Source organism: Archocentrus centrarchus, chromosome 5, assembly GCF_007364275.1.
Source record: "Archocentrus centrarchus isolate MPI-CPG fArcCen1 chromosome 5, fArcCen1, whole genome shotgun sequence".
Lineage (NCBI taxonomy): Eukaryota > Metazoa > Chordata > Actinopteri > Cichliformes > Cichlidae > Archocentrus > Archocentrus centrarchus.
In genome coordinates this window covers 34,425,139-34,496,208 of record NC_044350.1, presented here as the reverse complement: position 1 = coordinate 34,496,208, position 71,070 = coordinate 34,425,139, and the positions used below count along the sequence as shown (strand labels likewise).

Here is a 71,070-nt window from a genome sequence, read left to right as displayed (position 1 = left end):
TGAGAAGGAAAACCTTGTTCTAAGTTCCAGAAAGCATATTTAGTGAAACCTCGAGAGTTCGTTAGACCAGCGCTGGTTTTCAGTTCTGAGAAGCGAGTCGGTTACTTTCTCTGTGAACCTAATCTGCTCACTGGCAGGTTTCCTTCAACAGACCCTGAGTTTCTTGTTGTAATCTCCCCCCCGCAGAGCCCGGGGCAGCTTCTGAGCATGGTGGGTCCTTTAATCAAAGACTCAAATTCACTTTGTCATGCATCCAGAGGACGATCAGACCCCAGATGAGCTCTCACTCGGTGACTGGTTTATGGAGCACTGCAGATTTTCAGCTCATTGTGCTTCCACCTGGAATGACACGTGCTTTATAAATAAAGTGTGGTTTGCTTGCTTCTACTCATTTAATCATTTATGAACAACATTCTTCATGCATTTATTCATGACTTTGAGGCTGGAGCAGATTCTTTGGTTTGTTCGGTTTCTTTGCCACGTCCCTCATGTTCAAACACCATCTGCAAGCTTATAATGTGTTCCTGGGCACAGACCTGTAATGAGCATCAAAAAGAAGTCCTACACAATCATCAGAACTAAAATGATTTGGCACATATGCTCCGAGCTCATCACCCCACCACAGAGACCTAACACCTACAGGTGGATGCTGAGGTGGTGGAGGATGTGAGGAAAGTGAGTTTCCTGCCTGAACCAGCTCTCAGGTATCTCAGCGTTTGTTAAATAAGAGTCTGCAGTTATTGCTCTAAAACCTTAGACGGGCTTTTGATTCATCTTTATTTTGCAGCCTGTCGCGCTGAGAATTTGCATCAGTAGCAGACTTGACTTTCACTTCGCCTTCAGTAACTGAAGGACACTGCATTACATACACTGTAACCAGCAGCATCTCCTGACAGTATGTAAAAAACATTTGTTACAGTTACATTACAGTCAGGATCACTTTGAAGCAAACATACAATATTTTGTGTTAGTAACACATTTGTTTGTGAGACTGACAGGAAGGTGTCACCTGATCAACCGAGACAATAAAGCTTTGAGAAAAGTGTCAGCCGCCATGTTTAACCCGGCTTTTATTCTAAGCCTAACTGAGCAGTTTGGGAGCCTGCAGCCTGCAGCCTGCAGCTGTATTGTTATTGGCTTGTTCAGTACTGTTTATTCCTCGTATGCATTTCTGCATGGCTCCATCAGAGTGAGAATAACAATCATACAAAGACTTACATATGTCAGCAAATTCTGTTAAAACTATTAGAAAGGAGATGAGATGTACAGTACCAGTGAAAAGATAGGACACACTCATCCAGGGAAATGGAAAAACTTGGGGAACAAATAAAACCACAGCAAAGGGAGAAAACAGTCCCAACATCACACCACGCATAAAACACCAGCATACAACAACAAGGTAGTTAACACATAATGCACAATCATGAATGCTGGAAACGCAGGCACCTGCATAAGTTACATCACAGACTCAAGTCTATATCAACAGTTACATAGCACCCAAAAAGTGCTGCATGTCCCTGTTATGCTTCAGCAGAAAGGAAATCAGTTGTGTGTGTATGTGTGTGTGTGTCTGTGTGTGCGTGAATTGTCTGCTGTGTCAGGGCAGATAAATGAATCCCGACTGACAATCAATGGATAACAGAAACACACTGGTCCACCCAGAGTGCTATCAGCCACAGCAACACTGCTGTCTTAACACACACACACACACACACACACACACACACACACACACCACATAAATGTATACACACATGCGCATGCTCACTGATAAGAACCACTTCTTTTTATTATGCAACTCACAGCATCTGCTCACTCACAGACACACTATCACTTGGTTTCAGACAGGCATCTCACTTCCTCCGGCCTCACACACACACATACACACACACACACACACACACACACACACACACACACACACACACAGTTACTGCTGAAACTTCTGACTTCTCTTTAAGCAGAAAAACGTTATAAAAGGTGGGTTTTCCTCAGAAACACTCCACCCAGCATGAATGAAGACACATTTACCACCACACTAATGAAAGGGAACAATGTTGCAATCACACCACAAGTTCTTGGCTTTCTATCTAAATGTATTGCAATCTTTTTTTTTAATTAATACACCCCCCTCCCCCCATGCATATTCAAATATTGGAGTTCATTCATCTCTGTATACAGCTGCTGGTTGTAATTCTCCAGCAACACTGAAAGCGTGCCAGAAAAAAATGAAACCATTGTTAACTAAAACATGATGAAAGTGCAGCATTTATTTTGGAGGAGCACCTTCACCTCATGCCACACAAAGTTTTGCCATTGCTGCTGTTTTTCACTTTCTCTCCAGTGGTGTTAAAATTTTATTTATTTATTTTTGCACGTTGCTCCGTGTTGCAATAATAAAAGTAAACTAGAAAAAACATTTCCTGAAGAAAATGCACTGTGAATGCTGCAAGCTGAAAGATTGCAGCTGAAATGCTAAGAAATGCTTCCATCCATCCATTCACTTCCGCACATCCTGTTAAGGGTCGCGGGGGGGCTGGAGCCTATCCCAGCTGTCATAGGGCGAGAGGCAGGGTACACCCTGAACAGGTCGCCAGCCTGTTGCAGGGCCAACACAGAGGGACAGACAACCTTTCACACTCACATTCATGCTCTCATTCACACCTATGGGCAATTTAGATTAGCCAATTAACCTAACCCCAGTAAGTGCATGTCTTTGGAAAGTGGGAGGAAACCGGAGTACCCGGAGGAAACCCACGCAAGCACGGGGAGAACATGCAAACTCCACACAGAGAGGGAGAGCCCTGGGCCAAGGTGGAATCGAACCCAGGCCTTCCAGATGGTATTCTAACTGTGAGGCAGCAGTGCTAACCACTACGCCACCGTGCTGCCCCTAAGAAATGCTTCAAAGAGCTGAAACTTTATTTGCTGAATGAGCTTCAACAGCTGAACTGCTGAACTGCTGAATTGCTGAACAGCTGAATAGCTGAACAGCTGAATAGTTGGACTGCTGGACAGCTGGAAAGCTGAACAGCTTAAAAGCTTGGCTTTATTTTAAAGCCTAAATGGTGTCTCTAGCTGAAATGCCAGGAAATGCTCCAAAGAGCTTAAATCTGGCTGAAAGAGTTTAAGCTGGTGAATGAATGCTCAATGGAAAATTTTTAAAGTTTGGAGTAAAGTGGGACTTGAACCTGCTCTGTCTGCTTCTTGTGCATTGATGGTCCCCTTTTCTACCACTGAGCCAACAGTAGTGTCACACATACAGTGAGGTTTGCAAGCATACATATTGGAGAGCTCTGCCAAGCTGAATGCTTGTAAATGCGCCAATTGAAAACACCTCCCAGGTGCACTTCTTACCTGCTGAGATGCATGCACTCTGTCAAATTTGCCTCTGCACACCTGTCAAATAACTGCTTCTAAGTCAAAAACCATAGCTCCTATCAAAATCATTTTTGAACTGTGAGCGTCACAAGGACCTGCTCTAAACAGTGGTGTAATTTTTATTTTCCTGGGCTCAAAAGCGTGGCTGTGGGAGCAGTTTAAAAAAGGTGCTCATTTCTGCTTTGGAGAAAATCACCTCTCTGAAATTACTATGGAGGTTAATTAAGGAGTTGGAAGGTACTGTTTGAACGCTTACAGTTTAAAAAGTGTACATTTGACAGGGTTTAGAGACACATTGTTTGAAAGTAGAGAAGCAGCTCTACATTTTGAGCATAAAATGATGGCTGTAGCGCAAAGAGTGTGGACACAGCGGCAGTTTAAAAATAAATTTTCCACCTGAAAGTTTTGAAGTCTCCCACTCTACTAATCAGGCTCCCACTCTAGCAAACGCAATACACAACCATTCTAAACTCTGAAACAGCTGAAAAAACACCTGAAACTTAAACGCTCACTGTGCTTAAACCATAAAAGATTTTGAAACACCAAGTAATAGCTGAATAGCTGAAAGGCTTGGCTTCATTTTAAAGCTTAAATGGTTTTTCTAGCTGAAAGTATGCTGAAGTTATTAGCTTTTAAAGCCTGAAAGGTTTTGAAAAGGATTTGAAACTTCCCCATTCATTTTGAATGGCAAAAATGAAGATTATAAAAATTTCAATATCTTAAAAAGTATAAAGGTTACAAAAAAGAAAAGTAATAGCATAAATCTCCAGAACAGGCTGAACGTTTTGATACCAGAACGGTGTCTGTAGCCCAAACGCTGCTTGAGTTTTTAGCGACCGAAGGTTTTTGGAGTACAAGAGCAATACTGTGAATGCTGCAAAGCATTCACAGTAATGAAAGTGAGCACAAAAACATGTCGCTTACACGAGCACGACTGTCCACTCAGCTATGCCTGCAGCCATAGTAACCACAACTGCTACTCTGCGCCCTCATGGATGCCGCTCTCGGTCAGGATGCCTAAAGCTGCACGAAGCCTCCATGCAGCTCTGATTCCCATCATCCTGATGCATTTTTGGCAGTCTCGGTGTTGCTACGCACCACATAATCAACTGTGAGTCCTGGAAAGTCTTGAAAGCATTTGGAAAATTACCCAGTTTTTGTAATTTTGCCTCATCAAACACGGTGTGACTGAAATGCAGAGTTTCAGCTTTAATTCAAGGGGTTGAACAAAAGTACGGCACTAACTGTTGGACAACTGACTGACAAGCAGTTTCACAGCAGGATGAGATTTTCCCCCTTGATAAATTAAGCACATACAAAGATCACAGATCTGGGCTCGAAACCAAGATTAGCTTAGTACAGAATGAAGATAAGATAAGACTTTCTTAATCCCACAGTGGGGAAATTCACCTATTACAGCAGCAGGAAGATAAAGTGCAAAAAAAAGAGCAACAAGCAAAAACACAACAAAAACAGAAGAAAATGATTGCACCTCTGTGGATGTTATTGTGTTAGGTAATCTAATGGCAGTAGAGCGCCTTCCTGCTCAGGGGATGTAAGAGTCTCGTGCTGAAGGAGCTGTTCAGGGATGTCACAGTGTGCTGCAGGGGGTGGGAGGGCTTGGCTAGCATCCTTCTGTCCCCCACCTCCTCGATGGAGTCCAGCAGACAGCCCAGGGCAGAGCTGGCTCTCTCAACCACTTTGTTCAGTCTCATCTGTCTGTGCTGCCCCCTCCCCACTGCAGAAGCCACCACAGTGTCATAAAATGTCTGAAGTAGAGCCTTGCACACACCAAAACACCTCAGTCACGGAGGTTGCTGTGGTCTATCCTCTCCATGGTCTTCATGAGGTGGGAGGTCAGGGTGATGGGCCTGTAATGGCTTGGCTCCCTGGGATGTGCTGTTTTAGGCACTGGCACCACGCAGGAGCTCTCCCACAGGGCTGGTTGCTGAGTCAAAATCTGTTGAAACCCAGGATTAACTCGTTTGCGCAGGCCTGACCTCCAGCGGTGACTTATCCATCCCCACTTTTGCTGTTACGTTCCTCCCCAGGTGCTGCTCCACATTCTCCCTGTAGCTTTTTTCCTGATGTCGAGCTTCAGCTCCTGCTGTATCTCTGCAGCTCCTCCTTGTCCCCTCAGATGAAAGCCCTCTTCTTCTCGTTAGCAGAGCCTTCAGTTCAGGGGTCACCCAGAGCTTGTTGTTGGTAAAACACCTCATTGTCTTGGATGGCAGAGTTTACCACACAGAGGCTGATATCATCCGTGATGCAGTGGTAATGAAACAGTCCAGTCCAGAGCTTCACAGCCGTCCTCTGTGGAGTCTTTGTAGCACTGGTGTGTGTGTTCTGGCTGAAGATGGACGAGGCTGTGATTAGAGCGGCTGAGGGTGGGAGCTGGGGGTGTGAAGGTGTATGTATCGTTGACATTAGCATACAAAAGGTCTGCTGATTATTGATGATGTGACTGCTGATAGAAGCAGCAGGATGCACTGTGAAGTGCAACATGCTGTACTCTCTGCTCAGACCCAGCCAGCGCTACACAATGCAAAAGAATAATGACCCCAAACATACAGCAAAGGCAAAGAAATGGGATATTCTTCAGTGGCCAAGTCAGCCTCAGTACAGTAGAGCATAATTTGCAGTTACTACAGACCAAACTGAAGGCAGAAAGACCCACAAACAAGCAGCAACTGAAGGCAGCTGCAGCAGGTCTGGCAGAGCATCTCAAGGGAGGAAACAGTGGTGATGTCCATGAGCACTGCCTGCAAAGGATTTTCATCCATGCATTAAAAACAGTCCTTATACTTTTAATGATGATGAACCCTTGAAAATGGGGGCCCATGTAACAAAATGTGTGTAATTCCTGAAAAATGTTAATGCGATCCTTTTGTTAAACCCCTTGAATCAAAGCTAGAAATCTGCACTTTAACTGCATCATTGTTTTAGTTCAAATTCACCGTGATGATGTCCACACGACTACAGCAGTAACGTCTGGTAATTAAACAAAAACCTCTCTCTAGCTTGTTGTCAGATTGACTATGTCGTAACCTCACACACTTTTTCTGCCGGTAACGCACAATGGCCCATCAATCTACCTGTCACCTGCCTCTTTACTGACAACACCTGTAATTCTCTGCTTTCCTTAGCACGTGTGTGCATTTCAGCCTACGTCCCCACAGTGAACTGAGCCTGACAAACAGACGAGCATGAAGGGAGACGACAAGATAGATATGTAACCCCCGACAACAACTGACAACAGTGACGAGTTAGCTGCTGCTGCTAAAAGTGGTAAAGATGAGGCTGTAAACGGGTTTACAGTGCGGAGTCACAGCCTGGTGCTGCGAAGAATAACACGTCAGTTCATTTTGGATGAGGACACAAAAAAAGGGCATAGACATGAAATGCGACTGTCATGCTATTTATGATGCAAGCTCGTGATACGTGGCTGTGAGCCAAGATAACTCTGCAGTTATGGCCCAAATAAAAATGACTGAAACATCAGTGTTGGTGAAAAGATTCGCAGCGCTGCTGCTGCTGTTTTTATCCTTGCCTGCTTCTTCTTTTCTTCATGAATTTCTCACCTTGGTAGCTGAAAGAACCCACTGTGACAGTCACGTTAACACATAGTTTGCAAAGAAGTAACTTTTTTACTTTTTGCTGAAAGAGGAAGTCTGGAGGCCACTGACACCACGAGGAGGTAAAAAGCAACTCATAAATTTAATATCGGCTTCACTCTTATTTTTTCTTTTGTGCAACAAGAAAAAAGAAATTAATAAAAACCCAAATACAACATATTTTTTAATTGTATGACATATACACAAGCTGAAAAGTGTATTATTATTATTATTATTATTATTATTATTATAATAATTATTAGTAGTATATGACTGAGCAGCTATGATGCTTTCAGATCTCTGTACTGGAGGACGGTTTGCATTTTACGTGTGGTGAAGCAGCAGAAAAGCAAACTGCTACATGACATTTGTACACGCATTTATTGCATGAATAAAAACTATGAATGGAAGCATATCTCCCTCCAATCTACACAGCTCGTACTTCTCCATTCATGACTCTGCAGCAGGATGCGCAGGAGGAAGAGGAAGAGGCCTCATCATCCAAACTGCCCTGTTCTCTCTTCCTCTTTCTGCTTAAAAATAGAAAGTGCAGGATGTACCGGACAGTTCGTGTTGCAAGTGTGAAGAACTTGTTGCATGCAGACCCTGTGAAAAATTTCTATTCAGCAGATGTGTGAAGCACGGCTTACAGGAATCTTCTGCAACACTTTCCTTTAAATCACCATTTTTTCCACGCTCTCTCTTTTTGACGGATGCACGCACGTCGTTATCTCGTTTTTCCAACTGCAGATACGACCGAGAGATCGTTAGAACATTTCACTCATCTTTCCTCTGCTGCAGAAATCCACAAAACGCACATGACTGAAGTTTGGATGTATCATTCAACAAGAGCAAGACACAGCAACTCTTTTTAATGACCATGGTGCTGCTGGCTTTTGTTCTATTTTAGCAGTCATCACTCAGCAGCCAAAAATAGCTTTTGCTCACCACTTATTGGTCATACACATATTATATAGTGCTTTATCACCCAAATTATGCGAGGATACACCATTAAGTTTAGTTCTATCTGTTCTTGGATATCCCCTCCCTTCCACCTCAGAAGCGTTAAGTTTGATGACACCATGAAATGAAGAGCTGGGATGGGGGTGGGTTGCAAAGTGGCTTGCAGTGTGCAGCAGCTTAAATAGCATGTCCTGTTTGCCAGTTGGATGTGTAGATGGATATCAGCAAATCTGCTGGCATTGCTAGCTGAGGCTGACTCTGTGATATTATTACTTTGCTTTTCAAAGACGGTGGTTAAATCCAACACAGTAGTTGGTAGTTTGTGAAATAGTTGCTAAATTTAATCTATTTGTTTCTACCACCAGATCAACTAGTGGTGACCCAACAAATTGCCCCAGATATTTTATCCTGACCATGTTGCATGAACACAATGAAAAGGTAACAAGTATCAGCTGCCCGTGCACAATTTGTGGATAGACACACAACATTCAGCCCAGGAACACAGACTGGTGTTATCCATCCATCCATCCATCCATCTTCTTCTTGTCCACTTCAGGGTCACAGGAGTGGCAGTGGGAGTCTTTTAACTCAGTATCTCAGCGCTGCTCAGACATCTGGTGTAGATGATTTTTCAGCAAGTTTTGCTGCGCCGGAAGGAAGTGATTCATTTATTCATTTATTTATTTATGCAGCCTAATTGCAATCTGGTCAAAGCACCCCTAAAAGAATTAACTGCCCCTGCAGTCACTTATTCTGGCAATTAAGAGAAGTTAGCAGGACCAATGATTAAATTACAAGAAGTGATTAGATGATTATGTGACTTCCACACAGTGAAGCATGACTTCAGAGCTCCATGGTGGGGGCAAATTACAAACATAAGATTCCATCAGACTCAAGCGGTTTGGCTGCATTTATCTTTTACTCAACTTTGACCTGTAATATCGAACATCTGGTCAATAGAAACTGGAATGTTTTGATGCTTCTTACGTTCACAGGAGGAGTAACTCGCTTCTAGACATGCCGTCATCCAGTTTTGTCTAATAAACATCAAAGATCTCTGTCCAAATATTTATTTTGGACCTAAAACATGTTTTTGTCCTTGCTGTCTAATCTATGGAGGAGAGTGTGAGTAAAGATCCATGAGTGTAAAGGTCTCTCAGACCCCAGAACAATGCAAGTTATCACAGAAAAAATAGTTTTATCCTCTGTGCTAAAGCAAGAAGGCTTTATTTGCATTATCAGGAATGCGCACTAACGGCTTTACGTTGCAACGTGGTAAAGTTAAATGGTAAACCATTTGCCACAGTGGACTCATTAAAATGAACAAAGAGCTGTGGTAAGGCTGATATTTACAAGGCCTCGGAGTTGCTCGCAGCACGGCGTTCCTGCGCTCCTCCTTTCTCTGTTTTCCGTGTCTGGCTGTGTGCCTGGTGTCTCCTGGCGCTCCAGTTTTCTCCCACACTCTAAATGGCTCATAAGTACATAGGTGGTGAGCATGAACTGCTAACCTTTGAATGTGCCAGCGCTGCGATAAGGACAGGGTCTGCTCCAGCCTGGACCTGATCACTGCAGGAAGTAAAATGCTAAGTTGTGTAGAAGTCTGTTTGGTGCACCAGTGCATGACATATAAATTTGCTGCTGGTATGATTTTGTATCATGTGCTGTGCAGTGCAACCCCTTGTTTTCTTTCCAAAGGTTAATTTCATAACATTTTACGCTAAGTTTTGAATAAATACAGCAGCTGATGCTGAACAGAAGCCGGTCATCTGCCTGCTGAGCCTCCGGCTTATGATGCACTCAGTGGTTACACTGATTCACTCAGCCAATATTGTACTGAGACATGAGCAAAAATCACTGTCCTACTGAGCTAAAGTTAATGTCCTACAGGCCTCTGAACACACACTCACAGATTCTCTCTTGTATGACTGAATAGCCTCATGAAGACACTTTTACTGTCATCTGAGTCCATCATCAGTTTGTTTTTCACAACTGATTATTGTGAAGTTATCTAGAACAAAGGGATGTGCAATGTTTTAGTAATAAAGTATCATATTCAGGACATTTTAACAGAGATTACAGGGACAGCATAAGCACACATTTCTGTACTTCTGCATTTTCTGTACAGCTTTTTTTTGGAATATTGCATAACCAAGTCCTCGTTTGTTCCTATGGTCTGAAACAACTTATGGGATTAATTCTGATATAAAAAGACCAAAAACAAAAAAGCTGGAGTGAGGCGGTAGGTGGAGTGGGAGTGGTGATTGCCCAATCACACCACGATTGGCTCGTTACAGCGCAGGTAAAGAGCAGAGTTTGGGTCTGTGGTTGTTTTGTGGGAGAGGAGTCTCCTCCGATGATGACAGTATTATTCCAATATGTGACCCAACGTTATGCTGGTGTGACTAACATCTGTATGTAGTCACATCTGTACATCTCGCAGACCCGCCACCTCGCATGCAAAGAGCAGTGAGGAAAGCACAGCTGCTTCCCACAGCGCAGAGAGAAAAAGCCACAATAAAATGGACAGTTAGTTCAAGGCCTTAACAGAGGCTTCTTAAAATACATTTCTCTTTGTAATTATTAAAAAAACGAACTAAGAAATCTTATCTTGCAGTTAAAATGTTGAATGTCAGGCAGCAGGTGAGGAGTAGCCTGGAAATCTGAAAATGCAAATATGGCAAAAGTATTCTTAATTGACAAACAAGCAAAAGTTGTCTTTACTGAACCCAAATTAATCTGTGCTAGAAAGTTCGATCACACGCCACCCTGCACCGAGGAGCTCTACCAAAAGCCTCGAACAAACAGACACTAAATACGTACACCTGCCTTCTTCCTCTTCCTCCTTTGGGTTTGCTGTCAAATCAGCTGAAAGCTGAATTCCAGGTAGCTAGACCTGCAGCAGCACCTCCAAGAAGGCCTTCCAAGGTCAAATTAATCTTCAGATCCTTCAGAGCTCCTACTCATTATTATTTCCTTTCCTGATTGTAGGCCTGAGGTCCAGGACGGATTCAGGGGGACTGCAGTGAGTCCATCAGAGTACTGATGAACTGCTGTAAGTAAGGACCTATTCTGAGATGGCTGATTGTTGGTTCTGGTTCCTGCCCACCTCTCACGTCTGTATTCCTAAAAGTAATCATTTACTTTTCTGGACCTGCGGCGATTTCTCGCAGCATGTAACAAAAAACGTTCATTCGTGCTTGATTTTGCTCAGCAAGCACAAATCGGTGACCATGACTGATCTGAGGGACACAGCCACGAGGGAAAGAAACGAGAAAAAACTGGTAAGTGCTCTACGAAGAATCTACACGTTTCTTTTTTCAGATTACCTCAAGATATTAAAAGCAACACGTCTCTGAAGCTTTCGGAACAAAATATGTTAACATTTTCTCCCTGTCAGAGCTCAGTGGTTTGGTCTGATTTGGCCAGTTTTACTTTTACTTTTCTGAACAAATTGTTCCACTTTCTTCAGTAGTTAAATGTTGGGCAGGGAGCTCACAAGGACTTTTTCATCTCTTTTGTAAGGCTGATATTTACGAGCCAAACTTTCTGTACAAACATACAGAAAGTTTGGCTGCAAACAATCTCACATGTGAACTACATGTGAAGAGGCAGAACCGTGTCTGAGGCCAGCCACGGTTTCTGGAGCTGGCAGCTCGTTGACGTTCCCAGCATTCCCTGAAATTGGAACTGCAGAAGATTCTCTGAACTTCTGGGACAGGACGGGAGGAGGAGGGATGGAAAAAGGGCGGGAGATCAGGGTTAGTGTGGTGGAGTGTTCTTACCACTGGGCTTTATTTTTAGGACTACGAACAGAAAGACAGAGAGAGCAAGAAATGCAGATTCTTTTATTCATATTTTTAGGAGATAATTAAGTTATCATTACCCCATTGCACACTGCTGTAGTTTTATTTGTGCTGCATCACTTCTGCATTCAGCACACATGTGACCATTTCCAGACACTCGTCTGAGTCTGCCCGGCAGATTGAAGCAGCAGCTTCTCCTTTAGAAGAAAACCAAAAGCAACCACAGAACACTGGGCTGGCACAACTGGCACTGGGTCAAAGCCACGTTCGACTGCAGAGCCTGCAGTGTGATTGATAACCAGCAGACATTATGAAACTTCTGTTACTGTGACCGGTATCAAAATGTGGAAAGGGTTTTTTAGTGCCACCCTCAGCAGCTGACTGTTGCACCCAAAATTCAATTCAATTTTATTTATATAGCGCCAAATCACAACAAACTGTCGCCTCAAGGTGCTTTGTATTGTAGGTAAAGACCCTACAATAATACAGAGAAAACCCAACAGTCAGAACGACCCCCTATGAGCAGCACTTGGTGACAGTGGGAAGGAAAAACTCCCTTTAACAGGAAGAAACCTCCAGCAGAACCAGGCTCAGGGAGGGGGGGTCATCTGCTGTGAAGGGGGGGGGGGGGGGGGGAGAGACAGCGATCAATAACAATTAATGATTAAATGCAGAGTGGAGTATAAACAAAGTAAATAAGGTGAATGAAAAGAAACAGTGCATTATGGGAACCCCCTCAGCAGCCTAGGCCTATAGCAGCATAACTAAGGGAGGGTTCAGGGTCACCTGATCCAAAATGTCACTCCAATCTCATTGTACATCCTGTGTAATGACAATAAAGGCATTCTATTCTATTCTATTCTAAATGCCACTTTGACAGTTTCATGTGAAAAGCTGCAGTAATCTTTAAAATTGCCTCAAAGTTCGACCACTTCTTACTTTTGAGGTGACTGTGGTGCAGGAGGCGAAGATGTGTCATTTACCTCAAATATGCTGGTTGTGTCTATAATGTTACAAAAACCCGAATCCCATTTTTAGAGGTTTAGGCACAAAAACGGTCACTCGCATATTCGAACGTTCCAGTATGGACGCTGCCAGAGTGACAAGTTCGCTGAACTCGTGCTCAAAGAGTGGTGAGGTGAAATCTGTGGGAGAACAAAGATGGTCTATACATGCACTTTTTATTGTGACCATTTTAAATAAAGTTCACTGCCTGCAAGCATTTCAAGATCACAACACACAGTTATTATTATGTAGGTAGTATAATTACAGAAGGCCAAACAGTCCCGCTAAACCTGTACAGGTTAAGGTGTCTCTATAATTCAGAGGTCCCACCTTCAGTTTATTCTTCTGGCTGACAGGAAGCAGGGAAAAAAGGTGCCTTTGTTTATTTAATGGGCTGATTACATTTAAAACAGCTGATCTGCTCCTTCAGATGCAGCTCAACAAAGGAAATCACCATAAAGGAAGAACACAGAGGGAGTTTTGAACTTATTCGTGCTTCTGAACCCTTTATCATCACCACATAACTCGCATTAGAGCCACATAAGAATAGATATTTAAATGATCAGTCTGAACAAAACTATATTGAATGTATGCCTTAATATTTTGCATCAGGATAGTGTGAATTACCTCAGTTTTTTCTCCCTTTGTTTGGGATTTAAGCATCATTCATGTCCATAAATACACGTGGTTCAAATTCATGTCTGTTTTCTCCTCTTTTATTTGGATAAAGCACAAAACACGGCCTGTATCAGCTGACACTAATGCAGATGAAGATCACTTATTTCCCTGCACGCGCACACACACACACACACACACACACACACACACACACACACACACACACACACACACACACACACCACCGTCCATTGAAGGAGATGTGTTTGGCTGCTCGTCCATCCTTTCCATATTTGGTGGCCTTTTGCAGCCACACACATTCCCCCGCTGCTCCTTCTCACCACGGCTGGGACAGGACCCAAGAACCTGACGCCCTGCCCCCCCCCGTCCTCCTCCTTCAGGTTCACTGGGTGATCTTCTGGGAATCAAGAGCACCAGCACTGTTTTTGGACAGCTGGGCTGCGGGAGTATTTCTTCTGCCCTTCAGGCAAAGTGACGAAGTGTTCGTAGAGCGACACTGAGCCTGAACTGTGTTTGGCTGCAGAGTCATTCTATATCTGTCAGGTTAAATACCAGCCTGCTCTGTATCATGTGCACCTCGTGGAAAAAAAAAAAACATTTTCCAGAGTTTGCTCAAACTTCAGACAAAGGTGCCAAAAACATGCACCTTTGTAAAAGTGAAACAGTTGTTTCAGTGATCCACACGGCACTCTTACACTCATGATCATGCATTTGAGCAGAGGTGGCAACAACACCGCTGATTGGCTGGTTATATTGTAGCGGCCGGTCCCGCCTTCGCTCAGGCAGCCCTGGCGTGCCTCATTCAGAGTCCTGTCCAAGAATAAATGTGCTACTATGTCATCAGTGAGAATGTGATGTGTGTAATTCAGCTGAGCGGGTCAGGTCAGTGAAATCCTGCACTCGCTCTATTTCAGGCAGGAATGTGTTGGCTGCAGCTCGCTGCCTCGGCACCCTGGAGACCAAAAAAAAAAAGATTTGTCAGGCTTCGTCACAGATCCTACACCTGACTCTGCTCTCGAGATATCCATCCACACATGCCCCTCTACACTTAGACATAGCTGTGAAGGGTTGGACTGTTCAAGGAATTTGATACACTTCCAGATATCTTGGACTTTTTTTTGAATATATGTATATATATATCATATATATGGGTGTTGGCATGTGTGTCTTCTTCAAGCTCCTGTCCCCTACCAGCAGCCCTGGAGTTTGGGGGTCCTGCTCAGTGTCTTAGCTGTTCCTAGGACTGCACTCGAGACAAAAACCTCCGATGTTGTGTCTGGAAGCAGCCACTCGCCTACTTTGGGGGTTCCAGCTCCTAATGCTGTACCACTGGGACCACTTTGGACTTCCACATCTGCTCCAGTTTCTCCTTCAGCCCCCTACTTCTCAATTTTCTCCTCCTTTCTGATGTTGTGGTCGGCTGGGATCGCCACATCTATCACGACTGCCCTTCTCAGCTCCTCGTCTGTCTGGAGCTTTAAGCTCCCACAGGTTCTCAGCTCCGTTGTTCTCAGCCACTTTAGGCCGGTCCCATCGAGATTCAGGAACTTCTAATCCACAAGTAGCACAGATGCTGGACTCTCAGGGGAAACTTTGCACTGACAGCACCTTGGGTCCTGTCATTTTCACATTCTCAGTGCGAGTCCATGTGTGTCTTGTTTGCGTAGCTCACCTCGTATTATGTCCCCACCATCCGACGCAGACTGTGTTAATCCAGCAAAAGGGACGGTTTCAAAATCAAGTACTTTACCTCGGCATCTAGAGCTTTATTTTGTGATGAGTTCCCCAGTTTTGGAGAAATGAAATCCTTCTCTTAAATTTAATGGAACAAAACTCAATGTGGTACCCAGAGTGTCAAAAAATAAATTTTCTCAAAAACATAAAAATAAAAATTATTGTTGTGAGTAGTTTCTTGTGGTAACTGCAGATACCAGCGCGGCACCCTGCCACTCACAGCTAACAGTATTCAAACCCTCAGCTGAGCGCTCCCATGCTCCTGACAGCAGAAAGAAATAAAGCTCCCACATGAAGCTGCCCAAACAGGAGAAACTGGGTCATAATTTCTGGAAAGAGTCTTTGTTGCTGAGTTCCTCAGATGCATTTTTTGGCACTTCTGTTATTGTAATAGAAGGCAGACACTTCTACAGCCAGTATTTCCAAGACTGGGCATGTCAGCATAATCTAGATGGATAAACAGAGCGGCAGGGCTGAGGAGAAATACCCACATGAACTGTCCCTTTAACTTTTCATAGTAATTTTCTGCCCTGGGACATGTTTGAGGTTTAACCAAAAGCACACCATGTTCCTTAAACTTCTGCTGCTGTAATGTGCTGACCTCTCCTTCTTAAAGTCTCAGGACGTTGGTTCAGTCTTCATGAAGCACGTTGTTCATGTTGTTGAATACAATTTTTATTTGATTCTGTGGTATTTATTGCAGGAAGCCTCACAGGCTGTAAACTCAGTCATTCTCTCACACACACACACACACACACACACACACACACACACACACACACACACACACACACACACACACACACACACACACACACACACAGTGCAGAGTCAGGCTGACACAGCTGACGTGGCGTCCACGCAGCACGTGGAGTAACGTGTGGAGGGAGGTAATGAAAGAGAAAGGCTGAGTTTTTCAGGCTGAAAGGGTTTAAAGAGGAGGGCCACATTTAAAGCTCTTTCTCACTAACACACATTTTGATCCCTCACAGAAAAGGTGGTGCACCCTGAAGCTCGTATGTTGGCGCTGTGTGAAGTTTTGAATGCTGATATGAGTGACTGAATGTGTGGCTGCAGAAAGCTGATTTGACAGCCAGCCTGTGGGCTTTTCAAACCTGTAAGCAACACCATTAGTAAAGCAGTCACTGTGTGCCTGCTTGGATGCTGCAGTGATTACTCTTCCTTGTACACCATGTTAACTACGTGCTTTCTAGTGTAGCACATTAATTTTTAGAGGATGTTTTTGCTTAAAATTCAACCCAGCAGTTAAGTTGTGCACTTACTGGAAATGGCCGTGGTGTGGGCCTATCTGACAACTTTTTTCACAAGTTGTCAAGTTGTTAAAAATCTAACTTCTTCTTTTGGAGGCTCCGTTTAGGGGTCCCCTAAGATTTCCCTGGCTGGTGGCCCCCCTGTGGCCAAACCATTTAGCTAACCACCCTGCAACAAGTCCCCGAAGGCTCTGGACACCTCTGCAATGTCGGGTGGACATCTGGGCCTCTGCCTCTGGATTGGCAGACTCGGGGTATCCTGTGGGGGGTGCTGCAGGAGTATGGGAGGAGCATGAGTATTTTTACAGGCCATTCAGTCCCTGCACAACTGCAGCGAGAGCTTGGTCCATATTTCTGGCAATAAGTTGGACTCATTCCTGGTGGGTGTTAGACTCTGCCAGGACTGCCCTTCATCCATCCATCCATTTTCTTCCTCTTATCCGGGGCAGCAGCCTAAGCAGAGAAGCCCAGACCTCCCTCTCCCCAGCCACTTCCTCCAGCTCATCTGGGGGGAACCCCAACACATTCCCAGGCCAGCTGAGAGATATAATCTCTCCAGCATGTCCTGGGCCTGCCCCGGGGCCTCCTGCCGGTAGGACATGCCCGGAACACCTCACCCAAGAGGAGTCCAGGAGGCATCCTAGTCAGATGCCCGAACCACTTCAACTGCCCTTTGTCACTTTTTCTCTTCTTAATTTTTATGGATTGTACTTCTAGGTGTCACTAAGTGGTGGAAGGGTTGGTGACCTCAGAGTCTCATCTCTGCTTTTTGTGGATGATGTGATCCTGCTGGCTTCATCAGGCTGTGGCCTTCAGCTCACACTGGAGCGATTCGCAGCCGAGTGTGAAGCGGCAGGTCGGAGAATCAGCACCTCTAAGGTCTGAATCAGGCCTTGTTAACACGAGAACGTTTTCAGAGGAAAACAATAAAGTTTTGATGTGTTTCGGCCTCCCGTTTACACGAGAACTGCATGAAAGCCTCTGTTTCCGTGTAAATGGGCAAAAATGCCACTTTCTGAAAACAGGGGCACTTGCACACGCACGCTATGGTTGTAGCTACTGTAGCCACACCGCCAGGAACTGCTGTCATGGTTGCTGTGACAGGCAGGAAAGGCAGACCCCAAAAGCTCAGAAAAAAGGTGAAAAATGAACTTAAAGGATTTTATTGAGGACTGTATAAAATAAATAAACTGCGCTGGTCTGAGGACAGAACTAAAACTAAGGGGTACAGGGAACGGGGGGAGACACACACACACACACACACACACACACACACACACACACACACACACACACACAGCTGAAACATAGACAACAACACGACAAAGAACAGAAGACAACTGAGGGCTTAAATACACATCAGGTAATCAGAGGAGGGCACAGCAGGTGAAGCAAATGAAACTAATAACGGAGGAAGCAAAACTAAACACAAAGCATGGGGAACACAAGACTGTCAAAATAAAACAGGAAGTCACCAGACACGTAGACACAGGGAAACACAAGGGACTAGAAACAAACATTTGTGGTCATATTTGTACATTCTGACTGGCTTCAGCTAGTAAATTAAAAACATTGGCTGGAACATATCCAGCAGTGTTTAGAAATCAGTGAACGCTGCTGAATAAGGTCTGATTCACTTGCGATACCTGCTTGCTGGATTGGGGGGGGGCTTTCACAGCATGAATCTCCCCCCTGAAAAGAAGCTGCTGGAGCCCCCCATGTCTGCAGCTCCCAAATAACATCAGGAGAAACGTGAGGATCAAACTGCATGACAGGAATCTGATAGTGGCTTCATCCAACAGACACGGAAGCATGAGCAGCATGTATCCTTTAGAGCCTGTTCTGTCACAATCATTTCTATTGCTGATAGCTTTAAACTTAACATTTGTGACATCATTTGACAACATGCTAAACTAAGATAGGCGTTTGGTGATGAAAGGGTCAAATTTAGGGTCAAGAAAGAGAGTGAGATTATTTCTTATATGAAACAGGCTTTTGTTATTCAGCACCATGACCTTAAATGTGTTAGAGGGAGGAAGCAAACTACACACTGGTTTTCTGTGGTTGTCACAGTTTGTTTATTCAGTAAATCATTTAATTTTGCAGCTCATACTTTCTGTTATCATCATTTAGACCTAACCTGTAGCATCTTTACCTCACATTAAAAAGCACCTTGAGACGACTGTTTGTGATTTGCTGCTATAGAAATAAAACTGAATCAGTCCTGCAGTAACCCCAGCTCATTATCGCGCAGGTCATCACACACACCTGTTCACCTGTTCTCTCTAAGAGTGTTTTTAAAATGTGACACAGTATCATGTTAATCACATCCAGGATGAATGAGTGTATTTAGAAAGAGTTTTCCTGCTTTTCAGAGTTTTCGTGTTGACTCTCCGGTGTGTGGATGCTACAGCAGCACCCCCCCCCTCCAGTTCAATTAAAAGTTTATTTATTTTAATAGCTCTAATTAACTGTGTGTGTCATGAAACTCCTGCACAACTTCAGTTACATAATATCAGAGCGCCTTCATCGGTTACATTGTTTCCATCTGTTTGCACACAGTTTTATTGCAGTGAAAAACAGTTATATTTTCCAGTTGCACATCAGAAACAATGTTTCCCGTCCTATGACTGAAATAAACTGTGATGAACCAGCACCCTTTGTCCTGTTTTAGTAAAGAACGCTCAGCAGCGCCTCCCTGTTAACTACACATGAGTCTGTTATCGTAGTTGGCACACATCCTACAGACACGTCTTTGATGAAGTAGTTTTAGTTTCCAGTCATTCTCTGAGGTAGTGCTAAAAGTGCCTCTTTGTTACAGACAGCAGCGTGCTTGCTGTCTGACCCACGTGGTTTTTCCACCATGAATCAAAAGAATAGCTGTTTCATACACCACGGCCTTCTGTAGCTCAAACATGGGCAGCAGCCTGCCTCTTTAGCCAAACCAGGCACCAGCAATGCCCAGCGCTGTGTTCCATTTGAAGTGGGAAGCTGGAATTTTTGGTTGGAACGCCCCCTCAAGTCGCACTTCCCTCTCAGGAAGCTGACCAATCCAAACCTGGCGATCCAAGATGACAGCAGCGCGCATGAGCAGGAGTCAAACTTGTTGTACATTTGTTACTCTAAGTGGGGCACACACAGAGCACCCACCAGGCTCTATTCATGAATGTGGTGCAGGAGTGTTTTTAAGTGTTGCGCTCCAGGTATCATTAGCAACAGCTGGATTTTTCTATCTGCAGGTTTGAAGAATAATGACAGGTAAAATAATAATTCAAAAAACCCTAAAAATCCTTAATAGGGTGCTGTGTGCATGTGAACTTCAGATGGGCGGTGCAGTGGTTAGCACGGCCGACTCACAGTAACAAACTTCTGGGTTTGAGACACTGAGGCCTCTGTGGGTGGGCTCAGTTTTACAGTGCAGAGACACACTGGGTTAAATGGGATTCTAAACTGGCCGTGGGTGTGAGGTAGGTATGCTGCATGGAATAAATAAATAAATGTATGGGGATGTTCTTGGTGCCTGGGTCAGGCCAGGAGCACGCTGCAGTTTTTTGGTGCTCACACTAACACATTAGGGAAGCCACGAGGCCTGCACGAGCGACACAAATTTCTCTGAGCGTGAATATAAAGAAAAAAAAAGCTGTTAAGTCATAATGACATCATAGCCACAAAATTATATAACTGACGCCTTTCACAACTTTGAAAATGCTGCAGACATGAAGCACCGCAGCCTAAATATTATTTAACCGTGTCTGCAGATGGACGTTATTGGATGACGGCAGCAGCGGAGCCGTCTGTGGATCAGCGGTGCAGTGAGGCAGCCCGTCATCCACAGGTTAAAGGCTGCAGAGCCGGGTTACAAGCTTTCACATTTCCTGTTGAGCATCTGTGAGCCTGGCAGACTGCGTGGTTCTGCTGGCTTCATCACACTGTGACCTTTTCCCATTTGAACAGCCGGGTCTGTGGTCTGAGTTGAAGGTAGCTGTAGCTGCTGCAGCTCCTTTTAATGGATGAGCCCATACAGCGTGCACAAAGGTAACTGCACCCGTCTGACTTTTTAACAGGTTTTTAATGTGTAAATAAAGCACATTTTCACTGACTCACACCTGAAAAAGGTCCTTTCAGTCACAGTGAGGGAAGCTCTGCAGTGACGATGGTGATTAATTTTTTTTAAATAGACGGAGGACACAAATACAAACGGGCAGATTCAGTGTTTTTAACAAAGACATGCAGCTGTGAGGGGCAGGCACATACAGGGCTGTAAAAAGACTGAGGATTGTGATGAGGTAATGGAGATCAGGTGTGGTGAAACTGATAGACTGAGACTGTGTGGAGGGGGGGGGACTGAAGGAATCCAGAAAGGCCTGAAATGTAGGAAAAACAGGGAGGAACCATGATGCATTTGAACAGTTCACAGCAGAATTATCCTATCGCTCCTCATCACATTCAAGCATGGCTGTGAGGAAACCTGCAGACCCAAAACACAATAACAGAAGTTCATCTTGTCTTCGTTCCTGTGCTGTGAGGGACGTTCATACCAGGATGTCTTTTCCTTACTTGGGTTTTCTTACCTTCACTTATACCCCACTGGTTTCCCAGTATAGCTATGATGTTCACATAATAAATCCATAGAGTGCGGATTAATACTGTTGGATTAATGTGCGCTTTAGATGCTGTGGTCAGTAAGACTGGAAAGACGGCAAAGTGGCAACATTAGTATCGCTGTTCACAGGAAGATTTGACCATCATTATAATTGTGTATTCCATTAAAAACATAATTGAAACTTGTGAATAGTCTTACATGTAAATTTTATGGCTAGGAGTGCCCCATTGAATTACGTTACTATTTTAAGCCTTATGGTTTTACAGCTGCAGCCAACGGGGTAAAAATACATATTTCATCTTGATGCTCTCTGTGGAAAGACAAACACTGGATTACGGGACCAGAACCCTCAAAGAGTACGAGTTGCACCACCCCCATTCAGTCCAGTGAACCTTTCTTTTTTACAGCAGGGGTGGATCATGGAGCCTTTCAGTAGACGTTAGCGACATATGCTAACCGTGCAACATTCAAAGTTTGAGATGAATTTTTAAAAGATGGAAGCTGTTTCAAAACAAGACTGTATGCTATCAGAACATCACATTAACCTGTGCATTCAAACATGTTGGTGGATTATCCACCAATGAAAGTAGATATTCAACATGTTAATTGATGCTAGATTAGGCTAACAAACCCAAAATATGAACCAGGAACAACTAATTAATTTGAGCTTAATGTTATTTCATCCAAAAGGCCCCAAAATGTGACTTTTTGCTGGGTTGAAACAGTAGCTAAAGATCACATTATGGCATGCAGCTCTGTGGTCTGTTCAAACACGAGTGTGACCTGGAGTGATAAAACGATAACGGTACGACAATCAGAGAAACAGCTATTTTTGTGATATATGGATATGAATAGAGCATCAGAGAGAAGTCTAATAAAGTGTTTTCAGGGTTTGTGGTCCTGTTAGTGTGTGTGTGTGATGCTGCACACACACTAAGACTCAGTGTTAGTGCTGCAGCTCAGCTGATGGTGGAAGCAGAGGACTCAAATGAGAGTCTGTCCCAGCTGCCACGGGGCGGGTACACCTGGACAGGTCACCAGCCGGTCGCAGTGCCAACACGAGGAGACAGACAACCACCAGAATCACCAGTAAGGTCGAGGTGGATTCAAACCCAGATCCTTCTGGCTGTGAGGCAACAGTGCTAACCACTGCGTTAACCACACCTCATCTCCTAATGCCTTTACATGTCCAAGCCTACACAGCTGTGTCCAACACTGGCTTTCTTTTCTCTCCTAACTCTCCCTCTCAGCACCTCCGGCTCCACAGAAGGCTTCAGGCTGCAGACTCTGCAGTGAGTTTTTCAGGCTTTACTCACTTCTTTAAACCAAACATTACACTTCCAGTGGTCTGGACTCTACAAGAAAAGGGAAAAAGAACAAATGCAGATTTAGTTTTGGTAATGGTAAGATTGTTTCTCCCCTCAGTGTCAGTGGGTGAGCAGTACGGTACGCAGCAGCAGAGGCTGGATACGAGGACACAGCAGGAAAAGCTGTGACATGATATTTGCTTTTCCTACTTTATTAGAGATTTACATGATGAACTCACTGTAGTAACTAAGTACAAGCTAAAACATACATAAAATGTGTTTATGGGTGACAAAAGAAATGTGTTAAACTATGCAGTAAAAGCTCTGCAGCATCTCATAATAAGTCTGTAAAAACATGATACACAGCGATGTGTTTCACTGCAGCCTGAATCCTGTTCTAATTCCTGCCTCTGGCACACAACGAGTGGAACATATATTTGTTCTGGATTGGAATATTTCATGTTTAAAATATTCTGAGATTAATATCATGCCAGCGCGTTTCACTGTGTTGACATCACTGAGAGTCGCCGCTCCTTCTGTCCCTGAGATTATTCAGATTAATCTGAGCAGAGAAACTCTGACATATTTCTGCTGCTCAGTGAGTATTAAGTTATGACTGTGATTGATTAGCATACAGTATTTAAAAACAAAAAGAAAACAAACAACAACAACAACAACATGCTGATTGTGGTGATAAAAGCTTAAAATATGTCATGAAAGCAGGTAAGGTTGATGTTCACAATAATCCTTTTATATAAAACTTTAACAACATGAACTGTGGTGTAAAAACTGTTGTAGATTGATGCATTCACTGCCTTTTAACTGCTGGAAACCAGAGCTCTGTCTCTGACATTATATCACACGTTCCAGCGACGCCTGAAGAACTTCCAGGAACTATCTGAAGCCAGCATGAACCACGTGATGCTCCTGCATTCTGAACCCCCCTCTGACGCAGCTCTTTCTATTTGAGGGCTCGACATGGGCTCTTCCAGGAACGGTGATATTCATTTTCATGATCGGTGAGCCGGCACTAGCTTTTCTTCCTGCTGATATCTTATACATAAGCTGCTCTGGAGCAGGTTAGGCTTGCAGGAGTAAAGCTGAAGTTATCTGTATAAGCCTCTGATCCTGCTTCAACCTCTGTGTGGGTTACCCACACTACTATTTCTCAAACAGCTGAAATGTGACTTGGAAAGCCAAATCCCAGTGTGTAACCGAGGTTGTGTAACCGATTTGACAATAACAGTTTTGTCAGCAGTCTGACTGCAGCCAGGCAGACGTGTGCAGACTGCGTCCAGGCTATTTAAAGAACCCTGAATGTAGAACTTTGTAATTATTATTTTTTGAAACATGAATGTTTTGGAAAAACCTGAACTTCTTCCTCAGGAACAGTTGATGGTAGACTGACTCACCGCAGAGCCGTCTGCTGCCTTCAGTTCCTCAACAAAAGGGCAAAAAAACAAAACGAGGGACATTAAGAGTCAGGAGTGACTCCTAATTCCTCATGTTTAAATATAAAACAGCTCATTAGGATATTACAAAGTGAAGCTCAGACTCAGCAGTCTGCGTTATTGTTAGATTAGACCCTACAATATTAAAAACTGAGCCGATAACACGATCCCCTGTGAACAGGCACTTGGCAAAGGTGGGGAGGAAAAACTCATTTTTAACAGGAAGAGAGCTCCAGCAGAGCCAGGCTCAGGGAGGGGCAGCTACCTGCTGTGCCTGGCTGGAGTTTTAGATATCACATAAACTGCGAGAGCAGACATAAGTTATGTCTGCTATGTCTGAAACGTGGATGGTGAGAAAAGGAGGAGAGTGGAAACGAAGTGTCGAGGGCCTCGTGGGAAGTTCCTCAACAGGCAGAGTCAGCGCAGGAATGGTTCGGGGATATCTGGGTGCAGATGTGACAGTTTTCCAACAGCAAAGCGGAGAGGGTGTCTTTCCCAAACTCAGCCTGGGAGCTGGATCCACAGGAGAGGGGCTGAAGGCTCCGCCTCCCACTGTACTGATGGGAGAACAGCGAGCCACTGAGGAGGAATTAACAGAGGGCACATTTTATCTTTCTTGCTAGTTCCTCTTAGAGTTCTCTGTGTTTTGGATCTCCTGCAGGTTGTTCAGCGAGGACAACTCGATATTTAGAAATTACAGCAGATCAGTCTAAAAGTTACAAATGCATAAACACGTTTCTGAGACAGGATTGTAATCATTTTAAAAATACTACCCAGATGACAGAAGGCAGTCTGAGACATTTGTTTAATGTGCGAGTTAAAGGACAAAGACTCCGAGCTTCCTGAGGAGGAAGCTCGGAGTCCTGAGGAGGCCTTTGGTCCTTTGGACCTTTGGTCTGCCGGCATCTTAAAGCGACAGTGTCGCAGGTTAAAGTCTCTGCTGTAATAAAACCAGATACAGACACGAACAGTTACAGCAAACGTCACAGAAAGAAGGAAGTGAAGGCGCACAAATGCATTTCATTGTGGCGGTCAGGGTGTAGTGCTGAACTCAAAGCTCGGTGCAAACATCTGCACTGCTGCGCAGCCTGAACTCTTATTTCAGCCAAATTCATGAAGTGTTATATGAAAATCAGCAGTGTGAAAACTGACAAACAGTCTGAAAATCCATCTTGGTGCAGTGACATTGATCTGTGGGTGTTTTCCATGAGCTGAAACAGCAGAACAACCTCAGCCTGAGTCATTGTGGATCAGAGGCTCAGTGATGCCTGAAACATTTGGACTTAAACGATGGTCAGCTCGTTTTTGGCGCATTTTGGTGCATGTTTGATATTTTCCTTTTTCTTGTGGGGGGAAAATGAGCCAGCTTCATACGACACCATGAGTCAGAGATGTCTGTTCACGGAGGGAAGTACGGTCATTTTTAAAGCCGTCTGCATCTCGCTGGCAGAGGAAATCGGTACAGGAAGTTCATCAGTCATCCTGTCCAAAATCCCTTTGGTGCGTTTTGTAGCCTGTATGCCAGGATACTCACAGGTCGTCCTGTCCGTCTAACACACACACCAATTAACCTTTGCTCCTTTCTTGGGGTCGTGTGAGATCGTACTTGGTTTAACTTGAACTCACTCATTGTCCTTCATGAACGCTGGCACGAGGACTTTCTGGCTATTTTGTTTCTGTTCTTTCATCAACTAGAACAAAAAAAAGCAGTGGGAAGAGCAGGAACGCCAAACAGAAAAACACAGTGAGGTCAGTGCATGTCTCATTTTGTTGAGCCAAAGTACAGAAGATCGACCCAGAGGGCTGCAGCATTAAGTTCATTGTGCAGCACAAAGAGGAGAAACATATGAGGAATGATTCATATGTTATGTTATAATTCATATGTTGATACCACAGGTACCAGGTCTGAGAGACTGACTGTTAGCTGAGAGGCAACTTCACAAGCAAACAGAAACGCCGAACTGCAATTAAAATACAGATTCAAACGTGTATACGCTCTCATTTTTATGTGGCCAACAGAAAGACACCCCCCCCCACACACACACACACACACACACACACACTTCAAAATCACAAGCACTGAAAAAAAGAACATATTGTAAAGTTTTGGTTTCTGGGTATTTTCCAGTTTTTGTTTCTGTAGACTCCCCACTATTTTCCACATGCAGCGTTCCTCATTACAGATGGAAATTACTGAAACTTTGGATGTGCATGACCTCAGTCTGCTGAAAACATACTGAACTTCAAATATTTTAATAATCAGTATGAGCAGGAGGCATGAGCAGAGCCAGAAGAATCCAGAACTGGTTCCAGCACCTTCTGGCTGCAGGAGTCAGTAAATGTGCTTCTGTGACACTTCCATATCTCTTTGGCTCTACTTTGTTTTTTTAATTAAGCTGCATGTGATGTGTTGTTCCTTGTAAGTTGCCTGGTCTTGCATCTCACAACTAATTTAAAATGTTACTTAAAGTTTGTAGTGACAGCAATTGTGCAGTTAGCTAAATCCACAAAGAGCAGTGCCGTACAGCTGATGATCGAAGCCGTGATCCACGCAGGAAACAAACCTGCTGGATGAGTCATTCTGAAATTGAGCCAGATTTTCCACACTGGAACCTAGAGTTCCCCCACCTGCTGAATTCCACTTTAACCACAGGAAATGAATACAAGCAAAACCTGTTTGAATGCTAACACCAGCTACTCCAACATGTTTGATGGGCCAGGCTTCCTGGGGCAGCTGGAAGGGGCCCAGAGGTGCAGAAGGAGGAAACCTTGAAGGGCCGTTTGGCTAAATTTAGCTTTTTGTTTTTTGTGTGTGTGGTTGTGTAACTTTCTGATAGCACCTTGTGAATGGCCACTGACATTTAAGCTGCAGTTTGCACATCAGAAAGTAGTTTAAAAAGCTGTAACATCACTGGGAGCGCTGCTACCTGGTGCTGCCTTTAAGAGCTCGTAGTAAAGTCCAGTTTCTTTGACACACGCGGTCAGAACTGGGCTGAATTTCCCTGAAAGGAGTTTTTTAACTGTAACTGTTGTTCAGCACCATTTAAATGACTGTATTTAAATTGTTAGGTGTATCCTAGAAATCCTAAGAAATCAATTTTCAGCTCAGTTTTAGCCTTAATGTCTAGACATCTGTGAATCACCAAATCAGGGTTTGCACTGCGGGAATTCACCACCTGCTGAAACAAGCAGAGGCACTTTAGATAGAAAGAGTGTGGAGAAACTCGAGTACTGCCAAGCAAGTTGTGTAGTAATAATAATCCTATAGATTATACATTATTAAAGGTTTTTGTAATTCAGCAAACGCAGCTCTGCTCTGTCCACTTTTGTTTCCAGACAGAACATCTGGTCACCAGAAACTCTGACTACGCCTTTTCATTTCTCTACCAACAAACCACTGTGTGTGTGTGTGTGTGTGTGTGTGTGTGTGTGTGTGTGTGTGTGTGTGTGTGTGTGTGTGTGTGTGTCTAAATCCCAAAGCTAACATCCGTAGCTAGTAGATCCCAGCTGATAGGGCAGCGGCTCGCTCTGATGGCATCATAATCCAGAGACAGGAAGTAGGTGGATAAGTGTGTGGAAACACACACACACACACACACAGCTGACAGAGAGAAAGTATGGACTTGATGTCCTTTTAAAGCTCAGAGCTGCTGCTGTCGGTCGGTTTTATGTCATTCAGAGTTTTTAAAGTTCAAGCTCAGCTTTTGTATTTAGTGTAGCAGAGAGATTTCACCCAAACGAACGGCTCTGTAGAGCTTTTAGTAAGTTTGGCTTTTCATAACCAACAGTTACTAGTTGACTGGCACATGTGAGGACTTTGTTCTGTCTGAGAGGTTTCTAATGCTGCTGAATTCAAACCCAAACCAAGAGTCTTGTCTAAGCCTAACTAATCATTGTGTTGCCTAACCCTAAACATGACTGAAAACTGAAACTATAAAAAAAAAGAAATCTTTCTGCCAGCCGGAGACAAATCTCTCCCACTCGCAGTGAAGCTGCTGTGGATTTTGTCTTTGTTGAATCCTGATGACTTTTGTGATTTCTTGAATTTTCCTGAAGGTCAAAAATTACATTTATTAGCATTTATGACCAAAATACTTCCTGAAATCATTAAGATCCCCTCAGGTGTATTTTATAGTGTTTGTTTGGCACTGTGAATTATCACAGATAATAAAGTACTTGAATTTTTTTCAAGGCTCCAGATGAAACAACGGAGGTTCACAATATTTTCTCTGGGACACTCACTGTGGCTTAAAAAAAAAAAGACTTACAATTATAATAATTATAATAATAATTAGGAGTGATAAGTTCAAAGATGAATGAGTAAATTTTCTAAGATGTGAGGTGTTCATAGATGGCAGTTCCACATGTGTTTGTAGGATATAAACACATTCAGGTATGAAAATATTGCTGACTCACAGATTTGTCGCTGTCTGTGAATGAGGCCATTGTTATTATAACTGCAGACTGAGAGTGCTGCCAGCACATACATTTGGTTACAGTAAAAACTAACGGTCCGCTGCTCCGACCTTTATTTGAAGTGTGTTCTTGTAAGAATTCGTGAGAACAGAGTTTAACGAGAAGATAAACTCTTCCAGGAATTTTGTCCCGTTTGTTACCGATGAAAAACGCTGGGAAAAGAGAGGAACTCTGAGGCTGAGTGAGATCCAAAGTGGGAGCTGTTCTAACATTTAATCTTATCACATTTGTTTAGAAACTCCTTCCAGTACATGCGTCAGTTTGCTGGAAGCTGGAAGGATGGGAAATGGGCAGGACCAGTTCAAAACCTGAAAAAAGGAAAGAAAAATATTCCTTTTCATTCCTTCGCAGAGGGTGGGAGACATAACGGTGTAATGGCAGTGAAGTAATGAGATAATTCAGAGGAGAGAGGATTGATCAGACTCTGATCTACCTTCATACTGTGTTTCTGATCCTGCAGCCTGCACTGTTACACGACCTTCTCAACAACTCAGGGTCTGAGAGATGTTGACTGAATCGTGCCGGAAGTGTTCGCTATAGTCTGGGAGATGAAGAAAATGAAAAGTTGTGATGAGAGTTTAAACTCGGCCATTTGAGAGTTTGTAGTGAGGACGGTCACAATTCTGCCTGTTATAACAGTTCAGTCTGCAGCAGCTAGAGTCAAAGGAAGTCTGTCTGCTCTATTTTATATTTAGTGACATGGTCCTGGTGTGGGACAATGGATGTGACAATGAAAGGAGGAGCTGGAGTGGAAGAGGGTTGCAAAGCATCTTGCAGATACACAGCAGCTGTGGGCAGGCTAAAGGTCTTGAATAATCAGGCCCCATCTTATCTCAAAGACCTCATAGTCCCATATCACCCCAACAGAGCACTTCGCTCTCAGACTGCTGGCTTACTTGTGGTTCCTAGGATACTTAAGAGTAGAATGGGAGGCAGAGCCTTCAGCTTTCAGGCCCCTCTTCTGTGGAACCAGCTTCCAGCTTGGATTCAGGAGACAGACACCCTCTCTATTTTTAAGATTAGGCTTAAAACTTTCCTTTATGATAAAGCTTATAGTTAGGGCTGGATCAGGTGACCCTGAACCCTCCCTTAGTTATGCTGCTATAGGCCTAGTCTGCTGGGGGGTTCCTTTTTATTCATCTCTTTTTACTTTGTTTATACTCCACTCTGCATTTAATCATTAATTATTATTAATCTCTGTCTCTCTGCCCCCCCTCAGCAGATGACCCCCCCTCCCTGAGCCTGGTTCTGATGGAGGTTTCTTCCTGTTAAAGGGAGTTTTTCCTTCCCACTGTCACCAAGTGCTGCTCATAGGGGTCGTTTTGACTGTAATTATTGTAGGGTCTTTACCCACAATACAAAGTGCCTCGAGGCGACTGTTGTGATTTGGTGCTATATAAATAAAACTGAATTAAAATTTATTTGAATTAAAGCTGATGGGATTTTCTTTGCTCTCTGCTGCTGCCATTGTGTGTCACACATCACTTAAAATCAGAGTTAACTTCAGCTGAGTCAGCAGGTTTTTTCCATCATTGTTTCTTCATCTCAGAAAACTGGCAGAAAAAAATGTAGATTTTTAATCAGTTCCAGTCCCTTTACTACAGTGTGACTGCAGAACACATCTGGCATTTCCAAAGCCACAAAACACACACACACACACACACACACACAACCTCTGCCTGACCTTGTGTCTCTGTGAGTGAAGATGAGCAGAAGATGATTTCTGATAATTTTAGGTTAAGGTTACAGTAATGATGTGTGTGTGTGTTTGTGTGTGAGTCTGTGTGAGTGTGTATGAGGGGTTTATTGCGTGTGATTTCACAGCCACACGAGGGTGTGTGCTGAAGGGTGGGACACCGTATGAGGTACTGCATGCGTAGGTGTTTAATTAAGAAGATTTGTTGTAATCTGTTCTCAGACTTCACAAATAATAAATCACAGCAGAAAGGCGGGTTGGGTAAGAGTTGGTTCCCTCAGTGGAAACAGGTTCTGTGAAAGACTGTTTCTGCCTGTGGGGCTGAAGCAAAGCCGGCTGCTGGGTCTCAAACAGTAACACTGCTGTGGCTCTGACTGCCAACAAAGGGGGACTGTATTCATCCAGGTGACTTCATCTGCACGTGTAGCAGATGAACACAGACGGGGTCCTAACAGCTCGTCTGACACGCACAGTTTCAGTATTTGAAGCTATGAAACGACCCCATACGCACACTCTTTCCTCATGAGACGCAGACAGATGCAGGATGTGTGAGAAGATGCATGAATTCAGTTCAGTGAAAAATCAATAATCATTCTGATGAGGGGTTATGGGAATGTTTGGATGATCTCTTAGCTGGAATTCTTTGAAGGATTTTTTTTTTAACCAAATCAGATGTTTTGTGTCATAGCTTGAAAAATAAATAAAATTTAAATAATAAAAAAATGGAGAGTCTTGATGTTTTCTAAACAAATAATCAGAAACTGATGCAGATCCAGATAGATTCAAGGTTTTTGGAAGGTATGAAGGGAACTTTCAGTCCTGGTGCAGGTTTTCAGTCTTGTGCTGATCTTTCCATTTCAAAGCAATCAGTCTGCTGCTGTCAGCGGCTTTCCTTTTAGGAATGATCAATATTTCCTATTTATTACTTACAGGAGGATAACAAATTAAACAAACCTTCTGCTAAAGTTTAGAGCTCTGCTGCAGGAACAACGCACCATTTTTTAAAGACGTTCCCTCATTTGGTCTTTTGATGATGTTAAAGTGCATCCTTCTTTAACAAGTTAATAATTCCCTGTGCCTGACGGATCAGGCCATTGGGAGACACCGCTCCCACCAGGACAGAAACTGGATGATGTTGTGAAGAGTTCAGAGGACCCAAAGTTCACAGAAGCAGTGGGTCTTCAACGAGTGAAGCACAACAAAAAGTGCAACACAATAATCAGCAAGGAAAGTCCTGAAAGTCTGCAGGAGAAACAGGAAGGGCTACAGACAGAGGAGGCTGCACACACTCTACGGAGCTGATTGGTAAGAAGGGGAAAACAATTAGGGAGGAGCAGACAAACGATACTAACAATATACAGATAATCCTTTCCAAATCAAACCAGAAACAACACAGAGGAAAAACTCTTGTTCCCTCTGAGGGTGTTTAATCCCATTTTGTAGGGATTAAAAATACGGGAATATCTGGATCACGCTGTCGTTTTAATGTTTGTCCTAACTCGTGTTTTCCTGCAGTTCCTCGGCACACATTTCTTCAGGCCTTCACGTGATTGTGGTTGATTTATTTCATAGCTTGTGTTTTGTCCTCGTCTCTCTGCTCTACTTTTCCCAACCGTTAGCGGGAGATGGCTGCCCCTCCCTGAGCCTGGTTCTGCTGGAGGTCTTCCTGCTGAGAGGGAGGTGTTGGGGTTTGTCTTCAGCTCTGCTGGGTCTTTGTCCTGCAATAAAAGGTGCCATCAGGTGACTGAAGAATATCCAATATTTCATGAGAAAAAGATACAAATGTCTTTGTGACTCATTATCTTGAGGTCCCATCAATAAAACCCACTGACCCTGAGCAATGATATGTGACTGCTGGTAAACAGACTGGTACTTACACACACATTCATACAGTGCCTTTATCTTGACCTAAGCACTTTATCTATCACACACACACACACACACACACACACACACACACACACACACACACACACACACACACACACACACACACACACACACACACACACACACACTCAACTCAGGGTTCAGTATCTTGCCCGAGGATACTTCAACACATGGATGGGAGGAGCCTCTGTACCACCTTCTCCATGCAGATGATACATAACAAGGTCATCAATTACACAGCTGTCGTCCTGGCAACAACAGCAGCTACTTTACAGTAGAATCCTGAGAGTAGAGGTCGACAAATAAAGTCTTGACCTGAAACCCCACGGGTGTCTCATCATCCCTAAAGAAGTGTTTCCAGTTTCCAAAAGATGGCCTCAGGTCTCGACCTCTGGAGTCAGAAAGCAGAGCGTGCTGTGGGAATTATTGGAAGCATACAGCTCTGATTAAGATGGCCCTAAAAATACTACCAAACATGTAATACTTCAAAATTTAAAGCACTGAAGAGAGTATTTACTCCCGTTAAGGCTGCAGTACTGCATGTGTTACAGAAACCCTGAACAAAAACTGCATATTTGATTAAGAAATTGCCTTAAATATTAACAAATCTTCACCAGAAAAACGTTTGTTCCAGTTTCCTCGACGTTTTTGGGACTCAAAGACCGATCATGTGTCGATCACGTGTCGCAGTTTGAAATCTCCCAGAAACACATCTGGATGGGAAATCGCCCCAAACTCACGACCCAGCAGCCGAGGAACGTCTCTATGAATCTGAATGTGCACTTTTGTTCCCCCGGGGACTCGTTAAGTTCATGTGACAGATTTAATATCTCACACACACAGTTATATTTCCAGCATCCAACTATTGTCTGAGGACTGTAACACTGAGCTGCTCAGTCCTGCGTGGCTCTGACACTGACACACACACACACACACACACACACACACACACACACACACACACACACACACACACACACACACAGGAAGTTACTCAAGCCGGCTGTAATTTCATTCAGATGCTCTATGTGTGTGTGTGTGCGTGTGTGTGGGGGGACAGGCTGCAGTCTGTGGTCGCCATCTAGTGGCTGATGTAAGTGCTGCTGAGCAAGAAATAAGCAGGAAGTTAATAAATGAGTTTATATCAAAGAAACTAAATATTTCAGCAGGACAGTTAAAGCTGGGAACTTATGAAAAAATAATTCTTGGATGAGGAATTAATGTCACAGAGATGTGTGTTTATACAGAAGGGTCAGAGGTCAGCAGAGAACCCTGCTGGCTCGAAGAATAGCTGCTTGATACAGCACACAGGTGTGATGGCATCACCTGTGTGCTCAGCAGCAGTACTTCAGTGTTTTAGTTCATGGTGAGCATCTTCCAGTACAGATTCTCCATCTGATTAAACGTGGACAAAGTTTCACAATGATGTCACTGTCAGTCCCTGAAAGTTCAGACTGCTCTAAAGACTCACCCCCCCTCACTGTGTGAGGTCAGTGAGGACAGCCAATCAGCTGGCTGAAAGGGAGAGGGAAGAGAGATTAGATTCAGAGGATGATCACCAGAGATCATCTGCACCACAGAGATGGATGCAGCTAACGTGACATCAACGAGGTGGGGGGGTGGGTGAATGCTCATTGGCTGAGCGTGAGGTTTCGTACCACAGATAATTCTCCAGTTTAAAGCAAGCTGGACCTAAAATGAGTACCTGAGCCCACAAACGCAGCAGAAACGTGTTTACAGGGGTCACATCAGTGACCGACACGTCCACAGGGCTGGGAGCCTTTTTTGGAACCGCAGCTATCGCCACCTGGTGGCCACTTACACACTGAATAAAAATAAATGAGGCAGCACGCAGCTGAAGCTGGTGTATTCAACATTTATTTTCTGTCATTTTAAAAACTGTTTTAAAGACAATCAAAATATAAATACATTTCTCTCTGTCACTCACTCTCTCTCTCTCTCTCTCACACACACACACACACACACACACCCCTGCCCCCTGATTTAGATCTTAAACGGTGCAACAACCAGCCATCAAGAATCACTGGGAGTTTTAATGATCCAGCAGATTTCAGGAGCTTTGAAACACAGAGAGAAGACAGACTGCGACCCTCAGAGCGCGCAGCGTTAACACAGGACCTGCCGCACTGACACGAGCTTCAGTCACAGATTCACCTCCTACTTCCCATCCTCCTCAGACCATCAGGATTCGATATGTCGGATCAGTTAAACAGAAGGTGGGTCTAACTCAAACCATATCTAAAAGGATGTTTGGTCCCGAGCTGCAAGCTCCGACTGTTTAATGAGCTCCGAGTGAGTAAAATCTGTGAAACACAATAAACATCAACACTGGGAGGAAATCTAATAATGACTTTGGTGCGAACTGTCTGGCCAACACTTCATTTGTTTATGGAAAACTGAATTTTGAGGATTTCCAGTTGTTCTTAAACACAGCGGGAGGGCGAGCTTCCGATTCCCAGCTCTAAATCCAAAGAAGGCCGACTGTAAGACTGCAGGAGGATCTCCCCCCAAAAAAATGCTGAACTAAAACCTCAACTCGAGGCTTAAAAAAGCTCGCAGCATGTTTTTGGAGCTGTTCAGCCCGGTATGATGTGAATGATGTGAAACAGCAGCAGAGAGATTCTCTTCAAACCCAAATTAGGTTCAGTCTGATCATCAGAATAAACCAGGAGGGCAGAAACATCTGGACAGCACACGCTGACTCCATGTGTGAGTCAGGAGCAAAGTCAGACTCAGCCCGGCGCTCACGCGCTCGCTTCTTGTGGTTTGAAGCCGCTTGCCGAGCCTCTCATTCACTTCTGGATGAGAATAACAGTCAGGATTCGGGGGTGAGCGGGAAGCATCGTCATCCGAAGCTACTGTGGCCGTGCCAAAGTTTTAACATCCGCGTTTCACACAAACAGGAAAAAACAGTTGCCCCTGAATGAAGAGAGAGAAAGCACACCTGTTCTACAGAATATCTCAAGTGTTGAGTTGTGTGCCTCCCTTCGCTGAGGCAGGGGGTGAACGCGTTCACACACATCCTGAACACAGCAACAAAAAGAGGTAAAATCACAGGAGCGAGCTCATTTCCAAATCACATTATGGGAAAGGTCAGGGGTTATCTCGTCCTCTGGGGACGCAACTTCCTCTCTAACCATAACTGAAGGAAAACTATTTTCTGTAGGCAACCATGTAGAAAACTGAGTTTAGGGGGAAAAATTAAATGACTAAAACCTTCGGCGTGGGGGGACACGGGCGCGTCATTATAACCACAGGGAGCTGCAGTGATTCATCTTCATATGTTCTCTCAAACCCAGCGAGTCACAGAAAAGTTACATCCTCACGTTTAACGTCAGTCTAGTAAGTCCTCAGATTTGGATGATGCGCGGAAACCCGATGAAGTTCGGACAGATGGGAACGCCGAGCTTCCAATCCTCCTGATTTTATTCACTCCTAAAATCAGTTTTTCAGCTGCCATATGTACGATTTTTTAAAATGAATGGCTTTTCTGCAACTTCCAGTAATCGTTTTGAGGCATCAAAAGTTACAAATATTTGCAACATTGTAACCATTTTAATCACTGCACGCATCTGTGGATTTATTCATTTCATTCCTGTGCATGAGGAGTTATGACAGAAGACGCTGACATGAGAAAAACAATAAGAGGCAGTTTCAGCGGTTTTTACTGGAGACCGTGTCAGCCTCCGCTGGCATCTGTCTTTAAATCATGTGGGAATATTAAATAATGCTGTGATTTGACAGAGGTTCTCTTTCTCTCAGCGACTCGCAGCCCGAGCTGTTCAGATTTCACTTGTTTTACTCCTTCAGGTCCCACTTGGCTCGTGATCTGGTCACAGTATCAGTGGGACCTCTGATGGAGCCCACTGGGAGAAAATCTCAGCGTATTTGTTCACAAGGCCGAGAGAAATTACTGAAACTAACATTTGAGCCGTCTTGTTACCAAAACTGGGACTGACACACTGGGAAGGAGCTGCTTTTTCTGGGGAATGCAGTTACACTGTAGCAATATTTAAACACTGAACGTCTCACTCGTATAGAAACAGACATAAAGGGAACGTGTGGTTTTTGCAGACTTGGCAATATTCACTATTTTTGTTGTCAACAAATCCAGTTTGAAAAGACCAAAACCAGCCAAAAAAATTACTGTAGTTTCATTACTTTTGTTCACAGCTATTATTCAAACCATGCATTTGGCAGAAACAGCGCACGGCTGGTTTTGCTCTTTTCGTGGGATTTGTAGGAATATAAAATATCACAAACACAACCAAAACAATGATTTTGTAATCTCACAAACATCCTTCTCATGAGCATGATTTTAAGGCCTGTCGAGCCTTCGAGTTCTACAGATTTCATCCATCAGAAGTGAAGCAGATCCTCTGACAGACATTCAGTGTAGTGATCTGAGTGTGGACCGGTGCGCTGCAGGAACAGGATGGGGGAAGTCCAGTCCCCCCCCCCAGCGGCTGGGTGTGTATCTGCTGCTGTGCTTGTAATCCATCACAGAAAAATCAGCGTCTGCTTCTGTCTCTGTCCTGTTGGCATCAAATTTAGTGTGGAGAGGAAACTCCAAAAAGGCTTCCGGGTTCCTCTCCGGAGCGTTTCGAGAACAAAAAGAGAGGCGGAGAAATTTCACACCTGGATGGTTTAAAAGCTCCGCCTCTCTCTGGATTCCTCCCCCTCAGTGTAACCACAGACAGAGAGGTGGAGAGCTGCCCGTCTGCTCTCTGTCCTCCTGGCTGTCAGTGTCTTGGTCTGTGTTGCACCGTGGAGGCCAGTGGGGGGCGCCGTTAGGATGTCTTTCCCAGCTCTATCTTCTTCTGGATGGCACGAGCCGAATGGTAGATGAGCGAGTCGATCAGACCGGCCACTACGCAAGACAGGAGGCACACGGAAACAGAGTTTTATTACATTTTTAATATTATATCCATATTTTACTGTAAAGCTGCAGCACAGCACTTAAATCTGAGCACTGACCTGTGAATACACCTCCAATAATGGCACAAACTCCTGTTAGGAAGTGTGTGAATGATCTGAGCGGAGAGAGAGGAAACATCTCATATCAACTTAATATTTTAATATTCTTTTGTTCCACACTTCATTCATAAACATTAATAAAGATTATTCTCCCTTTTTTCAATCATCTGCTGTCAAAACTAGAAATACTTTGTCTTCCTAGTAACACTAGTCCTCAGAAACTGGTCGGCACTAACAAGAGGTCAGCTACCTGTGTTTCTCTGTGAATTTAACCATCATGGGCGACAGCTCGTATAAAACAAAGACCCCCGGCAGCCCCTGGTCTCCTATCAGCCCGTTGGCCACCTTTTCGTGCCTGGTGACCGAGAACTGGTTTGTTTTCACCACCTGAGGAAAAAAAAAGAAAAACTGAATCACAGCAGAACTGTTCAACGTTTCATGGTCAAAATCAACTCTGGCAGCATTTCGAAAAAGTACTTTTGGGACGATAAGATGCAATAACACAGAGAAGATGCTAAAATGTGCTTTAACAGCACGAATGATGCTTTTCAAACAGCTGGACTCACATCGCCGTCAGTTTTCACGTAGATGGTGGGAACGATTTTCACGAAATACTGGTACATCATCGACGCTGTGAGGAGGAAAGTTTTTACAATTAAAATACGAAAGCATTTAAAAACATAACAAAAACTGCAAACCCTCGTGGCTCTCCTCAGGAGGCGAGGAACGAGGAGAGAGGAGTCAAGGAGACAGGTGAGTAAAAAAAAAAAAAGACATTTTTGCTGCGGAGCCTCATTTTAAAGAGACGTCTGCATCATTTGTTATGCAGCTCAGATATGGACTAATGTTCACAGCACATTTTATATTAAGGGCTGCTTTTAATTACATTTACAACATGATGTTATCTGACAACATATCAAACCTTAAAAAAAAGTCACACACAAATGGTGCAGCGCACAAAGTTTGATCATCTTAAATAACCTAACCATCAAATACACAGAATCAGCTGTTTAAACTTCCTGCTGAGTGCCACTCCTCATCCTCAGCAATGAGACACCTGAGTTTGATTTGTGGATAACGGGCTGGAGGCCAGAGGAGACGAGCAAGCACAAATCAGAGACTCTACTTACATTTTATAAATCAGTGAGACTGGAGGAACCTGGTCCTTCTGGAGGATTTCAGAGCCGCCTGTCTCTGTTTCTGTTCATCCAACTGCTGATAACACCAACTAATATCTCATAATGTTCGTTATGATTTTTGGCTTCTTTTTTGGTTAATGAATTACTATAGCTTGGAAATCCCAACTTCCTCTAATTTTTATGATTATTAAATAATTTTACGTTCATTAATCTTTATAGAGTTTGTGTTTTATTTACAGTTGATTAATATTTTGATATTTGTTTTGTCTTTGTTATTAAGTTTGTATGAGTATGTGTATTTGTGTTTAGAGGATTGATTTAATCTGTTTTACTGTTTTGTTTTTTACTGCAGATGGAAATTAGCTGGAAGCTAAATCTGGAACAAATCATATTTTCTTTTATGTGATTAATGTTTTTTGTTCATGGTCCCTGAAAGACATAAACTTTAATAATGCATTAAATCAGAGTGAGTGGCCAATTAATGGTTCAGTAATAAAGTCAGCCACAGGGCGGCGCTGTTTGCGTTACCCTCCATGTTACCGTAGCTCTTTCTGACCTTCCTCTACCGTTTCCTTCTTCCTCTATCCGGTTATGGAGGGCTGATGAAAGGCATTTAAACGCAGCTGCGCTCAGAGACGCGAGAAAGCCGAAGTAGCAAAGCTAAAAACAGGCCTACGTTAAACACATAATCAAAGGTAAGGTCGGTTTGGGATCGATTCTCATTACAGATGATTAAAGCTGCGCGCGGGAACGGCCGCGCTTATCTGCCGAGGCCACAGATGACGTTAGCATGCTAGGCTAGCACAACAAATCATACGCAGAGGAAAAAGGTGAATCAGACAGGTGTGATCACGGCACGCGTGGAGTCAGCAGGATAGGACACACTCACCTTTCTTATCTGGGTTTACATAAGAGCTTTTAAAAAGCCAAACATTAACACACACGGACACGCTAACGTTAGCCTAGCATGTTACACGCTGAGATAAACGCGTGACCATATTTTGTTAAAGCGAGACAGCGGAGCAAATTCAAATGTCTGTAACTTTAGGTTTGATTTTGTACGGTTATTGGCAAAGATGCAGAAGCAACTGAACATCCAGAGACATGCGCGCAGCGGGAAACCATGAAGTGCTGACAGCAGCTCACACTGCTGCCGTGTGGAAGGCTGAATAAATAAATCGCTTTCTCAGCCTCTCTTTGGACATTCTTGTTATGCTTGAATATTAAAAGCACAAAAACTCAACAAGAAGCGTGTTGGCACTTTGTTAGCTGTAGTAATGCACAATGACCGAAGTCTGTCACTCTTAATGTCAGTGAGAGGGTTTAGGAGCACCTACCTGAACATTTACCTGTGACAGCGGTTTATTTTGACGTTATCAATTCGAGCCATTGACTCTTCTGGCAAGTGATCTCTAGAGGGGTTATTAAAGTTTATTGCTGTCGTTGTGCCAGAAACATGAGATGGTCATCTATCTAGCCAGTCTTTAACCTGCTGCTCTCCTCTGTAGATGCCGGTGGCTGTAGGCCCGTATGGCCAGACCCAGCCCAACTGTTTTGATCGGGTCAAAATGGGCTTCATGATGGGGTTTGCTGTAGGAATGGCTGCTGGTGCCATGTTTGGCACGTTCTCCTGTCTCAGGTAGGTCTGAACTTGGTGTGGGTGCTAACTATGCATATAAGATGAAACTGTACAGTTGGGCTAATGAAAATATTTCCTGCAGGGATTTGCCACACTAGGAGGAGTGAAAATTCCGACCTGTTTCACCCAGTGTGTGGGCTAAATATGGCGTCTCCCACTCTCGCTTACATGGATAAAAAGTAAAACTGTTGTTTGTGTCTCCAGGATCGGCATGCGTGGCAGGGAGCTGATGGGAGGAGTAGGAAAGACCATGATGCAGAGTGGAGGGACTTTCGGCACGTTTATGGCCATTGGGATGGGCATTCGATGCTGAAGACAACAGGAGAAGACCTCCATATTCAACCGTGGGACTTTTCAGATTATCGGTCACAGCTTTCTGTCTGTTTAGCGCTGCCATGCCCTCAACCTGCAGTCAGTCTGGTTTTGTCAATAAAAGTTCAGATTTGTGAAATGGGTTTCGGGGTGCATGTGATTTCCTTTTGGATGCTCTAAAGTAACAAACAGCTATCAGCTGCTACATTTCTATCCACAACAAAGAGTTTGTAACTGTTGATCAACGTGTCACTCAGCAGCTGTTTGACAGATTTCTCTGACTCGGAAACAAAAATCTGAGAAATAAGCCCTGAATCGTTTGACAGTAAGTGCTGCTGCTTTAAAAATACAAACTTGTATCACTGACCTTGTGGCGCTGCGACGTCAGTCCCATCCAGAGGGTTAACGAGGCCGGGGTAATCTTTCCCGAACGACAGGTGTTTTATCAGATGGGTCATGTTTATCTGCAGGAAGATGATTACAGGTCAACACACTCTTAGTAACGAGCAATAAGCAGCCATTTAAAATTTCACATGACGGCTTGGTCTGTTTCATACCTGCAATATTAAATTACAATCACATTTTTCAAATGAAAGATTAAATAAGCATGTAAATCTGTTCAGACGACCTCGAAACTACAAAGTTAAGGAAAACGTTTGTGTTACTTACGTTGTCCAAACCGAAACTCTGCAGGTCGTGTACTGCAAAACAAACACCATCAGTTTAACTCAAAAAACTGCAAACACAGAACATGTTTAATAAAGTGTTATTAACCAGTTTGTGAAATTGATTAGAGCCTCTTTATTCAGCTGTTCCCCTAAAAATTCTGAAGAGCAGGCTTAAACCTGCTCCAACACAGTGGGTGTCAGGCAGCAGAAGTGTTCGGTCCTCCTGCCATTTCTATTACAGGAGGACAGAAGAAGAGCGGTCTGCAGAGGTCACATTATCTTAAATCCACACAACATTTTTTTAATGATGCTGACTTAAAGGGGACCTACTCTGCTCTATTCCAGCTCCATATTTTTATTCTTAGACCTGTGAGCTTTCTTGTGCAGCAGGTGGTTGTGTGCTCACAGCTCCACTTTTGGGTCTAAGAGGACCACATCAGGGGCATCATACAGAGCCGGCAGTGTAGAAGCCTGATCTTTCAGCTCAGGGATTATTTGCATGCTGACGTTATTTGAAAGTTTGGATGTATTTAATATGAGCATCCACCACAGGAACAGTATGTATGTGACAGCAAATCAGTACAAAAGGTCCCCATAAAGTAACAAAATGCAGCAGGCTCCTCAGCAACACTCCCCATCAAATCCAACACTCTTCTGTTTATGTTAAAGACATATTCACCACATGAAGTTCATTATTTGCAACACTGTCTCATAACAGTAAACAGGTTAATACACTGCAGTAAAGCTGGTCTTCAACAGAATCAAGGAAAAAAGAGTCTGCAAAGAAGGATGGACTTACTTTCCACAGCGTGCACTACAGAAAAAAGAGAAAAGAGTCACAATAGTGATGCAGCCAGTTAGAAACCATGTTATATTAATGAGAGCGAGCGTGTCGGCAGGAGCTGCACAACTCTGACAGACTTTGGGCTTAATATTTTTAAAGTCTTATTCTATTAAGACATTAATAACGTAACCTCGGGGGTGAAACTCAGCTCTTTGTGCTCATGATTTGGCTGTTCAGGAGTATTAAAAGCTTAACTCCTTTATGCATTTTGATTTATAAGCCTGAGACTTTACAGGACAGAAAATATCTAATTGAGGAGGATTATATTTGTCAGCTCCAGGAGGTTTGAGCCTCTTGTGTTTGGGAAAGCGGTCCGTGTGCTGTCAGAGGAATTGTGCAGCCCCAAACATACAGCACAGAGTTTAAGGTCAGTCCGGCTGGAGGGCATTTGGGACCAGGATAAGGATGAAGCTGATTTATTTCAGCCACAGCCTCGTCCTCAAGTGATTCTTGTCTCTTGTTTCTGCTGGTAAGCATTTAAATATTACACCAGTGAGATTCATCCATAATCACCACCTCAAGAACAAAGGTGGGCAGCAAACTTCAGCTACTTTCACTGTTTTACCAGCCAGATTTTTACTGAAACACATGAATTTCAGCAGTGTTGTTATTCACACAGAGTCAGATTAGAAGCTCTGTGTGGCAGATTTACCAAAAACAGCTGTTTTTTTTAGCATGTGGTGATCCAGCTGCTGTTCATGTCCTGCTCTGGTGCTCCATGAGGTCCAAGTCATCAGTGAGAATGAGAAATGCCCTAACCCACTGTTATTACATTACATATTACGTTACATTAACTATGAACAGTTACGATGTTGAACTTTAATTTGAAAAACCAAAACCATCCTGATAGTTCAGGTTTGCATTATTCAAGTAATTTCACTCAGTAAACCAGTCGGAGACAAATTAGGACAAAGTGTCTTAGACCTCATGGGGGGTGGGGGGGTTACTGTACAGATGAGGGAAACATTTAGCAGGCAGACAGAAACATCCGGTCACACTGACTCAAACGCGGTGACGGCAGATAAAAACTGAAACGTATCCACAGGAGGAAAATGAAACTGGAGACAACAGAAAAGGTAAAACAGGTGAGAAAACTGCACTTTGGTTACAGAGTTGCTACGGCTCAGAGCGCCTCTGTTAAAAAAAACGTCTTTAGGTTCAGTGTGAAGCCCCGCCTACACGGCGCTCAGCAGAGGAAAAGCTCTGAGTGCAGAGTGTGACACCCATCAGGAAACACTGCAGCCAAAACCTGCTGTCGCGTCAGTCAAACCCGGAGACGTTTCAGCCATTTCCACTAATTACAAAGCACACGTTAAAGAATGGATGGTTTTACGCCTGTAAAATCATAAAACCTTTTTTCAAATCAAAGATTTTTAAAGGTTTTAGTTTAACTCAGACACTGTTTCTTTAAATGTACCTGCTGCCTGTATGTCAGTCCTTATTGGTAGACTCTGACAGGTGAAGAGATCAGCTGACTGCACTGGAGTAATCACACAACTACCCTAAATATTTTTAACAAAGCGGTCTAAATAGTTACAAAATGCTATCATATGTATTTTAGAAGTCTGTAAATGCTATAAAATAATAAACTCATCATGCACGATATTCTGCAGCTGTTTGTAATAAACAGACGTAGACATGGAGGTTTGATTGATGGAGGACTGATGAACATACAAACCCATCAAAGGTTTCTAAACACTCGGATCATATTAGTAAACTTATGAGCTCGTCACTGAAAGCTTCAGTAGGAAAAAAAGAAGCAAACACAGTGATTTCACTCCGAGTTTCACTGCTCGGGTCTCGTGGTGATGAAGTCCGTCACCCGGCCTCGGATATACGGAAGAAAATGGATGGAGGGAAAATATGCAGCATGTCTTTGCCTTTAAAAATCAAAAATTCAAAAATCTAAATGCTTTTTATTCAGAAACTTGATTCAAATCAAGTTCTGTTCATTCTGGCTTTTTAAAGGTATTTGGAGCTTTAAGTTACAGTTACTTACAAAGCTCTGCTAATTAATAACAGAAATAACCTAAGGTGTTAGAAACCTTTGGTCGGGCGTGTCCGTGAGCAGAGTGCAGAGGAGGCGTCTTACCGTGGACGTGAGACTGCTGGAAACTTTTTCCTGGAGCGAAGTGGAAATTTCCTGCCACCTGCACCAGGAAGGGGAGAAATTTTAGAATATTTTTTGTAGGTTTTAATCGTAAACATTGCAAAAGATTTTTTTTTAATCCAGTTACATTTATAATATAATATTATTGTTAAGCAATTTCTTGCAAAAATACAAAATTATGTTTTTAAATTGAAATTTTCCTCTTGGACCTGATCTTTATCTCATGATATTTTAACGCTGAGATCATCTTCCTCACAGCGGGCCCAATAAGCATTATATCTGCACACACAATAATAACTTAATGTGTGCAATAACACCAGCGTATGAGATTTCTGCTGTGCTTAACGTGTCTATCAATAACTTCACATAAAGTTTCAGTTCAGGATGTTACGATACAAAAACCACAACACAAAGTTACAAAGTTGCACAATTTACAGTTCAGTTCATGTTAATAACGATGACGTGTAGGAGCTCGTGCCTTGTTGACTTCCAGGAAGCCGTAAACCTGACAGCCTTCATTCTTCTGCTCCTGCATCTTCTGAGTGAAACCTTCTCTTTTACACTGCTCGATGGTATCGGCGCTCTTAAAGGCCCAGCCCCGCCGCCGGTACGCTTCCCGCACATCATCACAGGTGTTGCAGCATCTACACACACACACACACACACACACACACACACACACACACACACACACACACAGACAGAGCAAGAGGAACCAAAGCGAGTTAACACAGGGTTGTACAGGAAGCACAGAAACAGCAGTGTGTGTCTGCACGCGTCTTACTTCAGATCTTCGGTCTCAGCTCCGTAGCAGCTCTCACATCGGTTCGGGTCCAGTGTGCTGGGGTCAAACACTTCACCATCATCGGCCTTACCGAGCTCTGAACGCACAAACGCACAACCAGCATGACAAAGATTAGCAGCCAGACAACACGAGTCACTTCAGCACATCGGTGTGAGGATATTTCCAGTCCTGTGCGCTTCGGGCTAAATCACAGTTTCACACAAGAATCTGTGCAAAACTACAGAAACTGTCCAAGAATTCAAACTTTCTACAGATATTGTGATAATGTTGTTATCATTAACAACATTATCACAATATCTCTGATATGAGGACAGACCTGACAGGATCAAACCAAAACTACCGTTTCAACAGCTCCTTCACAATAACGGCCACACAAAGTCTTTAAGGAGAAGCACTTCCTGGATTCACAGTTTCTGACTGAGGTGCTCTTTGGAAGATATACATATAAGCTTATGCATCAAAGAAGTGTAAGTTACTCTGTTTTTAAACCATTTCTAGAATGCTTTTAATCTCACCGCACATTCACGGTAACCTAAAAAAACACTCCCGAGTTTTGTCACACATTTAAGCCTTCATCAGAGTTAAAAAGACTTCATGGAAACTTGTTTTTCCTCGTGATGTTTCACCAACAGCAAACCTCCACCCGGGTCATGCTTCCATAACAGGAATCTCCACAAAACAGCAGCCAGCTGTGCTTTCGATGCTAAAATGCTGAGCAGCATCCTGACTTCTCGATATGTGAGCATACGCTGGGACATAAACTGTAAGACTTTGGATCTGAACACCTCCAGTTTAATCACACCAATGAATGTAAAAAGAGGAGCTGTGAATAAAAATAATTCCTCAACGGTTAGTTCGACATTTTTGTTGGAGCCCTTGAATTAAAGGTGAGACTCTTTGGTTCACTTACATCTAAATGTTTTATTTCACATCTATTGCAGAGACAAAACTGTGAAAATCACATCACCAGTAAAAATTTCCAGCGTCCTCCATCTCTCACACTCTGGATACATTAATCAATGATATGAGTTACAGTTCTCATGTTTTGATGCTTGAGAATCGAAGCAAATGAAGCAGAAAAATGGGCCGAGTCTGCTGACTCATCTGTGCATGAACGGTATGATTTAAAACAACACTCAAAGGACTCTGCAGTGCACAGGCTCTGCTCAAAGAGAACAAACAAGAAAAACCTGGAAAAACAACAAAAACATAACGTCAGGATTTACCGTGTTTTTCTGCCTCCTGCGTGACGGGTTTGAGGTCTTTATCCAGCCGCTGTTTGAACAGATTGTGTTCAACATCCAGCTGCTGCTCACCAGCCACGTCCATCGCGTCTATACTGAGATCTGCCAGGAGAGAAAAACAGGTGCAGGTCTTTATTATTAGCATATGATGTGATTAGCATGCTAACTTCATCAGAATGGAGGAGAACTTACAGGCGCACGGCATGTGAGGGAAAATAACATCAATGTTGATTTTGAGTTTGTCTCCCCGCGACGTGTCGACGTACAGCTCAGGATGGACCTGCCGAACATCCACGAGTTAATTCGGTCATCCAGATAACACACAAACACACACTTTAGCTGTGAGGGAACAACACGTCTCCATTTCCATGGTTTGATCCCTGCACATCACTTTCTAAAGTGATATACTGTAATATTCATTTTTTCTGACATCTCCTGTCTAAAAGGATTATTTAGGCAGAGGATGAAATTTTTCAACCCACTAAACTAAAAATAGCAGCTAACATCAGCCGATCTGTTTTACTCTGTAGGGTCAAAACTAAATGTTACAGCACTTTAACGGATTCTGAACCTTCTGCATTTAAAATGTCACTCAAATAGGTCAGTAGTATAAATCTCTGTGTGTGCACAGACTCTGAACCTTTAGCATACTGAAGTCTATTTCAGGGTTTGCATGTGTGGACTCATCAGACCAGTCTAACAGGAGTCTCAGGCCACCTTTATCAGCACAGTCTGTGCACAGACTGTCGGGATCTTAGAAACTACCTCGTCACGATCAGTTAACCGCTATCACCGAAGAGAAAACAGGCAGAGTTATGATTATGTTCTTTTTAATTAGCCACAATTATTTTTAGATAAAATGTTTGGTCAGTGAATGTTGTGGAAACATCAGTAAGACCACATTAACCCTCGTGAAGAAATAAACTTGCAGAAGATGCAGATCTATGGTAATAAATCATCAATATAGACACATGCAGGATTATTGAAATTTCTTTTCTCAGTGAGAAGAAATGAGCACGTTACAGAAGGTGAGATCATCCAGTTCTGAAGTTTATCCTTTTACGCTCTCTGCCAGATGAGGGAGGTCAGTAAAGGTGTAACAGCTGTTTCTTTAGAGGGGTGCTGTGTTACAGTGGTGGATGTTTATAATAAGCATGGCCAAAGTTTTTTAAAAATGAGGTCAGTGCACATACATATACAGGTACTCCCTTCAAGCTTGGCTCACAGGTATTACATGCACACATCAGACTAATCTAAGCATGTGGTTTCAAACTGTTTTAAACTCTGTATGATGTCAAACACAGAGGGGCAGCCGAGCACATGACAGCTGGCTTAAAACAGCTAAACAGATAAAGCAGCTTAATGCCGAGTGGGTGAACTGAGAGGCTGCATCAGTGCAAGGCGAGGCAAAAATTAGGATAATGGGGTTTGACAACACCCAAACACCAAAGGTATTCATGATGACATTCAACTGAAAACATTCAATAATTTTTCAATTAATCACTGCAGCTCCAGAATCTGAACATTCAAAAAAAAAGTTGTGAAGTTTCTGTAACAGAAATTTCTGGCCTGCACACACGAAACCCCAAAAACAAGAGTTCTGCAAGTAAAACCTGTTAAATTCCTCTTTGTGTGTCAGGTGTCACATTTAATTTCACAGGGTGGGGGATGCCATCAAATGAAAGTGGATGAACTCACCTCTTTAGTAAGATAGTACTGCAGCTCAGAGACAAACAGGATTAACATGATGACACCACTGATGATGGTCACTGCAGAGACACAGAGGAAGCAAGCATTTTAAATCCAGGCTGCTGCACCAAAAGGAGCGTGTTCTAACTTTTAGTATCCAAACCTAACCAGCAGAAGCAAAAAGTGATTGAAAACCAAATTAATTAAATAGAACTTAGTTTCTATTTTTTTGTGCAATTCAATAGTAATTGGTAAAATATCCCTGGATAACAACAATAACCCTGCTGCAGGGTCAAAAAACTCAACAACCTCACTGCTAAATACGTTTTTAATCACCACAATTTCAGTTTCTAAAGAAAATTTCATAACACTGTTGACAGTTCACACATCATCACGGCCTCCAGACCGTCTCTATACAAATGTCTGCACAGCTCACCTAAAGGCTGCTGTAATGCTCGCTGTATACAGCTTTTCTAATGATGCTTCTCCGATTTCTTATTTTATTGTTATCATAGTAAAACAAATCTACATCAAAATGTTTCTGTTTTCATCTCTTGAATTGCCTCCTCGGATCAGTTCAGCTTTACCTTATATAAACCACAGCAGCATGTTTGCAAAATAGTCATCAGTATTACGAAATCATGCAAAATCCCCGCGAAACTCCTTCACAAATAAAGTATGTGGCACAAACTCCTCAAAATACGTGATCTTAAACCCGTTTCTCTGCAAATTCAGCCACAGTTCATGCTGATTTATGCTCATCTATCACTGAGCTAGCTGCATCGCTGCCCTCTTGTTGGACTTTCAATATTACATATGTCTCCTCTGCCTGTGTTCAGGCTGGCCTCGAGTCATCAGAGGCATGTTATGACTGTAACTTTATTTTTGTGTACTCTATTTGATCACTGAGAGGAGAAATGGAGCAGTTAGCCTTGCTGTTAGCCGCTGCAGCTAAGAGCCTGTGTGTATGAATGGCTGCTGCTCACCGGTCGCTCCTCCCCACGTCTTCACTCGGAAATCCTCCAGAGTTTTGGGATAAGCGTCAAACTGCTTCAGTTTGTTTAACGTGTCCATTTTCTAAACCTCCAATCCACCGCTACACACAAACGTTACCGACAGATTCCTCCAGACACACACATCAGTCCTTCACTTCCACTTCCGGGACACACGCAACTCGGGTCAAACCTAGACCAATCAGCGCCGGCCGCGTTTTCCCGTCCTCTGTGTCGTTATCCAAAGAAGAGGATTAAAAAAAGAGAAAAGAATAAAAAATATGAAATATTAAAAATCCTCTTTAATTACAGATTATTAAAGAGGATATCAATGGATACAAAAAAAAAGTAAGATGGTGTTATTTATTTGAATGTGAGTAATTATTTGTTTTTTTTTTCCTCCACATACTTAGATATATTTGGATACTTGTTTTAGCTGATGTTTCAGGTGTTTGCTTTATTTATTTATTTTTTAGGCAGTAAAATGAGTTTGTAAGTTCTTGCTGTTCCTGTGTGAGTTCAGGTACACTGGCTTCCTCACAAACATGGCGGTTCTTGTATTAGCGCTGTGACGGACTGGTGGACCTGCGACCTGTTCAGGAGGTGTATCCTGTATCGTTTGGTATAGTTTTCTCATTTTTGAAGAAGGTGATGTTTAGCGACTTTTGCATCGGAACTCTTCATACATGCTTCTGTTAAAGAAAACACACAAACTCCGAGGTCCTGCTATGACAAGGAACACCAATTGGCGGCCCGCGGGCCACATTCGGCCCGCCAGAGCTTTCTATCCGGCCCCCCGAATAGTACTGCCACAGGTGCTATATGCCAATCAATCGTGTCGTCATAACCCGTTAAATACCCGTCTGTGATTAGTCTGAATTAGATTATCTCTATATTGCTTTTATGTTCACTTTCACAAGTTAAGAATTACTATTTTCATACTGATTGTATATATTACTCTGTTTGTATTGTAATTCTGTTCATATTGTATTGTAATTTTGTGAAATAAAGATTAAACAAAAAGACTAGTCTGAATTAGCAAAAGCCTCCAAACGCAACTTCCCAGTGCCCGTAAATGCCTCCATGGACAAATGTAGTTGATAACCCCTGCCCTAGAACCAATCAGAATGAAGTCACATGGTCTGACCTTTTCTGGCTGCACCAAGCAGCCGGCTTTTCTTGGTGGGAATCAGATTGTAAATACAGCTGAAGGCGAGTCTAACCTTGTTTTGTGTCGAAAAAATATTCAGCAATCAAACTTGTCTAAGTAAAGGAAGTAAAAGTCGTAACAAGATTTCTGTCAGTGATCCTGGTGTCAGTGTACTCATCTGAACTAAACCCAGCTGAGATGGTTTGGGATGAGTTGGACCTCAGGGTGAAGGCGAAGCAGCCAACAGGTGCTCAGCACCTCTGGGAGCTCCTTCAAGACTGTTGGAAAACCATTTCAGGCGATGACCTCATGAAGCAGATTGAGAGAATGCAAAGCTGTGATCAAAGCAAAAGGTGCCTACCAGGTTTATTATAGTTAATGAAAACGAATGAAATAACGAAAACTGAAATTGAAAAAACATTGTCGTTAACTGAAATAAATAAAAACTAAAATTAAAAGGAAAAAACGATAACTAACTAAAACTGTATTGTGAGTTTAAAAAACTAACTAAAATTATAGATAAAATGACCTTCCTTTTCTTGTTTGTCATTTTATTTAAAAGTCGTGTGGATTGATCATTTTCTGCTCTCCCAGTTTAAGCTGGGAGCGCCGTCGGGCAGCTGTGTGTGTGCGTGCGCGCGTTCACCGAGCTGGTCCGAAAAGTAATGGCAGCAGTCTGCCGAGACAGCGGCAGAGTCCCATATGGAGTTCCTTTGAGTCCGATAATACAGATAGAAGAGCGTCTTGTTGTGAAGGATGACAAATGTATGGAACACGTCTCAGTGAGGAAAAAACACCAACATCAAAGTCCACCTGAGAAGCGCACACAAGGCAGCTACGAAAACCGCTCTGAACCGACTTAATCTGGCGTTCACCTCCGGAGAAATGTGACGCAGCCACAACATTGTGATGAACCTGTTCCGTCCTTGTGCGTTTTCGGCCACTTTATCAGGAACCATCAGTATAAGGACTCACAAATGTCAGCAAATTCCTGGAGGGAGACTGCTGTCGGAATGGATGTGAGGAAATGAAGAAAGTGAAAAAACAGGGACAAATATGTTTGCAGCCAAAAAACTGAGCACAAAGAGCGAGGACCAAAACAAGTCCCAGCCGGCACCGCATATAAAACACCAGCACAGGACCGTAAGGTAATGAACATACAATCCAGCTACAAAAGCAGAAATGCGACATGAGGTTGGCCACATATGCAGCATCTAACCAAGCTAGCTCCAAAACAGAAGCTGTTGTTAATCTACTGCACTGACGCTGAACTTTATTGGGAGTTTATTGTAGAATTTATTGAGTTTGGGAGTTCATGTTTTTCTTTGTTTCTCCCTGTTGATGTTCATGTGTGTCCTTAATATTACACACATTCAGCAGGTAGTGCTTCTGTCTTGTGAACAGTTGGTTGTTGAATATATTCCTTTAAAGGGTATCTTTTGTTGAGTTTTTATTACACAGGAGTTACTCTTGTACCTTGAATCTTGCACCTGACAAAGTATGAAAAACTAAAACTAATACTGTAACTAACAAAACGAAACTAAAACTAAGCAATAAATCAAAAATAAAAACTAATAAAAACGAGCAAAACCACTCTGAAAACTAATTAAAACTAACTGAATTAAAGAAAAAAAAGTAAAAACTAACTAAAACTAAACGATAATGTAAAATCCAAAACTATTATAACCCTGGTGCCTACAAACATACAAACCATATTTTGGTTTGTTTAACACTTTCAAGTTTACTACATGATTTATGTGTTCCTTCAAAGTCTGGATGACTTCAGTATTAATTTACAATGTAGGGAAAAATAAAACATTGAATGAGGTGTGTCCAAACCTTTGACTGGTACTGTATATATTATATTTACTTATTTTAAGTTTATCCAAGTAATATATGGTGGTCAGAATGACCGCCTATGGGAGTTCTAGGTAGAAATACTCTTAACTCTTTTGTGTTTTATCTTTTTAATAAAATGACAATGTTAGAATGCCATATACACACATTTAGGAAAGGTCAGGGTCCTATAGTTACATGGGGTTCATGCCAACAAAGATATTCCACTGCTAAATTTAAAGATGGTCAGAATGACCACCCCGGGAGTTCCATCAGTGTGTTTCAACTTCACAAATAATCACCTGCGATGTGCCAGTAATGACTGCGATAAAACAGTGCAAGAAAACGCACATTTATTTGTCTCCATTTGTTTTTCACTGTCCTGTTTTTGGATGGAAGAAATTGATGAAATGTGGACAGAAGAGTCAAACAGTAAAGATCAGGAATAGAAGAAGTCCTTTATCGGCATCACTCGTTCTCTTTCTCCACCTGCAGATGAGAGGAGAGCTCCCTATCACCTCGCCCATCCAACGTGACCTTCAGCCGACCAATGACCTCACGTCCAACCCCAAGGTCAGCCACAGCCGTCTGAACCAGCTGCAGTCGGGTTTCTCTGAGAGAACGTCTCAGTTTGGCCCGTCGGTTCTGGAACCAGATCTGAGCGAGAGAAAGATGAGAGATGCATATTATAAGTTTCCTTCACATATTTATTCTTTGTTTATATAAATTTGTATTTGAGTCCTGCAAATTTTAAGTATTAAAGCTCGAGACCAAGAAAATGTTTTGCTGACTATCAGCTGGCACGTGCAGCGGTGGCATTTGATTTTTTATTTTTTTATTCTTGGACTCGATGAGAACACCTTACAGTATCTTACACTGGACCTCTGTTCATACCCTGTCTGAAACAAGACCTTTAGCTCCTCTCCCTTTAAGCAAACGTTCTTCTGATCGGCAGCCCCTGAACAGGAAGTGGGTGGGCCTTTGTGCCTGAGATGACCATATTAGGGATATCTTCTCTTAGAGATGTCACACTACGCTAAGAGTAGAAAAAACAGTCTGAAACTGAGCGTTTAGCTCAGTCTTAAGTCTTTGGCTCACAGATATTACTTGCAAATATGTTTACCGCATTATTTTAAAGCCATGTTTAATGAGCAGCCACTGCTGGAATGTAACAGGAACTTGACCTTAAAGTTTGGTTACAGATTCAGGTACACACCTGAATATTCACGGTAGCTAATGTAGCCCTGAGCTGAGATGATGTAAACTCACTTCCTTGTAAAGCTTGATTTCTAATGCAGCATTAACTATAGTACTCTACATACAGATACCCTAAACCCTGAGCCTTAAACCAGAAAAGTAACTATGTGTCACAGAGACTCAAGCACATCCAGGTGTGCTGTCTAACATGTAGTGTTCAAACCTGAGACCTGTGGACAGACTTTGATGGATAAAATCATCACTGGGACCTCAGATTAATGGTGTGGGAGAAAAGGCCGGAAATATCAAACATGCAGAATTTAGTCTTTAAATATTCCATATGAACCTACTTGTATTCGATCCTCATCCAAGTCGAGTCTCCCTGCCAGCTGTTCCCTCAGTTGGATACCTGGATAACAGTTCACCTGGAACACTGTCTCCAGTATATTCACCTGGAGGATAAACACCAAGATATTAAAACAGGGAAAACCTGTATTCTCTCCTATGATGGATGGGTGACCTGAACGTTGTATCATAATCGATTACCTGGCTGATAAATTGATTACCTGGCTGTTGGTGAAGGCGGTGCGCGGCCTGCGTCCGATGTACCAGTTTGATGTTGGCCGAGAGTTCAGCTGCTGCTGCTCTCTGTTCTCATCCTCAGCATCATTTTCTGCTTCAATGCAACAAAATAAAAGCACGTTGAAGCAGCACTCATAATCAAATGCAAAATTAACACAGCAATAACCCCGATTCCAAAAGTAACACTGGAAATAATAGAATACAATAGAATGCCTTTATTGTCATTATACAGGATGTACAATGCGATTGGAGTTTTTTTTGTTTTTTTTTAGAATAGATAAATAACATTCACTTTTCACATGGATGAATTTTATACTAATGAAATTCTTAAAAATAAATGAATGATGCAAATATTTGAGTTTATCACAATCACAGTGACCACTTTATATTTTTCTGTCTTCTTTTACACAAATAGAAAACATCAAATCTGATGAAAACTAAGTATGTTTCAGATAAATGTTTATTTATGCTTCACTTTCTGATTGATGAATAATTTAGTTAATGTTATACGGCTGATCATTCCCTGATACATTAAGGAAAAAATTAAAAAACAGAAACTAAACGAGAGGGAAAGTTTTCTAATCTGTTCATCTGGAAATGAAAATGAAAAAGAGTATGAAGGAAAGAAGACATGAACAGCAGGGGCACAAAGAAAGGAACAAAGGAAAATCAAAACAGAGCACATGTTTTTCCAATAAATGTATTTAAACAAAGACTAAAAACCTCACGTGTTTGATTCCTGTAGCAGGATTTAAACTCATGGAAAATATCAAAATACTGAAAGTGTAAATGAACACTCCAAATGTGGCAGCAGATTTTGATAAATCAGTACAGTACTGAGCAGCTCTGTGTCCTTTACAGTGAACTGAATGCATTGATATGCTGCTATTTCAAAAATATAATTTCCTGCTTTATTTTCTGTTTACAGAAGCCTAGAAAACATTAACCTGGACTTTAATATTACAGATAATAATTGGTGTATTTTTGATTTTTTTGCAGTGGAAAGCATTTCATATTGGACCAGCTGCTCCTTACCTGCCCAGGGTCGGTGGAGTTTCAGGGAGTTTCCAGGTCTTTCCAAACCCAGAATCCGATTGATGGAAAATGCCAGCTGGCTTTCAGCTGTCACAGGAGCCATAATGATCGCTCCAACTGCCTAAACCCCGAGAGCCGAGTGCCCCCAGCCTGCAAACAGCAACCAAAACAAAAACGATCTTATTTCACTTTAGACAAAATAATTATTCTGAAAATGAAGCTGCAGTCGATCACACTGCGGGTCCTTTCCTTTGGCTCTGCAGTCTAAAATAAACTGAGGAGGTCAATGGATGTTTCAGTCTGAGCTCCATGAAGCAGCAGGACAACAAACTGACTGCTGGTTTAAATGGGAATGGGGGGGATTTACACTGGTCACCAATTAGAACTAAGAAGTCTTTTTTCCATGTGAATGAGATTCCCTGAGGTTCCCTGTAGCAGCTAATCTCAGTTAATTGTGTATGTGTGACCTAAAGACAGCATAAATATTTAATTCCAATCAAATCCAACTCTGCAAAAGTATTTGCAACATTTGCAGGAAACAAAACAGCTCATCTGACAGCATGTGTGCAGACGTGTGGGTCTCCCTCTCCCCCAGATGCTAACCTGTGTGAGTGCGTGTGTGAGATTAGGATGGGGAGTGTTTTTCTAAAAAACTGCCACCGTGACACAAACACAAAGCAAAACTGACTCCTTTTCTTCTGAATTACCAAAGTAGAAAATCCATTTGGTTTTCACACTGAAATAAACACATCCTTCTGCTACAACTCCGAGGCAGAGGTTAAACTAATAATAATGATAATGATGGCAATAATAATGATCCAGTGAGATCCGCTAATGCTATTAGCCTAATCTGTATGTGTTGTGATGCAGATGAAGCTCATGGTGTCTGAATGCAGTCGGAATCAGCAGGCAGGAAACCCTTTTCAGAAGCAGATTAGCTCCTGATGAAGGCCCGGGGCAGCTTTAAACCAACAACACACTTGTTTATTTATCTCTGAATGAAAGGTGGGGTGGATGTGAGGATGTGATGACTGCACGCAGGGAGAAAAGCCACTTAAACTCACCTCACTGTGGCCGGGGCAGTAAAGTTGAAGGAAAACTGCTTAGAACAAGGACTGGAACAAAGGAGGAACAGCTTCCTTTGTTTTGCCCTGAATTTAAAGATATTGCAGAATGTATTTAACATAAATGTAAAAACAACTATTTTGCATTTATTTTTTTTAGGAGTGGTGAAATAATTTTTGATACAGATGAGCTGTGTTAACTGGTGTAAACCGGGTAACGTGTTAGGAATGAAAGGATTCCACATCGTTTGATGGAAATGAAAATTATCAACCTGAATTTAAAGACAAGCTGAAAAGCAAAGTGAAAAATGCTGCAGCAGGCTGGTCCATTCTGCAGAAATTTCATTACAGCAACTCCAAATGGTTCTCAGTAGTTTGTGTAGCCCCCACGAGTTTGTATGCATGCCTGACAGCGTCAGGGCTCCTATTAAGATGGATGATGTCCTGGGGACAGAACATCACTGAGCTCCTGGACAGGCTGAGGTGGAACCTGTGGCCCCCTCAGACTGTCCAGGAGCTCAGTGACCGAAACATAATGTCCCAGAGGTGTTCTGTTGGATTTAGGTCAGGTGAGCGTGGGGGGCAGTCAGTGGTATAAATTCCTTCATCCTCAGTGAACTGCCTGCATACTCTCACCACACGAGTCACCAGGAGGAACCCAGGACCCACTGCACCAGCGTGGGGTCTGACAGGTCCATGGATCTCATCCTGATACCTGATGGCAATAAGGGTGCCGTTGCCTACCCTGTAGAGGTGTCCCTCCATGGCTATGCCTCCCTAGACCATCACTGACCCACCACCAAAGCGGTCATGCTGAATGATGTTACAGGCAGCATAACGTTCTCCACGGCTTCTCCAGACACTTTCACATCTGTCACATGTGCTCAGGGTGAACCTGCTCCCATCTGTGAAAAACACAGGGCACCAGTGGAGGACCTGCCAGTTCTGGTATTCTATGGTAAATGCCAGTTGGGTTTAACGGTGCTGACCAGTGAGCACAGCGCCCACTAGAGGACATCGGGCCCTCAGGCACCCCTCATGAAGTCTGTTTCTGATTGTGTGGTCAGACACATTCACACCAGTGGCTGCTGGAGGTCATTTTGTAGCTCTGCAGAGGTCATCCTGTTCCTCCTGCACAAAGAACCAGATCCCGGTCCTGCTGATGGGTTAAGGACCTTCTACGGCCCTGTCCAGCTCTCCTAGAGTAACTGTCTGTCTCCTGGAGTCTCCTCCATGCTCTGAGACTGTGCTGGGAGACACAGCAAACCTTCTGCCAATGGCACGTATTGATGTGCCATCCTGGAGGAGCTGGACTACCTGTGCAGCCTCTGTAGGTTTGTGCAAATAATCTGACCTGATGTTTTTTCCAAGCTTTAGAAACAAAAACAGCTAACTCATAAACACCACAATTATTAAACAACATTTTCCTTCGGTCATTTTTAGAGTGTGGCAGGTATTTGAATTCTCAGTTTGGTAAAGAAATATCAGTTTGGCTTGGGAATTTGACTTCCTTAACACACCTGAGATATACCAACAACTGTGTGCCATTCTTCTGCATCCTCCTCTACGCTCCAGAGGACACATTAAATTTAGTCAGCTCAGGCAGATCCCACCAACAGCATCCACTGAGAGAGCACAGCTAAAGGAGGAGATTCCATGAGTTTGCTATAAGTTTTACTTAAGACACAATCCAAAGGGAAAGTAAATATCAGGATAAACTTTGTGCTTTCAGCTCCACCCAGAAAGAAATGTCTTACAGAGAAGAGGGTGATCTCTCCCGTCCTATCTGCCACGGCATCTTTAGTGAACCTGTTGTCCTGTCGTGCAGCCACAGCATCTGTAAAGCCTGCCTGGGGAACTGGTGGAGAGAGAATCTAATACAGGAGTGTCCAGTTTGTAAGAGAAGATCCATCAAGAAGTGACCAACCTTGTAACTTAGTATTAAAAAAGCTGTGCGATACAATCTTTGAAATGAGAGGAGAAATTCACCAGGATCTGAGACTGTCTGCAGACTCCACTGTGAGAAACTCAAACTCCTCTGTGAGGACCATCAGTGGCCAGTAGGTGTCGCTGTCTGCGTTCAGGTGAGCACTCCAGACATAAATTCAGACCAAGTAATGAAAATACATCACTTAACAGATTTCACCTCCAGAAATCCCTGAAGCCATTAAAAGAGAAGCTGAAGCTCGTAGAAAAGAACAGCAGAGCGTGTTAAGGTCCAGGTCCAGCACACAGAGGCAGATTAAGGAGCACCAGTTTCTACAAGAAGAGGGAAACAGAATTGCTCTGCTGAGGAAAGAAGAGAAGAGTCAGGAGGTTATGGTGAAGCTTAAAGCTCTGAGCAGAGATAGAAGATCTTTGAGACACAGTCAGAACCACCGAGGACAACCGAACTGGAAACATCTCATTCCTGCACAACTACAAGCTTGCAATCGTAAGAGTCCAACACCGCCCCCTGCTGGACGAACCACAGCTGGTCTCAGGAGCTCTGATGGATGTGACAAACAAGCCCCAAAAGGTCAGAGTTCACCTGGACCGGTACAGGGGAATACTGTCGCTCTTTGCGCTATATATGAAGTTTTGGCAGAAAGGTCTGAAATCACATTACAGACTCCATCACGTGGCAGCGCAAAACACCTATAACACGAATAATTAGCGTATAAAGTGCCAAACCGAATGTCTGTTCAAGTGATCAGAATCAGAATCAGGTTTATTTTGGCCAAGTATAATGCCATTCAAAGTATTGGAAGAAGTATTTATATCATAGCTACACATTTCACTTACACATTAACCAAGTTCAATAGAGCTTATTTTCAAATGCAGGCTCCAGCCCCCCCGACCCTGTACAGGAGAAGCAGAAGAGAACGATGGATGGATCTAATAAAACATTTTCACTTTTTACTAGTAAATTCATTTCCAATCAGCTTTTATTTCTATTTTTCACATTGACAGCTTTTTATTTTTTTAATGAACATGGTAACATGTTTGAAAATGTTTAACAAAAGCTGTCAGAGCACCTGACCTCAGAAAGACAGCTTACATCAGAGAAGAAAGAACATACTTTATCGCTGTGATTCTATAGAAGCTCGGTAATACATAAGGAGACTAAAATCAGATTAAATCAATAAAGTTTAAGCCTTAAACATTACTTTACACATTGTAAACGAACTGCACTGAATTTATTCTGAATGTTAGAAGGAAGAAACCTGAAAGTGCTGCTGAGGATTTATGACAGTCATAAATGCAGAAACATGTAAATGGTTTCTGTGGCTCAGACTTCATTTCTAGTCTATTATTGTAGGGTCTTCGGCCCACTAAATAAAGCACCTCGAGGAGACTGTTGTGATTTGGCGCTCTATAAATAGAAATATAGATTGAAAGAGACCAAAGAAACAGTGAAGTTTCACTCTGGAGGTCAGACTGTTTAATGAATATGTAACAAAGTTCAGATGCAGCAGTAAAACTGAAATAAAACACATGCACACAGAAGGTTTCCTTTAAGATAATTTATTTTGTACAATAGAACAGAAGTTTAGAGCATGCTTTGTGGAGAAGAAAGGAGAAGACTGACTTCATACACTCTGGATGTTTCACTTCTCAGCACTTGCATGGATATTGAGTATCTTACAAAGATGGGACAGTCATTCAACTTTGAGACTGATCTGAGATGTCGAGACAGGAACTGCTACCAGTAGTGAACTTTGCAGCAGCTGCATTCAAGAACGCCACAAATCTCCGAAACAAACTTGCACCACAATATTGTGGATACAGAAAAATCTGCCACACATTTGTTCTACAACGCCACCAGCTAAAAAAGCAAAGGCATTTTCAATAAGAATAAATGTCGTACATGGACTCAAAGTTCTGTACCTCCTCTCAGAAAGGCATGTTTATATGTGTCAGTAATTATGTGACTTTAAGATCATCATGAGGTGAGCATTGTGGGGTCGTTGAACGCAGCCCTCTTGGTTTTCGGTCCAGGTTGGGGGGGGATGTGTGTGTGTGTTTGTGTTTTCCCCCCCTCATTTACTTAGGAGGCCTGTAGACGATCTTCCTGCTCTTCAGCACAGACCACCTGTGTCTCTTCATGTAGTAGAGCAGAGGTACGATGATGGCTGAGCCCAGCAGCAGCTGAAATAGAAAGAACAAAAATATTAACTTGTGCCAAGATCCATGTTTAGACCCTCTATGCTGCAATGGAATTAAAAAAAAAAAAATAGTAGTATTCATGAACATGTGAGGTGCCAGGCACGTCATAGTTCAGCGTATGACATGTAATCTTTTGTTGTGCATCACACCCATCCTTTGCACCATGTTTCCTGACCTATAAAAAATATTCGTTTAATTGCTCGTTTAATTTAACATATCAAAGTTTGGAGTTTCACTCAAGTAAATAAAATGTTATTCTAAGCGTCAGCACACAAACGAGGTATTGCACCTGAAAAATAACAACATTGTGAAAACGATGCCCTCTACGGGCACTCGACACTGTGTGCGGTGTACCTTCAGTCCCATGCGTTTGCGTTGGTCATGCTCGGGCTCAGCAGCCCACCTCAAGAAAGTACACACGTCCTTAGCGACCTGACTCATGGTGGCAGGAGTCCCTGTAAGAAAGCAGAAGAACAGGAACCATCAGCACAGCTTTGACATGCTTCGTTTAACAATAACTAATTACATGGCAATAAAATTAGCAGAAGCATTTATGTGTAGATGTAGAACGGAGCGGTGAATATTTTCTGCCAGAGGGCCGGACCGACTTTGATACAGTGAGCAAAGAGCTGAACCAAACAGATGTGTTCTGAAATCCCCGGAGGAGCCGGGAAGTGACTGCAGACGAGGGTTACTCCAACCAGAACCTGAAGCTGGTTTAGAACTGGTTCATATGCTGCTACACTGTAAGCCAGGGGTCCCAAACTCCAGGCCTCGAGGGCCAGTGTCCTGCAGGTTTTAGATGTGTCTCTGCTTCAACACACCTGAGTCAAATACAGAAGTCATTAGCAGGACTCTGGAGAACTTGGCTGCATACTGAGGAGGTAATTCAGCCATTTGATTCAGGTGTGTTGGATCAGGGACACATCTAAAACCTGCAGGACACCGGCCCTCGATGCCTGGATTTGAGGATCCCTGCTGTAAGCTTACTGATGCTGCAGAGCAGAACCACGAATACCGTCCTCAACTGCAGTTCAAGATGGTGGAGTTGATGGTCAACCATCCAAAAGCAATGGGAAGTGCACAAGAAAGGTGAGGGAGAGTGGAGGCAGGGCGGAGATGAGTGTCAGGGGGTGATTGGTGACAGAAGGAGAGCAGCAAGCGTGAAAGTGAAGGTTTGAGAACCTCAGTAGAGAGAGTCGACTTCAGTACCACAGCTGGAGAAATACAGTTGTTGCTTTTTTAAATTAGATTTTAACTTTGAATTTCAGTCAATACTACGAAAACAATTGAGTGCTGGAGAAAGTGTGGATTATATACAGGAGCTGAAGGACCTGAGCGAGCAGAGAGATCAGAATTTCAGGGGAAAAAAAACCCCCAAAAACTTACTCTGAAGACGAAAACATGGAAAACAGCATGCACACACACTTCTTACCATCGTCATACTCCAGAATTTCATTGTAGATGGGCGGAGCCATGCCAATAGCCTGGCCAGGGAAGTAGGGGTTGTAGTAAAGTCCCTCTCTCACTGTCACTCCTGCAGGAGGTTCGCAGTAACCTGTCAGCAGGCTGAACACGTAGTCCTCTCCTCCATGTCTGTGGGGAGCAGAAGGGGGGAAACAAGTGAGCAACAAGGATACTGCAGATTTCAGGTGATTTTGTGCCTTTCAGAGAAACTCTTTAGGACTCACCTGGCATTAACGATGTAACTGAGGTCTGGAGGCAGGGCGCCGTTGTTGGCGGCCCTGGCTGCCTCGGGGTTGGGGTAGGGCTTTGGGAAATAGTCTGACAGCTTTCCTGGCCGGGTGAACATCTCACCAGTCTCATCAGGACCATCCACTACCTCAATCTACACATGAAAAACTTTAGGTCATCACCTACGGACAGAACTTACTTTGATACTTCTAAAAATAAAAGACTTTTTCAAAATACTTCTTCTAAAAGCCTAAGACAGAGATTCAATTTAAACAACTCCTCCGGACACAAGATCGTTCCCACGATCACATCTCCCCACACGCCGCCTCACCTCTTCAGCAAAGACCTTCACCTCTTCCTCTGTGTGTGACACTCCCACTAGATTTCTGAAAGCCAGGTACTCCATACTGTGGCAGGCTGAACACACCTGCTTATATACCTGGTAACCGCGGCGAATACTGTGGGAGGCAGAGAGAATGGTTTAAAGGGCGCAGGGGGTCCACTATAAGAGCTGGCAAAACAGACTTCAAATGATAAGAAATAAATTGTGAATGAGGTGAATGGGTTAGCTGAACGAAAAAAAAAAGTCCTCGGCACCTTCGGAGATTTCTTTTATTTAATGTTTTTCGAGTACACTAGAAAAATAACTACTGATGTTTTACCTTGAGGCTGTTGATACGATAGAATAAAAAAAAAAAAAAAAAAAAAAAGACCTTCACTGACATCATCTCGATCCTCAGTAACTCAGAATGAGCATTTTTGTCTAAGACATGGTAATATTCTCATTACTGTTTGTAAGATTACACAGAAGCTACTTAAAATAATAAAATGAATTAACTATAAAACACTACCATACTGTAAATGATTGACTCAAAAGTGTGTTGTGGGGTTTTGATGCCCTGAGATTCTGTGTTCCTTATGGGAAACTAAACTTACGTAGTCCTACTGGTGGCCCACATCCTTATTGTTAATTATTACCTTTGTGCAACTAACTTGTTAAATTAATTACACAATTTCCTGTATTTGACAGACTTGTGAAGGCTTAAGTTTTTATTTTTATTGCCAGTTTTACAATCAGCACCTTCCATCACACAAAGGATGTTGGACACTTGAACAGCGTGTATCCATTCAGCTCACCTAGCATGGTCCAGAGAGGACAGGGGTCCAGCGTGACTCCAGGGGTACTGAGGGGGATGGAGCTCCAAATCAGAGGCTTTAACAGACTGGTGCAACATCAGCGCAAGCCCCGCCCCACCGGTTGTGACCACACCCAGGGTCGTCAGGGCAACCTTCTTGCTCCGTGGCAGGCTGGCGAAAGACATGTTGGCCTATGAATGAGAATAAACACAAAAAGATAAGAAAGGCAATGCACAGATTCAGTTACTTAAAGTGATATTTGTGCGGAAATCAACTTTACTTGGGCAGGGTGTCCAAGTCAACTTGATACCTAATATTTGGCAATACTTATTTTTTTTGCTTGTTTGAGAGTACAATTATAAAAAGTTAATTGACCAGTATACCAGCTATCCCTTAGGGCTGGCATCCTTTGCTACCATTCAGCTGGCTCTTTAAAGAGTCTCCCACCTCGCGGTCAAACAGACTCCAACTCCACTGTTCTGGACAGCTGTCAACAACAGTTCTTATTCTGCTCTGAAAAAAAATCTCTGCAAGCTGAAGGCCCAGCGTAAGAAAAGCCTGCCTCATGTCCCAGCAATGCAGAGCAGAACAAGGACTACTGCTGTCAGCTACAGTGCAAGTGGTAGTGGTAGGAGTCTGACTGGGTGAGACTCGCTGGAAAGGCAGTCGACCATATTACTTTGATGTTCATTTTTCACAAAGTACTTGGCAAATATTTATAGCAAAACTCCTTATATCCTGTATCTTTAATTAAGAAGGGTGTATGACATCAGGCAATTTGATATTTGATATGAAACCCAGAGATATTCTGAAATCTATCACTGAAGACAAAGAAAAGCAACCACATCACATCTTAGAGGCCGGAGCATCAGGTTGATTCAACAGAAATCTTCAGCCTGGCAAAAAAAAATTCAAAGTTTTGAATCCAGTGGATTTTTCCACATTTGCCTTTCAAACTAAAGGTTTACCTCCAGACAGAGCTTTCCTCTACAGACACGGCTACAAGGTTTAGTTCATCGAGATGACCTTGTTTACAATCCAGTCTGGTCCTACTGATTTTGTAACCAGGCAGCCGGCATCACACAACAGCATCCAGCCAACAAAACGCCAAGCGCCACCTCTAACATAAAGTAATGCTTAATAATAAGTAATTTCAATTTAAGAAGCAGCTTAGGAACAGCAGTTATTGGTCTAATGTTTAATATGCATTCTATGTACTAACAGCAACGCCCCATTTTGCCACCTCTCGTTATGCCCGTCTCCATTCTCCATTTCAAACTCTTTATTTATTAATGCTGAGTTTGAAAACCAGATCTTTACAGCCTGAAGACATCTACACTATTCCGTTTTAAAACGACCTCGAAGAACCTGAAGCTGAAAAACGTCTCCTCCTTGTACCTGAACTAGGTCAGAGCTTCAGTGTTCAGCTGCTTCGGTCTCCTCGGTTATATTCAGCGTCTGAAACGTATGTCAGGGAATTTCACACAAGCCCCGCATAATTCAAAAGTACTAATTAGCCGAGCGATAACATTTTAACAACATGCAGCTGAAAACGGCTTTCCTTTACCGGAAGTCCTTTCAGTCCTTGAGATGCTAACTCTTTAGCAAGCTGGTTAGCTCATCTACTTTAGCAGGTGTCGTTTCTGACAGAAAATCAACAACCCACACCAGCTGAGTTTGAGTATGCATAAGTACAATGACTGGACACTTCACATTAATCCTCATGCATCCTTGGCCAAGATACATTTTACCCACGCTGCGCGTTTGCCGGGTGATGGACACGACATCATGAGTTAGCTCACCGGCTAGCTTCCGAAACACATTGATGAGTACCTGCTTTAAACTTTGTCACATTCATTTTAGGACATACTGACGCCGTGCCGCTATCATGACGTTATGAGTGGCAAATCATACAAGTAGTGAATGCTACAGTTGTTGGTAAAATCCTAAAAAGCGTGGGAACATGGGTGACCTTGTCTCACCCCGCTGTCCGTGCAGAGCTAACGTTAGCTCGCTGCCAGGACACCTCGCAGCAGCGGCTTTCTATTAAACTGTTGTCCTAAATGCATCGCATACAAATACTAAATACTGCACTCATCCACCGCTCTACCTTGGAGGTCCTGAGAGTTTTCGGGGTGCTGAGGAGAGCCCTCCCGTTCCCCGATAGCACCACCGCTCGTAGCGCCGCCATTTTCTCTGCGGTCGTCGCGCTGATCTGGAAGGAGTCAAGCAGCTTCTTCCGGTCTGAACCTTCAAAGTAAAGCTGGTCTGCGCGCATTTGTGTCGTTACGCAGGCCCTTTGGTCTCCACTGTCAGAATAAAACCTAGTCCTAGCACATCTAGTATGTATGTAAAAACAAGAAGATTACTGAACATACGTGTATACTCAAACGAGTCTAGATTTGTTTTGGGTTTAGCTTTATTTGTATGCAGCTGTGTTATATGAACCGGCTGTTTCTGAAGTTTTGAACAGCTAGTTTGATGCACTGAGAGGGCGCTGACAAAAAGGAGGCTGAGCTGGAGCTGGCAGCGTTGAAAACACTAAGATTTTCTCAGGGAGTGACCAGGATGGACAGGGTTAGAAGTGAGTCCATCAGAGGGACGGCTCAGGTTGAGCAGTTTGGAGACAAAGTTAGAGGCGAGGCTGAGATGGTTTGGACACGTGCAGAGGAGGAACAGTGGATAAATTGGACACCGAATATTAAATGGTGACTCTAAATTGCTCATAGGTGTAAGTGAGTGGTTGTTTCTGTCTGTGTTAACCATGCGATAGATTGGCAGCCTGTTTAGGGTGTACCTGCCTCTCACACCAAGATAGGCGCCAGCCCCTGTGACCCTGAATTGGATGTGGAAGAAAATGGATGGATGGAATATATATCTGTGACTTATAATACTAATAACTAAATATGCAAAAGTGCTGTCACACAATATGGTAAACAACCCAGTGCCATTGATATCTAAAATCACTCAAATAAAGCCAGCAGGATTTTAATGTTAACTTTAGTAACTGCACATAATCTGGTGTGTCCTCTAAGATACCAAAGAGCTCTGAGGTATTGTATTTTCTTCTTCTTCCAGTTGCTCCTTTTAGGGGTCACCACAATGGATCATCTGCCTCCATCTCACCCTGTTCCTAGCATGCCGCACCAACCCTCTGCATGTCCTCCTTCACTGCATCCATGAACCTTCTCTGTGCTCTTTATCTTTTCCTCCTGCCTGGTAGCTCCATATGTTAACACAGTCTTTTGACTGTGGGAGGAAACCAGCATACCTGGAGAGAACCCACCCAGACACAGGGAGAACAGAACTCCACACAAAAAGTCCCACCCAGCAGATTCGAACCCAGGACCTGCCTGCTGTGAGGTAGTGGGACTAACCACTAGGCTATAAAATAAATTAATACAACTGTATGCTAATTTAATTAATTAATAATTATTTGTATTTAGCAATAAATACATTTAGAAGTAATTGGTAGCCTTTGCAATATTTTTTCAAACTCTGCTCTTATTGTGAAGGTCGCTACATAAACACATAATACCTGCTAACTTGACATAAACCTTACACAACGAATTTACACAACCAGTTTAGTAACGTGTGTTTTGTAACGTTTTATTGCTTACTTTAGCTTAATGTTCAGAGCTCAGCTGTTCTGTGACGAAATCTCTTGCAGTGAATTTAATGTGAAGTTGATTTTTGTAAGAAACTGTGAGAAAATCTCCACCTAGTGGCTGCTCCAGGACTCTACAGACTATTTGACCTACATCCGGAGACAAGACACGACAATCTCGTCTCCGTAGACATAAATATGTATGTATGTATGTATGTATGTATGTATGTATGTATGTATGTATGTGTGTATGTATGTATGTATGTCTAAGCTGGTGTCACACCCTGCACGCTTCTATAGTTTGCTATTTATTAAAACTTTTTCCTGTGCACTGATGAGCTCTTGACCCTAAATAGTTTTTAACACAGTGAACCGCTGAATAGATGATAATGTCCTTATGAATTAAATTTAATTTAATAATTATCATTTGAGAGTAGATTTGAAAAATAATCTATTGTTTATTGATGTCCTGGCTCAATAAAAACACATTACGTAACTGCCCCATAATAATATAGAAACACAAGATTTAACATCAAAGCAGTGGAGCTAATCAAATCATCAAGAAGTGTAAGGGGGCCTCAGTGCCAGCCCAGGCCCCCTTTGGCCCTGCATCTGGACAGTGGGCATATGAGATGCCAGGAAACTGTAAAACATTGCCAGTTGTATTTTCTCGTAACTGTAGATGACATCTAGTCTATACCATAGATGGGAATGGTACCTGTTTGCTTCTTTTCTGTTATAGAAACAGCCTTTATTGTCCCACAGAGGGGAAATCTGCGATATAGTTTATATATGGGATATAGTTTTGGGATATAGTTTTTTTGAGATTATAGTTTATTTTGGTAGTTTTAGTTAGCTAATACATTGTGAGGGTTTTCTGTCATCAAAATAAATAAATAAAGCACAGCAGCGTGGTGGTGTGGTGTAAATGGTTGTCTGTCTGTCAGAATGGCGACCTGTTCAGGGTGTTTCCTGCCTCTAGCCCTATGAGAGCTCCAGCCCCCCCCCCCCCCCCCCCCCCCCCCCATGGCCCTGAACTGGATGAGTGGAATAAAATAAAATAATTACTCAAATGCCCCAAAGGCACAGTCCTTTTAGAAGAAGAATTTTCTTTGTCTCCCTGCAAGTATTTCTGCATTAAGTCATATTTATGATGCCCCATAAACCAGTGAAAAGATGGCAATGTTTGAAGATACTCACTTTAAACTTTAGGGTCCTCATCCTTTGCCCTGCACACATGTTAGAGAGGGATATTTTAATGGACAGGATGAACAGGAGGAAGGATTACAGTGAGCACATTTTGCTTTAACGTGGGAATGACCAGCTGATGATTTGTTTTGAGGTTGAGTTTAAAAATTTAGATGTTGTACCTGAAGACTCCAGAAGGTGGAAGCACAGTTTTAAAAAAGTGAAATAAAACAGTAGAGCTGGGTGATCAAACCTGCTGATGCACTGGAATTCAGTTCTTAGCAACAAAAACAGCTTTTATTGATAATTAGGTGATTAGATTGTGTGTAGATTACAGGGCCATAGTGTATGTGATGTCAGTAATAGATTCATGGGGACGGTGTTTTTATTTGTGAATACACAAACAGAAGAATTTTCTGCAGGCATCAGGCCATAAAAACCAAAATATAAACAAAACCATTCACCAGGAACAAAACCTGGACTGTTCTATGACCCCTCAACATGTTTTGAAACAAGTATAAATAGGGGACATTAAAAAAATGATGGTGTTATGTATAATAATAGGGGTTAGTGCAACATGAATGAATCATCTGAATGACGTGTCCCTACAATAGACATGAGACATCTTTCAGAAACACAGCTGAAGGCAGATCCAATCTAAATAATAAAAGAACAAACATCCAGCCTGAAATATTAAGATACATAAAAAACATCAAACTTGTTTGAATTAATTGAAGTTTGTTGTGAGCTTGACTGCAGATGGATGTTTGCTGTTTAACAGCAGGCAGGTAATAAAGTATTAATCAGCCCAAGAAGTCGCTGTCTTTGCTGGTGATGCCTGCCTCAAAGAAAAACTATTCAGTGTCAATTCAACCTGTTTTTTGTTTGTTTTTGTTATGATTCTCCTTCAAATATTTCCTTTTGTTCACTTCTATTGTGTATGTGTGTATATATATATATATATATATATATATATATATATATAGAGAGAGAGAGAGAGAGAGAGAGAGAGATAGAGAGAATGGGAATGTGGAGAACAACACTAGAGGCCATCTTCAAGCCCATCGCACAAGTCAAGTGTGGGATTTACCAAGGAGATGTTCTGTCCCCACTGCTGCATAGGCCTGAATTTCCTCAGCCAGATCATCAACAAGACTGGCTACAGATACCGACTACGGAATGGAGCAAACATCAGCCACCTCCTGTACATGGATGACATCAAGCTGTATGCTAGGAGTGAACGAGATATCGATTCACTGATTCACACCACCAGGATCTACAGCAATGACATCGGAATGTCATTCGGACTGGAGAAGTATAGTCGGATGAGAGAGGGAAGGTAGTCAGAACTGAGGGGGTTGCATTACCAGAGGGCGAAATTGCAGACATTGAGGACAGCTACAAGTACCTTGGAATCCCACAGGCAAATGGGAACCATGAAGAGGCCGCTACGAAAGCTGCAACCTCCAAGTACCTGCAGAGAAAATCCTAAGGAGTCAGCTGAATGGGAAGAACAAGTTCTGGGCAATCAACACCTATGCCCTGCCAGTTGTCAGATACCCTGCTGGGATAATAAGCTGGCCAAAGGAGGAAATAGAAGCCACTGATGTTAAGACAAGAAAGTTCTTTACCATGCATGGAGGGTTTCACCCCAAATCCAGCACCCTGAGACTGTACGCTAAGCAGAAGGAAGGTGGCCGAGGACTAGTGAGTGTCAGAACAACTGTCCTAGATGAAACAAGAGAAGAATTGGCTGACATAGAGAAATCCTACCAATGGCTGGACAAGGCTGGACTGACAGAGACACTAATCATGGCAGCACAGGAACAAGCCCTGAGCACAAGATCAATAGAAGCTGGGGTCTACCACACAAGGCAAGATCCCAGGTGCAGGCTGTGCAGAGATGCCCCTGAGACAATCCAGCACATAACAGCAGGCTGCAAGATGCTAGCAGGCAGAGCATACATCGAACGCCATATCCAAGTGGCCGGCATAGTATACAGGAACATTTGTGCTGAGTATGACCTGGAAGTCCCAAGGTCAAAATGGGACACGCCCCCATGGGTGGTTGAAAATGAGAGCGCAAAGATCCTGTGGGACTTCCAGATACAGACAGACAAACTGGTGATGGCTAACCAACCGGACATCGGAGTGGTGGACAAACAAAGGAAGAAGGTCGTGGTGATAGACGCTGAAATACCAAGTGATCCCAACATAAAGAAGAAGGAACACGAGAAGCTCGATAAATACCAAGGACTCAGAGAGGAGCTGGAAAGGATGTGGAAGATGAAGGTAACAGTGGTCCACGTGGTAATCAGAACACTTGGGGCAGTGACCCCCAAACTGGGAGAGTGGCTCCAGCAGATTCCTGGAACAACATCCGAGATCTCTGTCCAGAGTCAAATAAATAAATAAATAAATAAAATGTATCAAAAGAATAACAGGTGACAAGTATCTCAACCTGTAGCTGATTGGATTGTACATTTGGTATTTCAGCTTCCTGTTCCATCTACAGGATAAAGGCACCTGTTAATCTTTTTTCTGAGGCCCTTAAGAAAAAAAATAAACAAAATATTCTCAAAACATCAGCTGCTATCATTAAGTACATCATTTCTGAGAGCTCAAAAAGTAAACTGTTAAGTTATAGACAGTGAGGTCTATTAGCATTTGGACATTGACACAATTTTTGTAGCTTTGCCTCTGTACACCAGCACAGTGGGTTTAAATTAAACAATCAAGATGTGATTGGAGAGCAGAATTTCAGAGGCCTGTTCTCTCATTATTTCAATGCAAATGAAGCAAATAAAAGCTCTGGACTGTTAAACTTGCATTTTGTAGCTGTTTACCAGATGTCCCAATATGAAGTCAAAAGAGATGCCAGTACAAGTGAAGGAGGCGCTCATTAGAATGATAAAACAAAAGAAACCTCTCAGATAGGTAGCAAAACTTCAGGAGTGGCTAAATCAGCACTCTGCTACATTCTCCACAGGCCAGCTTGACAACATCAGAAGACCTGAAAGACCACAAGAGACAGCTAAAGTGGATGATTACAGTATTCTTTTTCTGGCTAAGAAAAACCCTTTACAACATCTATCCAAGTGAAGAACACTCTCCAGGGGGTAGGTATCTCATTGTCAAAGTCTACAATCAAGAGATGCCATCATGAATGGAAATACAGAGGCTTTACAACAAGGTCACTCACTGGTTACACTCCAGAGCAGGAAGGCCAGGTTAGACTTAGACAGAAAACATCTAAAAGAGCCTGCGCAGAAGGTGGCACGATGGTTAGCAAACAGCCCAGGACCCTGACAAAACTGTTCCAAGCTCAATACATCATCAAGCTGCTCTGTTGGGTTCTCTTAAGCTTAAACCTGCCAATAATTCAAACTTTTCCTGCTCATCATCATCATCATGGGTTCTGTCTGTGGTCAGCAGTACATTTATGAACAGTTTAAGGAAGTTTTTTAATGAATGAATGATTGTAGCTGAGTAAATATGTCCAACAAAGACTGTATTTATTTGTGTGTGTGTGTGTCTGTGTTTGATGAATCAGACTTGTGATAGGATGCTGCAAACAGCCCCTGATGACATTATTATGGAAGCTTACTGATGGGAGTGTGGTACCTCTGCCATCAGATCAGAGGAATCCATCACCGCTGTGTTTTTATTTTTATCTCATATGTCAGGAATGATTTTTTTAGGTCAAAAGATGTTGGTGTGGGTTCATGAACAAAAAAGTGGGAAATGCTTTCATAGATTTTTTTTTTTTATTTGTATAAAATTAACCGAAGTCTCAGACAGTGAGGTGAGCTGTAAGGATACATGAGAATACTCAGGAACAGGACCGTCTGGCCTTCAGTCAGCCAGTCACTTACTCTCAGAGTAAGAAGGAATCAGAAAACAGACCAGCAAAGTTCACATGGTTAAAATCTTGTAATGAAATCTAGCACAATAGAACACTGACTTTAAAAGGAGGAAAAAGGTCTTCGGGGATATCTCAGAACAGACCCTTTCTGTTGGTTTCTGCATTTGACTGACAGTAACTGGTAGGCTGAGAGATTGCAGGTGTTACACTGCAAGGAATGAGAGACTAAGTAAACGTACCTTTGCTGGAGATATTTGTCTTGGGCAGGCAGTGTGGCGCTCCAAGTATATGC

General features: G+C 42.9%; 4 protein-coding genes across 6 annotated transcripts; 1 reads left to right on the top strand and 3 right to left on the bottom strand.

Annotated features, from left to right (window-relative positions):
- Positions 1-31,545: 31,545 nt before the first annotated feature.
- ergic3 (ERGIC and golgi 3) lies at positions 31,546-48,440 on the bottom strand. 3 transcript variants are annotated; one of them, XR_004019957.1, is made up of 15 exons: positions 48,268-48,355; positions 47,291-47,361; positions 45,785-45,872; positions 45,575-45,694; positions 44,328-44,424; positions 44,022-44,187; positions 43,526-43,583; positions 41,389-41,403; positions 40,591-40,622; positions 40,289-40,385; positions 37,398-37,462; positions 37,082-37,218; positions 36,832-36,887; positions 36,493-36,724; positions 31,546-31,661 (listed from the first exon to the last, which is right to left on the bottom strand). XR_004019957.1 is itself a non-coding variant. In XM_030728946.1 (14 exons), exons 1-14 carry the CDS (start codon positions 48,353-48,355, stop codon positions 36,645-36,647), a joined length of 1,170 nt encoding a protein of 389 aa, XP_030584806.1. In that variant the 5' UTR covers positions 48,356-48,440; the 3' UTR covers positions 33,726-36,644. The 3 variants fall into 3 exon arrangements, 2 of the variants coding, with proteins under 2 accessions (XP_030584806.1, XP_030584808.1); XM_030728946.1 differs by lacking the exon at positions 31,546-31,661 and having other exon boundaries at positions 33,726-36,724; positions 48,268-48,440; XM_030728948.1 differs by lacking the exons at positions 31,546-31,661; positions 41,389-41,403 and having other exon boundaries at positions 33,726-36,724; positions 48,268-48,440.
- On the top strand, positions 38,507-40,064 carry romo1 (reactive oxygen species modulator 1). The gene is made up of 3 exons (XM_030728949.1): positions 38,507-38,665; positions 39,479-39,609; positions 39,814-40,064. Exons 2-3 carry the CDS (start codon positions 39,479-39,481, stop codon positions 39,920-39,922), a joined length of 240 nt encoding a protein of 79 aa, XP_030584809.1. The 5' UTR covers positions 38,507-38,665; the 3' UTR covers positions 39,923-40,064.
- Positions 48,441-51,719: 3,279 nt separating the features above from the next.
- Positions 51,720-54,176, bottom strand: LOC115780974 (homeobox expressed in ES cells 1-A). Its single transcript, XM_030730445.1, has 4 exons — positions 54,074-54,176; positions 53,023-53,129; positions 52,807-52,908; positions 51,720-51,916 (listed from the first exon to the last, which is right to left on the bottom strand). Exons 1-4 carry the CDS (start codon positions 54,174-54,176, stop codon positions 51,728-51,730), a joined length of 501 nt encoding a protein of 166 aa, XP_030586305.1. The 3' UTR covers positions 51,720-51,727.
- Positions 54,177-58,628: 4,452 nt separating this feature from the next.
- Positions 58,629-64,361, bottom strand: cyc1 (cytochrome c-1). The gene is made up of 7 exons (XM_030729063.1): positions 64,229-64,361; positions 62,119-62,309; positions 61,313-61,439; positions 60,978-61,135; positions 60,722-60,882; positions 59,641-59,741; positions 58,629-59,268 (listed from the first exon to the last, which is right to left on the bottom strand). Exons 1-7 carry the CDS (start codon positions 64,307-64,309, stop codon positions 59,164-59,166), a joined length of 924 nt encoding a protein of 307 aa, XP_030584923.1. The 5' UTR covers positions 64,310-64,361; the 3' UTR covers positions 58,629-59,163.
- Between the last annotated feature and the right edge of the window lie 6,709 nt (positions 64,362-71,070).

What these genes read in the sequence shown, in the direction of transcription:
- romo1 (XM_030728949.1), top strand. Translation starts at nt 39,479, where the DNA reads ATGCCGGTGGCTGTAGGCCCGTATGGCCAGACCCAGCCCAACTGTTTT. An exon ending in GGCACGTTCTCCTGTCTCAG is followed by an intron (nt 39,610 to 39,813) that starts GTAGGTCTGAAC and finishes TTGTGTCTCCAG; the next exon opens with GATCGGCATGCGTGGCAGGG.
- ergic3 (XM_030728946.1), bottom strand. Translation starts at nt 48,355, where the DNA reads ATGGACACGTTAAACAAACTGAAGCAGTTTGACGCTTATCCCAAAACT. An exon ending in AGTACTATCTTACTAAAGAG is followed by an intron (nt 45,873 to 47,290) that starts GTGAGTTCATCC and finishes GATGTTCGGCAG; the next exon opens with GTCCATCCTGAGCTGTACGT. An exon ending in CCCTCACATGCCGTGCGCCT is followed by an intron (nt 45,695 to 45,784) that starts GTAAGTTCTCCT and finishes CTCTCCTGGCAG; the next exon opens with ATCTCAGTATAGACGCGATG.
- LOC115780974 (XM_030730445.1), bottom strand. Translation starts at nt 54,176, where the DNA reads ATGGCTCCTGTGACAGCTGAAAGCCAGCTGGCATTTTCCATCAATCGG. An exon ending in ACTCCACCGACCCTGGGCAG is followed by an intron (nt 53,130 to 54,073) that starts GTAAGGAGCAGC and finishes GCATTGAAGCAG; the next exon opens with AAAATGATGCTGAGGATGAG. An exon ending in CCGCCTTCACCAACAGCCAG is followed by an intron (nt 52,909 to 53,022) that starts GTAATCAATTTA and finishes TTTATCCTCCAG; the next exon opens with GTGAATATACTGGAGACAGT.
- cyc1 (XM_030729063.1), bottom strand. Translation starts at nt 64,309, where the DNA reads ATGGCGGCGCTACGAGCGGTGGTGCTATCGGGGAACGGGAGGGCTCTC. An exon ending in AGTTACATCGTTAATGCCAG is followed by an intron (nt 60,883 to 60,977) that starts GTGAGTCCTAAA and finishes TGCTCCCCACAG; the next exon opens with ACATGGAGGAGAGGACTACG. An exon ending in AATTCTGGAGTATGACGATG is followed by an intron (nt 59,742 to 60,721) that starts GTAAGAAGTGTG and finishes GCTTTCTTACAG; the next exon opens with GGACTCCTGCCACCATGAGT.